Source organism: Zalophus californianus, chromosome 4, assembly GCF_009762305.2.
Source record: "Zalophus californianus isolate mZalCal1 chromosome 4, mZalCal1.pri.v2, whole genome shotgun sequence".
Lineage (NCBI taxonomy): Eukaryota > Metazoa > Chordata > Mammalia > Carnivora > Otariidae > Zalophus > Zalophus californianus.
This window is the reverse complement of record NC_045598.1, coordinates 49,462,388-49,534,476: the sequence shown is the minus strand read 5'-3', so window position 1 is coordinate 49,534,476 and position 72,089 is coordinate 49,462,388. Positions and strand designations below refer to the sequence as shown.

General features: G+C 39.5%; 1 long non-coding RNA gene across 1 annotated transcript; it reads right to left on the bottom strand.

Moving 5' to 3' along the window:
* Positions 1–39,027: 39,027 nt before the first annotated feature.
* Positions 39,028–59,407, bottom strand: LOC113936140. The gene is made up of 3 exons (XR_003524212.1): positions 59,334–59,407; positions 57,657–57,851; positions 39,028–39,151 (listed from the first exon to the last, which is right to left on the bottom strand). It is a non-coding gene; the product is annotated as an uncharacterized LOC113936140 (long non-coding RNA).
* Between the last annotated feature and the right edge of the window lie 12,682 nt (positions 59,408–72,089).

The window sequence follows — 72,089 nt, the reverse complement described above, 5'->3', positions numbered from 1 at the left end:
GGGAGAGGGAGAAGCAGGGCCCCGCAGAACAGGGAGCCCGATGTGGGGCTCGATCCCAGGACCCTGGGATCATGACCTGAGCCGAAGGCAGAACGCTTAACGAACTGAGCCACCCAGGTGCCCCAATAGTCAACCATTTCTACAGGGGATCATGAACTGCCCCTCATGAGAAGCAGAAATAGGATTTCCATATGCACTTTGGGCACTTTTCCTTCCTCTTCTCTCCTAATGGTTTGGTGTAGGCTCTTTCCTTACTCTCCTGCCTTTCCATATCCCATCACAGAAACTGTATTTATAGTTGAGAACTTCTTTCATTTGTCTGTCCTCCCTCCCTCTTTTCCTCCCTTCCTCTTGTCCTTCCTTCCAACATTTATTGAGCTCCTCTTATATTCCAAACACTGCTAGTTACTTAGGAGTTTCAATTATAATCAAGACAGGAACCTGCTTTTATAGCACTTGTCCTCAGGACAGGTAAGCAAGCCATCCGAATCCAGTGTGATAGCCACAATGATGGGAACCTACAGGGTGCTCAGGGAGGACAGGAAAAGGGCACCAAACTTATTATAGGGCTGGTGATAAGGGTGTGTTGGTTGCATTTCCTGTAAGAAGTGACAGTGACGTTTGGCTTAAAGAATGAAAAAGTATGGCAGACAAAGGTAGATGTTGAAAAGGAGGGCGGTAGCTGGAGTTTTGTACTGCAAAAGAGGCCTGAGGGAGAGCCTGGTAAACCGAAAATAGCCTAGTGTGCCTGGAGAGTCTCACGTTACCTGATCTTCACATTCTCTCTGTAGATGGATCTATAGCTCACCATCTGTTTTTATATGGCCCACAAGCTAAGAAAAATTCTTACTTTTTAAATGTTTGGAAAAAAAATTAAAATAAGAATAATATAGTGTAACATATAAAGATGATAGAAATTGAAATTTCAGTGTCCATAATAAAGTTTTATTGGACATAGGCATGCTTATTTGGTTGCATGTTGCTCATGGCTGCTTTCACACTATAGTTGTGGAGTAGAGTAGTTATGATGTAGACCATATGGCCCCCAAAACCTAAGATATTTACTATCTGGCCCTTACAGAAAAAGGTTTGCTGACTCCTGACCTAGTGGCTGGGGTTAGGGCTTGCAGTCCAGTGGGCTTGGATTCAGACCCTGCGTCTTCAACTTCTAGTGATGTGACCTTTAGCAAATTTCTTAAACTGTCTATATGCCAGTTTGCTCACTTGAAAACTGATAATAATAATACTTCACAAAATCCTTCACAAAAGTTGAAGGACATATTGTGTAAAATTCCTGAGAATAGGAAATGATCAAAAAATAATTGTTTATAAAAATAGTTAATGACAATTTCAACCACTTTTAAGATATTAATAACATTTGTGATAAGATAAATACGATAACATTGTAAACTGCCATATTCAGTGCCAGAATGATTGCTCTGGGAGTTATCAGTTAAAAAAATATTTTCTGTTACTAGATAAATGGGAAAAGAGAAAGTCCTATTTGTGAGTGAGAAGAGAAAGCTGTGAGTTGCCAGAACTCCTCAAATAATTATAGCTAAAATTGATGAGAGACTGCGATGACGTGTGGTTAAGTACTTTACATGCATTGTCTCATCTGGTCATCATTTCAGACATATGAGGTAGCAACTCTTGTCACTCAGTTTTGCAGAAGTTTTGAGAAGACTAAGGCTTAGGCAATTAAGTTAATCCAAATCACACAGCCTGTAGGAGGTAGTCATGACTTGAACCTGAAGTGGTCTGATGCCCAAGTTTCTGTCTAAACCACTGTGCTTTTGGACAAATCTTCTGATGAGAACCAGCAACCTACATTTCAGGCCCCAGAGCTGTGCCTGTGGCTGGCACGTTGGAGCATCACTCTGGGCTGAGCTCCGCAGACGTGCCAATTACTGTGGCTACTGCCTAGGGTCCATTCTAAGGGTTAATTTCTCAGACTTCCCATGAGAACTACAACCAAAATTACTCATTGAGGATTGTCCTATTAGGAGTGATCCTGCATATAATCTGGTACTTGGGTATGGGGATATGGGTATGGCTGCACTTGGCGTAGACAAATGAGAGTGAGTTTGGCTGTGTGATGGGGATAAAATGTTATTATTAACAAAGCAAATCTATTTGGTCTTCAAGTATTATTTATTGACATGGGAATATGCTTACAAACTCTTCTACCAAAAACCAAACCCATACTATGGTCTCAGTTTGGTAATAATGTGTATATACATACATACATATATATGTGTGTGTGTGTGTGTGTATTTTCAAAAAGATAGGGAAAGAATATGCCAGGATAATTAGTAGTTTCTCCCTGTGGGTCAAGGGATTAATGGTGAATATAATTATTATTATTATTATTATTATTTATCTATACTTTCCTTTTCTGGAATTCTAAAACAATCTCTGTGTAATTGTGCATCAATAAGAAAATATATATTATAAATTATGTGGAACTATTTACCAAAAAACTTAAAAATCTTTAAATTCTTTAATGCCATAATTTTACTTTGGTACACTACCACAAACATGGATTGACGGTTATATATACAAGTATATGTTCATTTTAGCATTATTTGAAATAGTGAAAAAATTTTATTTATTGTATTTATTATATATTTTATTTATTTTTTATTATGTTATGTTAATCACCATACATTACAGCATTAGTTTTTGGTGCAGTGTTCCATGATTCATTGTTTGCGTATAATACCCAGTGCTCCATTCAGTACGTGCCCTCCTTAATACCCATCACCAGGTCAACCCATCCCCCCCACCCCCCTCCCCTCTAGAACCCTCAGTTTGTTTTTCAGAGTCCATCGTCTCTCATGGTTCGTCTCCCCCTCCTATTTCCCCCCCTTCATCTTTCCCTTCCAGCTATCTTCTTCTTCTTCTTCTTCTTTTTTTGAACATATAATGTATTATTTGTTTCAGAGGTACAGATCTGTGATTCAACAGTCTTACACAATTCACATCGCTCACCATAGCACATACCCTCCCCAATGTCTATCACCCAGCCACCTCATACCTCCCCTGCCCACACTCCAGCAACGCTCAGTTTGTTTCCTGAGATTAAGAATTCCTCATATCAGTGAGGGCGCCTGGGTGGCTCAGTTGTTAAGCGTCTGCCTTCAGCTCAGGTCATGATCCCAGGGTCTTGGGATCGAGTCCCACATCGGGCTCCCTGCTCCATGGGAAGCCTGCTTCTCCGTCTCCCACTCCCCCTGCTTCTGTTCCCTCTCTGGCTGTGTCTCCCTCTGTCAAATAAATATATAAAATCTTAAAAAAAAAGATTTCCTCATATCAGTGAGGTCATATGATACATGTCTTTCTCTGACTGACTTATTTCGCTCAGTATTTACCCTCCAGTTCCATCCATGTCGTTGCCAATGGCAAGATCTCATTCCTTTTGATGGCTGCATAATATTCCATTGTGTATATATACCACTTCTTCTTTATCCATTCATCTGTCGATGGACATCTTGGCTCTTTCCACAGTTTGGCTATTGTGGACATTGCTGCTATAAACATTGGGGTGCACGTACCCCTTCGGGTCCCTATATTTGTATCTTTGTGATAAATACCCAGTAGTGCAATTGCTGGATCGAATGGTAGCTCTAATTTCAACTGTTTGAGGAACCTCCATACTGTTTTCCAGAGTGGTTGCACCAGCTTGCATTCCCACCAACAGTTAGGAGGGTTCCCCTTTCTCCACATCCCCACCAACATCTGTCGTTTCCTGACTTGTTCATTTTAGCCATTCTGACTGGTGTGAGGTGTTATCTCATTGAGGTTTTGATTTGGATTTCCCTGATGCCGAGTGATGTTGAACACTTTTTCATGTGTCTGTTGGCCATTTGGATGTCTTCTTTGGAAAAATGTCTGTTCATGTCTTCTGCCCAGTTCTTGATTGGATCATTTGTTCTTTGGGTGTTGAGTTTAAGAAGTTCTTTATAGATTTTGGATACTAGCCCTTTATCTGATATGTCATTTGCAAATATCTTCTCCCATTCTGTCGGTTGTCTTTTGGTTTTGTTGACTGTTTCTTTTGCTATGCAAAAGCTTTTTATCTTGATGAAGTCCCAATAGTTCATTTTTGCCCTTGCTTCCCTTGCCTTTGGTGATGTTTCTAGGAAGAAGTTGCTGCGGCTGAGGTCGAAGAGGTTGCTGCCTGTGTTCTCCTTTAGGATTTTGATGGACTCCTGTCTCACATTTAGGTCTTTCAACCATTTGGAGTCTATTTTTGTGTGTGGTGTAAGGAAATGGTCCAGTTTCATTCTTCTTCATGTGGCTGTCCAATTTTCCCAACGCCATTGTTTGAAGAGACTGTCTTTTTTCCATTGGACATTCTTTCCTGCTTTGTCAAAGATTAGTTGATCTTAGAGTTGAGGGTCCATTTCTGGGCTCTCTATTCTGTTCCATTGATCTATGTGTCTGTTTTTTGTGCCAGTAGCATACTGTCTTGATGATGACAGCTTTGTAATAGAGCTGGAAGTCCGGAATTGTGATGCCGCCAGCTTTGCTTTTCTTTTTCAATATTCCTCTGGCTATTCGGGGTCTCTTCTGGTTCCATACAAATTTTAGGATTATTTGTTCCATTTCTTTGAAAAAAGTGGATGGTATTTTGATAGGGATTGCACTGAATGTGTAGATTGCTCTAGGTAGCACTGACATCTTCACAATGTTTGTTCTTCCAGTCCATGAGCATGGAACGTTTTTCCATTTCTTTGTGTCTTCCTCAATTTCTCTTGTGAGTATTTTATAGTTTTCTGAGTACAGATCCTTTGCCTCTTTGGTTAAATTTATTCCTAGGTATCTTATGGTTTTGGGTGCAATTGTAAATGGGATCGACTCCTTAATTTCTCTTTCTTCTGTCTTGTTGTTGGTATATAGGAATGCCCCTGATTTCTGTGCCTTGATTTTATATCCTGCCACTTTACTGAATTCCTGTATGAGTTCTAGCAGTTTTGGGGTGGAGTCTTTTGGGTTTTCCACAGAAAGTATCATATCATCTGCAAAGAGTGAGTGTTTGACTTCTTCTTTGCCGATTTGGATGCCTTAGATTTCTTTTTGTTGTCTGATGGCTGTGGCTAGGACTTCTAATACTATGTTGAATAGCAGTGATGATAGTGGACATCCCTGCCGTGTTCCTGACCTTAGGGGGAAAACTCCCAGTTTTTCCCCATTGAGAATGATATTCGCTGTGGGTTTTTCATAGATGGTTTTTATGATATTGAGGTATGTACCCTCTATCCCTATACTCTGAAGAGTTTTGATCAAGAAAGGCTGCTGTACTTTATCAAATGCTTTTTCTGCATCTATTGAGAGGATTGTATGGTTCTTGTTCTTTTTTTTAATTAATGTTTTGTATCACATTGATTGATTTGAGGATGTTGAACCAACCTGGCAGCCCAGGGATAAATCCCACTTGGTCGTGGTGAATAATCCTTTTAATGTACTGTTGGATCCTATTGGCTAGTATTTTGGTGAGAATTTTGCATCCATGTTCATCAAGGATATTGGTCTGTAATTTTCCTTTTTGATGGGGTCTTTGGTTTGGGGATCAGGGTAATGGTGGCCTCATAAAACGAATTTGGAAGATTCCTTTCCAATTCTATTTTTTGGAACAGTTTCAGGAGAATAGGTATTAATTCTTCTTGAAATGTTTGGTAGAATTCCCCTGGGAGGCCATCTGGCCCTGGGCTTTTGTTTGTTGGGAGATTTTTTGATGAATGCTTCAATTTCCTTAGTGGTTATAGGTCTGTTCAGGTTTTCTATTTCTTCCTGGTTCAGTTTTGGTAGTTGACATATCTCTAGGAATGCATCCATTTCTTCCAGATTATCTAATTTGCTGGCCTATAGTTGCTTATAATATGTTCTTATAATTGTTTGTATTTCTTTCGTGTTGGTTGTGATCTTTCCTCTTTCATTCATGATTTTGTTGATTTGGGTCCTTTCTCTTTTCTTTTTGATAAGTCTGGCCAGGGGTTTATCAATCTTGTTAATTCTTTCAAAGAACCAGCTCCTAGTTTCATTGATCTGTTCTACTGTTCTTTTGGTTTCTATTTCAGTGATTTCTGCTCTGATCTTTATTATTTCTCTTCTCCTGCTGGGTTTAGGCTTTCTTTGCTCTTCTTTCTCCAGCTCCTTTAGGTGTAGGGTTAGGTTGTGTATTTGAGGCCTGTCTTGTTTCTTGAGAAAGGCTTGTATTGTTATATACTTTCCTCTTAGGACTGCCTTTGCTGCATCCCAAAAATTTTGAACAGTTGTGTTTTCATTTTCAATTGTTTCCATGGCTTTTTAAAATTCTTCTTTAATTTCCTGGTTGACCCATTCACTTTTTAGTAGGATGATCTTTAGCCTCCATGTATTTGAGTTCTTTCTGACTTTTCTCTTGTGATTGAGTTCTAGTTTCAAAGCATTGTGGTCTGAAAATATGCAGGGAATAATCCCAATCTTTTGGTACCGCTTGAGACCTGATTTGTGACCTAGGATGTGATCTGTTCTGGAGAATGTTCCATGGGCACTAGAGAAGAATGTGTATTCTGTTGCTTTGGGATGGAATGTTCTGAATATTATCTGTGAAGTCCATTTGGTCCAGTGTGTCATTTAAAGTCTTTATTTCCTTGTTGATCTTTTGCTTAGATGATCTGTCCATTTCAGTGAGTGGGGTGTTAAAGTCCCCCACTATTATTGTATTGTTGTTGATGTGTTTCTTTGCTTTTGTTATTAATTGGCTTATATAATTGGCTGCTCCCATGTTAGGGGCATAGATATTTACAACTGTTAGATCTTCTTGTTGGATAGACACTTTAAGTAGGAAATAGTGTCCTTCCTCATCTCTTATTACAGTCTTTGGTTTAAAATCTAATTTGTCTGATATAAGGATTGCCACCCCAGCTTTCTTTTGGTGTCCATTAGCATGGTAAATGGTTTTCCACCCTCTCACTTTCAACTTGGAGGTGTCTTTGGGTCTAAAATGAGTCTCTTGCAGACAGCATATCGATGGGTCTTGTCTTTTTATCTGATCTGATACCCTGTGTCTTTGATTGGGGCATTTAGCCCATTTACATTCGGGGTAACTATTGAAAGATATGAATTTAGTGCCATTGTATTGCCTGTAAGGTGACTGTGACTGTATATTGTCTGTGTTCCTTTTTGGTCTACATTACTTTTAGGCTCTCTCTTCGCTTAGAGGACCCCTTTCAATATTTCTTGTAGGGCTGGTTTCGTGTTTTCAGATTCCTTTAGTTTTTGTTTGTCCTGGAAGATTTTTATCTCTCCTTCTATTTTCAATGACAGCCTAGCTGGATATGGTATTCGTGGCTACATATTTTTCTTGTTTAGTGCTCTGAATATATCATGCCAGTCCTTTCTGGCCTGCCAGGTCTCTGTGGATAGGTCTGTTGAGAGTCTGTTTCTACCATTGTAGGTTACAGATCTCTTCTCCTGAGCTGCTTTCAGGATTTTCTCTTTGTCTCTGAGACTCATAAGTTTTACTATTAGATGTTGGGGTTTTGACCTATTTTTATTGATTTTGAGGGGAGGTTCTCTGTGCCTCCTGGATTTTGATGCCCCTTTCCTACCCCAAATTAGGAAAGTTCTCTGCTATAAATTGCTCCAATATGCCTTCTGCCCCCCTCTCTCTTTCTTCTTTTTCTGGGATCCCAATTATTCTAATGTTGTTTTGTCTTATGGTATCACTTTTCTCTCGAATTCTGCCCTCATGATCCAGTAGTTGTTTATCTCTCTTTTTCTCAGCTTCTTTACTTTCCATCATTTGGTCTTCTATATCACTAATTCTCTCTTGTGCCTCATTTATCCTAGCAGTTAGACTCTCCATTTTTTATTGCACCTCATTAATAGCCTTTTTGATTTTGACTTGGTTAGATTTTAGTTCTTTTATTTCTGCAGAAAGAGTTTCTCTAATATCTTCTATGCTTTTTTCAAGTTCAGCTAGTATCTTTAAAATTGTCATTCTGAACTCTAATTCTGACATCTTACTAATGTCCGTATTGATTAGGTCCCTGGCAGTGGGTACTGCCTCTTGTTATTTTTTTTGAGGTGATTTTTTCTGTCTTGTCATTTTGTCCAGAGGAGAATAGATGAATGAGAGAACAAAATGCTAACAGGGTAACAATGACCCAGAAAAATATACACTAAACAAATCAGAAGAGACCTGAAACCAGGGGGAAAAAAAGGGAAAGAAAGAAAAAAGAAAAAAAAGAAAAAGAAAAAGATAAAGATAAAAACAAACAAACAAACATCAGAATATGATCAAATATGATCAGGGTGGTGCATAGATCAGTACCACACACTAGATTTTGGGCATATTTTGGTCTTTAGATGAAAGCGCCTCCCAGAATTTTAAAGAAAGAAAAACTTATATATGTACAAAAATAAGGGCAAATACCATGAAGGGATGGAATATGACTGTAAAGATGAAAATTATAAAAGATTTTATGAAAGGAATTGATAAGATAAGAAGTTGGTTGAAAACAGATAAAGAGGATTAAAAAAAAAAGGGAGAGAATGTGATCAGGCAGGAGACTAGAACAAAGCCATACACTAGAGATTTAGGGTATATTTTGGTCTGTTAGAAGATACTGTATCCCAAAATTTTAAAGAGATAACAACTTATATATATATATATATATATATATATACACACATATATATATATATATACATATATACACCAAAAATAAGGTTAATTACTATGAAGGGATAGAATATGACTCTAAAAATGAAAAAGAAAAAAAGATTTTTTAAAAAAGGGATTGATAAGATGTTGGTTGAAAAAGGGAAAAAGAAAAATTCAAAAAAGAAAAGAAGAAGCAAAAGAAAGTTAATAAAAAAATTAACTTTGAAAGACTAAAGCATCATGGGAAAAAAGCCATGATTCTATGTGCTGTATTCCCCTAGCGCTAGAGTTCTGCCATTCTCATTGATCGGTAAACTTGGTCTTGGCTGGCTGTTCTTACTGATCTTCTGGGGGAGGGGCCTGTTGCCATGGTTCCCAAATGTCTTTGCCGGGGGCAGAAATGCCCCACTTTTGCCGGTCCGGGCTAAGTAATCTGCTCGGGTTTTTTCTCGGGAGTTTTGTTCCCTGCAAGCTTTCTGTACAGCTTTGGAGGACGAGAGCAAAAATGGCGGCTTCCCAATCTCCACCCGGAGGAACCGAGAACTCAGGGCCCACTCCTCAGTGCGCCCCCGGAGAAAAGCAGTCAATCACTCCCGTCTCCCCAGTCTCGGGCCACACTCCGTGCTCACCTGGCCTGTGACCGAGGGTTTCTATCTCTGGCACCCGACCCCGTGTGGAGTCTCCAAACCCAGCAGATCCCTGTGGTGCACTCCCGCGCCGCTCCTCCCGGGGGAGGAAGGGGAATCTCCCCGGATCTGCCACTTGTTGGGTCCCTGCTGGAAGAGCAGTGGCCCGACTGGGCCGTGAATCACGGTTTATGGCAACCCCGATCTGAGAGCCCACTCCTCCACTCTGTCTCTGCAGCTGGCTTCCCTGCTCTGATACCTGGGAGCTCTGCTGCACTCAGGCACCCCTGGTCTTTCTGTGACCCCGAGGGTCCTGAGTCTCCAGTGTCCAGTGAGTGTTACACCCCCCCACTTAGCAACCGGAGCGAAGTCCCTCAGCAGAGCCGACTTCTAAAAGTTCCGATTTTGTGCTCCGCAGCTCTATCACTTGCCAGGAGTGGCTGATGGAGGCCTCCTCCCCTGCCGTCTATCTTTTGATTATCACCTCGGATTCACTTCTCTGCCGTCCTACCTTCCAGAATGTGGTCGCTTTTCCGTTTAGAGAGTTGCTGCTATTCTTTTCTTTGATCTCCTGTTGAGTTCGTAGGTTTTCAGAATGGTTTGATCCCTATCCAGCTGAATTCCTGGGACCAGAGGAAATTTAGGTCTCCTACTCCTCTGCCATCTTGCCTCCGGGCATGGAAATTGTGAAAAAAATTTTAAAAATGTTCTGCATGGCACAACTACTTCGAGGCATATTATGTAGCCATGAAATAAAAAGTTTATAAATGGAAATATTTATTATATTATGTTGTAAATAAAGTGGTGTACAAAACTGATCAGACAATATGAGCACAGTTCAGTCAAAGCTCAATGATCTCTACATTAAAAGACAGAAAGAGAATACATCTAAGTGGTAACGGTTGTGTATATAATTAGTGGGATTATAAATTTTTCTCCTTTTCCTGTTTCTCTGCAATTTCAAAATCTCCTTTAATAAATGGATATTATTTTTATAATGAAAACAAATCGGCATTAAAAAAGTTTTGAGATTGGATATCTGTTGACTGGTGCTTAGTCTTAAAAATGTCCCCCTCCCTCTGTGGCCCACTACTTGACCCTTTATCTCTGGGTATTTTACAGGTCAGTCTCAAGAGGCTTAATGAGAAATCAAAGAATATCAAGTTGGGAACAAGGAGATGGGGATTCTAGCCAGGGCCATGACGCTAACTCACTGCATACTCTGGGGTGAGTCCCTTTTCCTTTCGGGGTTGCAGGCTCTTCCTCTATAAAATGAGGAGAGCTTAGATTACATCAGGGATTCCTAAGGAATTGGGCTGAGAGGGAGTGAGAGGTATCAGTGACAGTGTGTGCTGTCTGAAATCTGGATCCCTCCCTCTAACCCAATCAATACAAGTCGTTCTACTTTTATAGTTTCCTTATTGAATTTACTGGAAAAGTTTAAATGAAGACTGATTCCAATGTTAATTGAAGTTTCTAAACCATTGTACTGGATAATCTAGATTGTTGATATCTAGATTATTGACTGCTTACAGAGCGTAGCTGCTGTTCATGTCTCTCTTTTAATTTTAAATTTTTTTATTGTGGTAAAAAACATATAACATGAAATCTATAGTATCAACAGTTTTTTTAAGTTTACAGTATAGTATTGTGAACTATATGCACATTGTTTTACAGCAGATCTCTAGAACTTTTTCATCTTGCATAACTGAAACTCTGTACTCATTAAATAACAACTTCCCATTTCCCCCTTCCCACAGCCCCTGGCAACCACCAGTCTCCTTTATGCTTCTAAGAGTTTGACTACTTTTGATATTTCACATAAGTGGGATCATGCAGTTCTGTGACTGGTTTAGCGTAATGTCCCGAAGTTTCATCCATGCTGTAGCAAATGAAAAGATTTCTTTCTTTTTAAGGGTTGAATAATATTTCATTTTATGTATATATTTTCTGTATTCTTTCATCTGTCGATGGGCATTGAGGTTGTTTATACCTCTTGGCTACTATGAATATTGCTACCATGAATATGGGAGTGCAAATATCTCTTCAAGATCCTGATTTCAATTCTTTTGGATAAATATTGAAGAAGTAAGATTGCTGGATCATATGGTAATCCTATTTTTAATTTTGTGGGGGTAACTCCATTCTGTTTTCTATAGCAACTGTGTCACGTTACATTCCTACCAACAGGGCACTTTCTCATGTTTACTTAATTTCCTTTTGAGGTTGTTTGTTGTTAGTACATAAACACACAGCTGATTTTTGTATGTTGATTTTGTATCCTGCAACTTTGCTGAATTTATTACTTTAACAGTTGTGTGCGTGTGTGTGTGTGTGTGTGTGTGTGTGTGTGATCTTTAGAGTTTTCTACATATAAGATTATGTCATCTGCAAACTGAGACAATTTTACTTCTTCCTTCCTAATTGGGATGTCTTTTATTTCTTTTTCTTGTCTAATTGCTCTGGCTACGATTTCTAGTACTATGTCAAATAGAAGTGGTGAGATTGGGTATTCTTGTCTTGTTCCTGACCTTAGATTAAAAGTTTTTTGTTTTTCACTGTTGAGTTTTTCACTATAGGCTTTTTATATGGCCTTTATTATGTTGAGGTAATTTATTTCTGTTTTTAGTTTGTTGGATGTTTTTATTATGAAAGAATGTTGAAGTTTGTCAAATGCTTTTTCTTCACCTATTGAGATGGCCATGTGATTTTTATTCTCATTATATTAATGTGTCATATCATATTGGTTGATTTTTGTATGTTAAATCATTCTTGTTTGCCAGGGATAAATTCCATTTGGTCGTGGAGCATTATTCTTTTAATATACTGTTGAATTTTATTTGCTAGTATTTTATAGAGGATTTTTGCATCTATATTCAACAGGGATATTGGCCTATAGTTTTCTTTTCTTGTAATGTCTGTTGGTCTTCACTATCAACATAATGTTGGCCACATAAAATCAGTTTAGGAGTATAAACTCTTCTTCAGTTTTTTGGAAGAGTTTGAGGAGAGCTGGTGCTAATTCTTCCTTGAATGTTCTCTGTGGTCCCCAGGTATCCAAGGCATTCAAGTTCCATAAGCTCTCTAAATCAGGCAAAACAGAAACTAATCCTTCCAACAGCCCCCTGAAAAACTGGAACGTTGGAGGTACATTTCACTCTTTTCTTTCCCACTCAAGGAAGCTGCTGCAAGATTGCCTACTTCTGATCATGGTGAACTGTGTTTGTTTCTTTCTGTTGTATTATAAGTTCCATGGAGTTCCATAAACTGCTGAGTTCTCTTTTGTTCTCTGTGGCCCTCAGGCATCCAAGGTATGCTGGTTCTCCATCAGCATTCCACATCAGGTGAGACAGAAACCAGTCCCTCAGGCAGCCTTGTGAAAAGCTGATACATTGGACATACATTCCACTCTTATTTTTCCTTTCTAAAGGAGAAGCCGTGAGTTGGACTTTTCATCTTAACTGCAAACTGTGCTGGCCTGAGGAGGGGCAGATGTGGTTGCAATGAAATGGCTTTATATACGCACTTCAATATAACTATTCTTGGCTTTGAGATAGCCTGGGGGTATTGTGACTTCCTAACTGATTTCTGAAGCTGTCATAAAGGCTTTTTGGATCATATATATTATTGTTAAGTCAAGAAATGAAGTCTGGGGCTTTCTATTCTGCCATCTTGCTGATGTTGCTTTCTCATATGAGAAGTGAAAGCTTGCTCATGCTACACTCATATGTGCAAAGACACACACCTCCCACCCCATGATCCTCCTACCTCTGGCCCCCTTCTCATTTCTACAATCCTTCCACCAAAGTACCCTTTACCCCAATATTGCCTAGCCAGTCACCTCTGATGGTTCATGAATAGATTTTAGTGCTACCTGTAGACCCAAGTCATAGAGACCCCCTCTTTGAGCTTTGCTTTGGAGGGTTGTGCATATCACAAACACAAAGACAGATTTATTCTAGAACACATGGGCACCTCTGTAGCTCAGGATCTGTTGTTGAGGGCTGACACCCACAACTTTTAATTCTATATATCTGCTCTCATAACTAATACTTTTCAGACCTCAAAGAAAAACTCCTTTACATCTCTTGCTGTATGTCCTCTTTAAAGACTTGTGGTTTGTGCCATGGCAGTATCTCAGATAATCTCCACTTCAGAATGTGGGGAATATTTATTTTTCCCCAGTTTTATTGAGATATAATTGACATATAACATTGTTAAGTTTAAGGTGTGTAACATAATGATTTGATATATTGTATATATTGGGAAAAGATTACTACAATAAGTTCAGTTAACATCCATCACCTCACACAGTAATAAAGCTTTTTTTTCTTTGTGGTAAGAACTTTTAAGATCTATTGTCTTAATTGCACCAAAACCCATAAGATTTCTAGGAAGAAACATAACCAAAGAGGTAAAGGATCTGTACTCAGAAAAATATAGAACACTCATGATAGTAACTGAGGAAGACACAAAGAAGTGGAAAAACATTCCATGGACTGGAAGAACAAGTATTGTGAAAATGTCTATGCTACCTACAGCAATGTATATATTCAATGCAATCCCTATCAAATACCATCAACTTGTTTCACAGAGCTGGAACAAAAAATCCTAAAATTTGTATGGAACCACAAAAGATCTTGATTAGCCAAAGGAATGTTGATAAAGAATACCAAAGCTGGTGGCATCACAATTCTGGATGTCAAATTATTTTACAAAAGTGTAATCATCAAGACAGTATGATGCTGGCACAAAAACAGACACATAGATCAATGGAACAGAAGAGAGAACCCAGAAATGGACCCTCAATCCTATGGTCAACTAATCTTTGACAAAGCAGGAAAGAATATCCAATAGAAAAAAGACAGTCTCTTCAACAAATGGTGTTGGGACAACACATGCAGAAGAATGGAACTGGACCATTTTCTTATACCATACACAAAATGGACACAAAATGGTTGAAAGACCTAAATGTGAGATAGGAATCCATCAAAATCCTAGAGGAGAACACAGGCAGCAACCTCTGTGACCTCAGCCACAGCAACTTCTTGCTAGACACATCTCCAAAAGCAAGGGAAACAAAGGCAAAAATTAACTATTGGGACTTTATCAAGATAAAAAGCTTTTGCACATCAAAGGGAACAGTTGACAGAACCAAAAGACAACTGACAGAATGGGAGAAGATATTTGCAAATGTCTTAACAGATAAAGGGCTAGTATCCAAAATCTAAAAAGAACTTATTAAACTCAACACCCAAAGAACAAATAATCCAATCAAGAACTGGGCAGAAGACATGAACAGACATTTCTGCAAAGAAAACATCCAAATGGCCAACAGACACATGAAAAAATGCTCAACATCACTTGGCATCAGGGAAATCCAAATCAAAACCTCAATGAGATACCACCTCACTCCAGTCCGAATAGCTAAAATGACAAGTCAGGAAGTGACAAATGTTGGGGAGGATGGTGCAGCCACTCTGGAAAACAGTATGGAGGTTCCCCAAAAAAGTTGAAAATAGAGCTACCCTATGACCCAGCAATTGCACTAGTAGGTATCTACCCCAAAGATACAAATGTAGTGATCTGAAGGGGCATTTGCACACAGCAGTGTCCACAATAGCCAAACTATGGAAGGAGCCCAGATGTGCATCGACAGATGAATGGATAAAAAAGATGTGGTGTATATATATATGCAATGGAATACTACTCAGCCATCAGAAAAAAAGAAATCTTGCCATTTGCTGTGATGTGGATGGAACTAGAGGGTATTATGTGAAGCAAAATAAGTCCGTCAGAGAAAGACAATTATCATATGATCTCACTCATGTGGAATTTAAGAAACAAAATAGAGGAACATAGGGGAAGGGAGGGAAAATTAAAGCAAGATGAAATCAGAGAGTGAGACAAATGATAAAAGACTCTTAATCATAGGAAACAAACTCAGGGTTGCTGGAGGGGAGAGGGGTGAGGGGATGGGATAACTGGATGATGGACATTGAGGAGAGCATGCGATATAATGAGCACTGGGTATTATATGAGACTGATGAATCACTGAACTCTACCTCTGAAACTAATAATACATTAGATGTTAATTAATTGAATTTAAATTAAAAAAATTAAAAAATTTAAAAAAGATCTATTGTCTTACCAACTTTCAAATATACAATACAGCATTGTTAACTATAGTCATCATGCTGTACATTATATTCCTAGAACTTATTCATATTATAACTGGATATTTGTACCTTTTGACCATATTCACCAATTTCTCCTACCACCATCACTTGCAATGGGAAATCACCAATTTGCTTTCTGTTTCTATGAGGTTTTTTTGTTTGTTTTTAGATTCCACATCTAAGTGGGATCATATAGCGCTTGTCTTTCTCTGTCTGACTTATTTCATTTAGCATAGTGCCCTCAATGTCCATCCATATTGTTACAAATGTCAGGATTTCCTTCTTTTTTATGGCTCAATAGTATTCCGCTGTGTCTGTCTATCTATCTATCTATCTATCTATCTATCTATCTATCTATCATCTATCTATCATCTATCTTACATCTTCTTTATCCATTCATCCCTTGATAGATACTTCCATGTCTTGGCTATTGTAAATAATGCTCCAATGGACATGGGGTTCAGATACCTCTTTGGGATAGTGATTTTGTTTTCTTTAGATATATAACCAAAAGTGAATTTGATGGATCATATGGTAGTTCTATTTTAATTTTTTTTGAGGAATTTTCATACTGTTTTCTGTAGTGGCTGTACCAATATATACTCCCACCAACAGTGCACAAGGGTTCCCTTTTCTCCACATTCTCACCAGCACTTGTTATCTCCTGTCTTTTGACAGTAGCCATCCTAACAGGTGTGAGGTGATATCTCATTGTGGTTTTGATTTGCATTTCCCTAATAATTAGTAATGATGAGTGCCTGTTTATGTACGTTTTTCCATTTGAATGTCTTCTTTAGAAAATTGTCTATTCAGATCGTCTGCCCATTTTTAATTGGATTATTTAGGTGGTTGAGCATGTGTGGTTTGAAAATGTTTTCTCCCATTTTGTAGATTGTTTTTTCATTTTGTTGATCATTTCTTTTGTTGTGTAGATGATGTCTGTGTGGAATATTTGAGTTACTTGTGACAGACGAAGAACACTTTATAATAGTTAAAATTCATATTACTTTTATAACTGTATATCGATAGGTCTAGAAGTAATATGAGATGTGACATTCATTCTTTACCTTACTATATAGGTTTAGATGTTGTTTTAAAAATGGTAAAAAAGAAATAGATAAAGGGGCTTAAGAGGTAGAAACTTCAAGTTGTAAAATAAATAAGTCACAGAGATGAAAAGTACAACATAGATAATATAGTCAATAAAATTGTAATAATGTATGGTGACAGATGGTGACTACATTTATCATGATGAACAGTGAGTAATGTATAGAATTGTCAAGTCACTATGTTGTACACCTGAAGCGACTATAACATTGTGTGTCAATTCACAGATGGATGGCAGGGAGGGGAATGGGCTGAAGTTTCTGTTATCTTCATGTTGCAGAGTGTTTATCTTCAGTTACATGAAGATCTTTTTGTCCCCTCATGACTGTTGCCTTTGATTGGTCAAGCAACTGCAGAATGACTAATCATGCAAGCCCATTTACAGGTTCATCACTGTTTAAAACACTGGGTTTGAGGTGTACCTTGGTGGCTGTATCCATTGAGCATCTCTTTTTTTTTTTTTAAAGATTTTATTTATTTATTTGAGAGAGAGAGAGACACAGCAAGAGAGGGAACACAAGCAGGGGGAGTGGAAGAGGGAGAAGCAGACCTCCTGCCGAGCAGGGAGCCCAATGCGGGGCTCCATCCCAGGACCCTGAGATCATGACCTGAGCCGAAGGTGGATGCTTAACGACTGAGCCACCCAGGCGCCCCGAGCATCTAACTCTTGATCTCAACTCAGGTCTTGATCATAGGGTCATGAATTCAAGTCCCAAGCTGGGCTCCACACTGGGTGTAGAGCCTATTAAAAAAAAAAAATACTGGGTTTGAGAAAATTTGATTTGTATCTATACCAATTCACGTTTTTAAAATTAATTTCAACACTATCTGTCAATGAAAGAGAGCTCTCAGAATCTTTAACTATGATTTTAACTGTTGCACAGTTTTTTCCCAACTAACATTTTTATTCATGGAGGTAGAAGCATTTTCTTGTTTTAAAATTTTATTTAAATTCAATTAATTAACATATAGGGTATTATTAGTTTTAGAGGTAGAGTTTAATGATTCATCAGTTACATATAACATGTTGTACATTTTAAACAGTTTTAAAAGTAGTATAATTTTTTATCACTTGTGAAAGATAAAAATCTCTTTTTTGTAGTAATTATTAAGTGTTTGAAGAGATTATTGATTTAAGAACCTTGAACAAAGACTGCATGTAGGTTTATCAAACATAAAAAAATCTGATAATGAAGATTTAGTTATAAATGCAAACTCCAGTCTTGCATTATAATTCGTGAAAATAATTTTGAAAGTTTTCTATAAATCCTAAATTTATAATCATTTATAATATTTTCAAATTTTTATATCATAACTATGTAATAATGAAAAGATTTTTTTTTAAACCAATGCCATACTTCCATATACCAAGCCCCTAAATCTCTAATATATTCCAGCGTGCTTTTTAAATAGCCAATTTCTAGGTGTGCCATAACATAAAAAAAGTTGGAATCCATATTTTATCTGATAAACAACCTTGGCTGTACTTTGAGGTCATCAGATGAACTTTATAAAGTACTCAACCAGTACTCAGTCCAACCATGAAGTTCTGATTAAATTGGTCTGGTGTGGGGTGGGAGTTAGAAACTCAGTGTTCTATTTGTTCTGGGAGTAAATCTGAATGTTAGAGTGGCCAGCAGAACTCAGAAAATTCAGATGCTTGAGCTTCACTTCAGACCATTGAGTCAGAATATCTGGACCATGAGATCAGTACACCATATTTTTTCAAATGTTTGAGGTGGTATTTTGCCCTCTCCTTGCATCTGACAACAAGCCTCATTGCTCAGCCTTCCAGTGGAAGACTGTAAAGTGAAGAATTGAATGACATTGGTTTGAGGCTTATAAAATATTGTCTGTATTACATCTGATGACTTGGGACTTGAGTTGCAAAACATGTAATGGCAATGAAAGCCCTCTCTTAAATGATGCCAGTTGTATAATACTGGTGGTCTAAAGAGTGCTTTTCAATCCCGGCGGTATGTTAGAAGCACCTAGAAAGCTTAAAAAAGGAAAAAAAAAAAAAAAGAATAAAACAAGCATGACTGGGTCTTACCCCAGACCAAATTAAGTCAGAATCTCCAGGGGTTGCGCCCCTATTCTGCCTTTTTTTCCCCTTAAGCTTCTCAGATTATTTTAATGAAAAGCTAAAATAGAGAATAATTGGCTTAAAGGAAAAGTGCAAGGTTTGTTTTCCAATTACTTTCCTACTTCTGTTTCTTGAGTCACACTGGTCTACTTAGTGTCCAGTGTCCGTACCAATTCCTAAGTCTATGGTTCTCATTAACTGCACGATTAGCCATTCTGTCTTCTTTCATAAACCCTCTCAATTTTTCTCACCCAGCAAATGATTTACTTTGCCTGCAGAGCCTCCCTTTATTGCCCCAACTTCCAGTGACTGCTTCTTCTGTAATTTCCTCTAGTTTTAACACTACACCTATCAGTGACAGCCGGGATAATGCTGTACCAATCTTGTGTCCCAGCACAAGCAGTGTCTGTTCATAGCAATATTTTAGGAAACACTCTTGCTGACTGTGCTTCCCTTAGAGAAGGCGGAAGATTCCACTTTGTGGAGGCAGTGAAGAGCTGAAGGAACGCAAACTCTTCATCTCTATTTTCTTTCTTTCCATTCGAGGCATCTTTTAGAGTGAAGGTGTGAGTCCAGTCCACTGGAGAAAAATCCTATATTGGCACCCTTACTCCACCCTTATTCCACTTCCATGCCATGGTGAGAAGATGTTAGATCAGGTGCTGTGTTTGTTATAATGACAAACAGCTTAAGCCAGATATCACTGCCCTGGTGAGGCTTGGAATAGACCATAGCTTGGAAATATACCTCTTGATCTTAGATTTTCTTTGGTATCTTCTAAACATATCTTGATGTTCTCTTACTTGGAATAGGAATCTTAACTTTATCCCAAGTTCATGTGAACCATTTTGATCTCCATCCATCACTTCTTCATAACTCATCTGTTGAGTACCTTGTGTGCCAAGCCCTGCATCAGGCTCTGTGAAACCTCTGTAGGGCCAACTAGTTAAGTACCTACAACTTTCAGAGCTGGGGTTTAAAGAGTAACAGAACAGCAATTCCTTACAAAGTTCCCCCCCTCATTCTATTTAATTAATTAATTAATTAATTTATATCTATTTATTTATTTGATAGAGTGCAAAAGCAGGGGGAGTGGTAGGCAGAGGGAGATGGAGAAGCAGGTTCCCCGTAGAGCAGGGGGAGCCCAATGTGGGACTTGATCCCAGGACCCTGGGATCATGACCTGAGCCAAAGGCAACCCTTAATCGGCAGAGCCACCCAGGCTCCCCACTCATTCTATTTTAAATTCATTTTAATTTATTAGTGAACCGCTGTAGCTAAATAATGCAGGCTGAGCCCATTTAGAAAAATGAAACTTTTACCTGAAATAAAAGATGTAATCTTTGCAAATATTTACGAATGAAAGGGAAATAGATCCATATGCATGCAAACACAGAACTATAAATATAAAGCACATGAATATATGATATGTGTTGCTAATGCATATGCAGACCCTTGTAACATGTCCATTTCAACACTAAATATTTAAATTCTCCTTAAAGATGCCAACAAGTTGCCAATTCATGATAATTTCATTCCACTCCAAAACCTTACAACGGTTCCAAGTATAACTGGTTCATAATTTCCAGTGCTGATATTGAAGCCCCAAGTTAGGAATTGGGTGATCACTGTGTAATTACATGGTTTTGGTATCTATACACACTGATAGTGGCTGAAAAGACATCTTGGTTCATTTTGCACATTTATAAATTATTAACCTGTTCTGCTGGAGTTTTTGAATTTGCATTCATATATTCAAGTAATATGTCATTTTATGAGCATTTGCCCATGGCTGAAAAATAATAGTATAATGAAAACAAAACCAAGTCATTGGTCTTTGCTTTACAATGTTTCTGAGATGTGAATCTCATTTTAGAATTGTCATTTCTAATCTCTAGGTCTTTTGGTGAACTAACCAATTCATTTGAATTTTGGAAGTTGAGCCTGTTTTTTGTTTTTTTCTTAAGATTCTGGGACTGTGACTTAGTCACTACATGTATAATTCCAAGAAAACTTTAAAAGGAATTTACACAGAGCTCTACTAGAAAAATAAGCAAATTACAGCCAGTTTTGATGCTATCATTGGCTTTTATAAAGGATATCAGTAGTTTGGCTTGCTCATTACCCTTTCTACCTTTGAGGAACTATTCTTCTTCCATGTTGTATTATTCTGGTGGAAATACCAACAAGGTGCTCTGCCACCCCCAGCCAGAAGATAAAGCAGCTCCCACTAATCCAATCCCAATGTTACACCTGGGAGTTTGAATACCGAGTGGGATTGTGGGGGGATGAAAACTAGGGCTGAAGCATTGTGCAGAGACCACCCTAATGCTTACATTCCCCAAAAGACTGTGATTACTGATGTTTCCAAAGCTTTTTTTTTTAATGTTTTCCTTAGACTGGATGACTTTTCATATCCTTTCAATACATTCCTTTTTTCCAGGGAGTGAAGTCTTATGTTACACTGAGTTTGTCTATAATATTTGTAATCAGAGAACCCTAAAAGAACTTGGAATTTCTGAGATAATCATAGATTCATGGAGATTTTATATCTAGAATACATCCAAGAGATCATTCAATCCAAACATCTCATTTTACAGATAAAGAAATAGAAGCCCAGAAAAGATAGCTGACTTATCCACGGTCACATGGATATTTGGTGGCAGAGCAGGAAATAGAATTAAATTTGTTCAGTTGTATCAGTGTACATTGTTGGAGTTAGATCCATAGATTTTAAAGATACAAGAAAAAGGAGAGCCTGAGCCCACTTATCCAATTTAGACACTGTACCATCACTGTCTTATAGGTGAGCTGAGACTCTGAACATCCGTGACTTGCCTGGTTTTGTAGGTATCAAATGCCCCTTTAAAATCCATGCCCATTCAGATTTTCCTTTGGGGAACTATGTCTCCCAAAATCTCAGTCCCTGTGGTTCCAGTAGGACTGATCCTACTTCTAGGAATAGATAATATGAACCAGGTCTGGCTAATCAAAACACTTCCTTTCTCTGGCCACAGTTATTGGTGATCATATTACTGAAGCTATATATGACATGGAAGTCAGGGGGGATGACCCCTGAGGCTTTCGCTACAACTAAGAGAAAGGGGAGTTCTCCTCTCAATGGTCTATAAATTAGCGTCCGAACAAGAAACGACAGATTGTAAATTAGATGATTCAAGGAAGGTCTGTTTACAAAGGGACTTTTAACAAGAGAACTACAAGAGATACTGTAGTATCCTGAGGCTATTCAAGGTGGACGAGCTGTCTCCCTTCGGCAAAGGGATGATGGGAAGAGTAGTTACTAAGTAATCAGACAGGAACTGTCCTGTAGAATAGATCACTTTGGTCAAGGGATATAGGCAATCCAACCTGAACTTTTAGGAAGGGAGCCCGCTGAATGAATATGTTGCCCTCATTCTCTTTCCTCTCTCCTCCCGCCGTGGTTTACTGTTGGTCAAATCTAGCCAACACATAGGAATCTTTTGATGTCATCGATACAAGACAGCCTTCCAAGGCACGGAGCAGGGTGGATAAGGGTGGAGGATAGATATAAAGAGGCAAATTAGAAAATATCCAGTGTAACTAGAGAAACTAAGCTGAGAAGATGAATTTTTTCTTTTCTTTCTTTCTTTTTTTTGAGGAATCTTCTCAGGTCCCCCCCACCAGGTTTTTTGAGGTATAATAGACAAATTAAGTTGTAAGATATTTAAAATATACAATGTAATGATTTGATATACATATACAATATGAAGGGATTACCCCCCCTCCACTGAGTTAATTAACACATCCGTCCCTTTACATATTCATCCTTCCCCCCCCCCCCTTTGGTGAGAACATTTAAGTACTACTCTCTCAGCAAATTTCAATTACGTTATTATGTAATACAGTGTTATCAGCTATAATCATCATGTTTTACATTAGATCCTCAGACCTTATTTTATAAGTGGAAGTTTGCACCCTCTTACCAAACTCTCCCTATTTCCCCCACCCTGATCAGCCCCTGGTAATCATTTTTCCACTCTTTGATTCTAAGAATTTGACTTTTATTTTTTTAAAAAAAAATTCAACACGTAAGCAATACTATACAGTATTTGTCTTTCTCTGTTGGGCGTATTTCATTATCATAGTGTTCTCTACATTTATCTATGTTGTCACAAATGACAGGATTTCCTTCTTTTTTAAGGTTGGATAATATTCCTCTCTCTCTGTGTGTGTGTGTGTGTGTGTGTGTGTGTGTGTGTGTGTGTGTGTGTTTGAAAATAGACTCTCTGCCTTGATGTAGGAATTTCCAAGAGCTTTAGCCATTTTATTTTTTCCAACTGCATAGTCCCTTCCCCCTTTTTGATAATCCATACATCAATTTAGTGTAGCTGTAGCTCACGTTTCCCAACCCCGGGAGCAATTGTAGAGAACTGTAAGGCTTGAAAGAGCCTCAGAGAGCATCTAGAATAATCCTTGGATTTTATAGATAAGGAAACTGCAGACCAGAGTGACACAGTAACTCCATAAAATAGGTATCATCATTTCATTTTACACATGAGGAAAGACGGAATCATAAAAGTCAAACAAATTTCCCTAAACCACACAGCCAGTTGGTGGTAGGGCCGGGCTGAAACCTGTATGTGTCTGGTTCAAGTGGTCTTTTAACTAAACGATGTTAGTTGAACCCCTGGGATGCCATTTCAACTCCTGACATGCAAGAGTTGTGTTTTGTTCAGTGCAAAGGATCAGTCCCTGACCCCTGAAGTTTGGGGTGGCAAGGGTAAAGATGAGCAGTTCAGAAGTGTTTACTTTCCTCCTGTTAGAGCCCTTCTTCTTAGCAACTTCTGAACAGTCAACCATATAATGGCTGGCATGAATTCCATCTTGGTCACTGGATTATTGTCACCTATTGTCCTACTGTTCTAGCTGTCCTTTGATTATGTTTGGTGGTATCCTTACTCCTTCATAAGTTTTTGTGCCTATATTATATTGTTTATTTTAAGTCTCTCTGAGGCCACCTTGATTCTAGTTTGGCAATTCCCTCAGAAAACTTTTCTGGAATTCGAAAATTCCAGTTTGAAATTACTATGCCTTTTGTGAACATAGCACATCTCATCTTTTATTGTGATGATTCAATTAGTTCCCTGTCTATAGACTATGACTGCCTTTATGGCAGGGTTTCTGTTTTCCATCTTTGCTTCCCCGGGATTAAGACAACACCTGCCCCCAAATGTGTGTTTATAAATATTTATCAATGTGAATAGACATAAAGGACACACTCAGTTGGAGTCAATCTGCTACATAGAATAAAGATAGTAGTAGAGTACTCACTCTCAGGGCTCGTACGCTGGTAGAACCTCCTCATACTACAGATGAAGGAACTGAGACTACAGCTGAAATGAACTACTCAAAGTCACAGAGCAGAAGTCAGAACAGAATTTAGGTTGGATCCTTCCTTGTCTTGTAGGACCTTTCTACAGCAACTGTGGTTTTCAAACACCTTTTTAGCTATGTCTTTGTTGAAATAAAATGGGATTCAGCCTGCTACATCAGATTGTTAGAAGTAGAACTGCTCTGATTGGGAGGAGGGATCAGGGGGCAGATAGAAGCCTTGGTGCTGTGCCTGCAGCTCCGACCCACCCCATCCTCTACCTCTAGTCCTTGGAAGGGTTCCATGGAGTTTGAGAAACACTGTGCTACACTCTGCCCCCTTGCTTTTTGATTTAGTGCTATAAATAGCTAAACAAATTCACAAGGGAACAAAACAAAACCACGCATACATCTACTACCCACGGCTCCTCTTCTAAACAGGATGTTTTGCCCACTTGGTAACCCCAGTGGGGATCAGAAGAACAAGTGTCATTTTCAGCCCAGCAGTACAAAATACCCATTCTTGCACTTGGAGCCAAGGCAGTGCAGCTGGGCGGGGCTCCGATGGCACATCTGCAGGGCTGTCTCTCACAGGAAGTAGTGTAGCTCTTCTGAGATAAGTTTCATTGGGGAACAAAGAGGGATTTTGTTCACTGGCTCAAGAAGGATGCATTGAACCTGGACTCAGCGTTCATGTAGTTGGAAACAGGGCAAAAATGACCCAATGTGCTCATTTTTTCTCCTTCCCAAGTCAGGCAGAGTGGCAAACCCCTCTTGTCTTCCAAAGAGACTTACAGGTCACTGTCTCTCCTTTTCTTTACCAATCATTTCCACTAACCCACCACACTCCCTGAAATCAAGCTTGAACGTTTTATACTTGTGTGTATTTCACCCATTTCCCCCCACCCCTTTTGGGAATCTGGGCAGCTGAGCATGTTGACAGTAAGATGCTACAAAGGGTGGAAGCTGTTGTTAAGAGGTTTTGAACTTAATAGTTCCAGCAAAGTATCGCAGAGTCACAGTGTTAGAGCTTTTTCATTTTTGGAGAAACATGCTTCTGAATGAAAAGGGACAGGCTTGGGTTTGAACTCTAGTTTCCATCAACTAGAACTTGAGCAGTTTTCTGACTTGTCTGTGCCTGACCTTTCTCATTTGCAAAATTGGAATAATGATAAACCTGCTCCCATTTCAAAGATGAAAAACTGAATCCCAGAAGGGTGGTATATTCTGTGGAACATCCAGCAGTAGGTTAGTGCCAAAGGTACATGGGCAAGTCTCGTGATGTGCACTCAGAAGCTGGCCTGCTGGTGTGGCAAACATCTGACTCTCAGCTTTGTGTCTCCATCCTAGCTTCAGGGGCAGAGAGCTGACCACATCTGACTTTGCAGAAGTTCTACATTTCCTGTGAGATAATGAGGTGTGGTATGGAGGCAGGCAGGATTTATATGGCAGTTAAATGTAGTTTGGTATCAAAAATATGATTGCATTATTCACTGTGGCATAGCAAAGATCACCTCTGCCCCCTTGCTTCTGGCTGGATCAGCAGATAGACACCACGATTAAGGGAACACTGTCAAATATTTCTTTGTAGTTTAATTTCCCTCTTACTCCCCACTGCCTGAAATGCCCTTGCCTTTGGGAAAAGTGGCAGAATAAAATGGCCTTTCTTTTTCTTTATGTCAGTTTGTCCTTCCTGCTCTTAGGGAATGGTGTAGGGATATCGATTGGCTCCCGTGGTGGAATGTCATCCTTGGCACGTTGCATGTGGGAGGAGGATGGCTAAGTAGGACTGAGAATCTCCATCCAAAGCAAACTAAGGGCCTTTTGGCAGCTGGGAAAGTCCTGAGACGGGGATACCACTGCCTCCTGAAGCAGCCCATTTCATTTCTGAAATGCTGTCATTGTTGGAAGCAAACACTTTCTAACAATCAGAGGAGTTCGGTGATGGGTTGGGTCAAATGTGGACCATGAGCTGTTAGTCCCAGGAAGTGGTTAAACATCAACTGAATGTTACCTTTTCAGGGAAGCTATCAAAGGGATTCCTGCTTGGAGCTTAGGCAGTCCCGGGTTTAAATATTAATTATGCCACTTTATTCTCTAAATTCTGAATCTCAGTTTTCTCACACATAAAATGGGGCTAATAATGCTTACCCACTGTGTTGTTCTGGGGATAAATTGTGATGAGCTATATAAAATGCCTAGCATCTGATAGGTCATCAGTCAACGTAGTTTTCTACTTGCTTACTTCCTCAGAGGCATAGGTATTGGATCTTTGGAAGAGTAAACATCTTTACCAATGGAAAGAATTTGTAATGGAAGATTTCAGGCACTGTGGGAAATGGGTGGGGATATCATTTTGGGAATGGTAATATGAGTGCATTTGTGTGAGGTCAAGTTTCTATATTAGAGAATAATTCATCTCAATATTCTAGGTCAATGTGGGGTCATGTGAAACTCAGTAGAGCATCAGTGGTCCAGAGAGTCAGAGTCTCTGTTGAGGGATTAGGGTATTTACATTAGCAGTGACACCATGGACATGGATTAGATTGGATTGGAGGGAAGATGTGAAGTGGTGAGAGGCAAGGGTCCAGGATTTTGTGAACTTAGTAAAGTCCTCTCCTTTTGAGAGAGAACATCAATCTTTGGTATTCTTGCATTATTACACTCTTTATATTGACCTGTATCTTCCCTACTAATCGTGAACTCCACGACGGTGGGAAGAGTGGCCTATTTATCTTTTACTTCTAGCCTTTATCACAGTGCTTGATCCATAGGCACTTGATAAATTGTTGTTCAACTGCTCTGCAGGTTTAGAAAATGAGTTGGAGTGTTGAACTCTTTGCATCCTACATCTGCCACTTACTATGAAACTGTGAATAGGTTAGTCACTTAACCTCTTCATGCCATAGTTTCCTCATCTATAAGCTGGGGATAATAATAGTAGCTATAGTGTTTGAGGACACAAGGTGATAAAATAATAAGTGCAAAACATCTAAAAAATAACCTGGAAAATAATGAGAGCTTAATAAGGTTAGTGATAATGTTGCTGTAATGATACGACTCCAGAGGGCAGAACTGGGACCAGAGGTTAGCAGCAAAATGAGGTGTATTTTAGCACAAGAGAAGAAGTAATTTTCTAATGAAGGAGGGGGGTATCTGAAGGCTGAATAGGCTGCCTTAAAAAGTTGTGAGTTATAGTAATCAGAACATCATGGTAGTGGCATAAGGATAATCACATATAGAATAGAATAAAATAGAATAGAACAGAACAGAACAGAATAGAATGCAGGGGAGTCTAGATATAAACCCATATACATATGGTCAATTGATTTTTGACAAGGGTGCCTGACCATTTAATGGGGAAAGGATAGTTTCTTCAAGAAATGGTGCAAACAACTGTATACCTATATACAAAAGAATGAAGTTGGACCCTTATCTTACGTCACATGCAAAATCAACTCAAAATGGCTCAAAGACCTAAATATAAGAGTTAAAACTATAAAACAATGAAAAGGAAACATCTGGCTAATCTTCATGACTTTGGTTTGGCAATAGTTTCTTAGACATGACTCCACAATTATAAGCAACATAAGAAAAAAAATAAAGAAATTGGACTTCATCAAAAACAAAAACTTTATTTCATCAAAGGATACTGTCCAAAGAGTGAAAAGACAGCATGAGAAAAAATATTGGCAAATCATACACCTGATAAGTGTCTAGTATCCATAATATGTATAGAATTCTTACAACTCAACAACAAAATGACAAACAGTTCAGTTAAAAAGTGAATGGAAGACTCAAATAGACATTTATCCAGGAAGATATACAAATGGTCACAATAAGCACATGGAAAGATACTCAATGTCATTAGTTATTAGAGAAATGTAATCAAAAGCATAATGAGTTACCACTTCGTACCCATTAGGATGGCTCTAATTAAACAACAGAAAGTAGCAGGTGTTGACAAAGATGTGGAGAAGTTGGAACCTTCATATATTGCTGGTGGGAATGTAAAATGGAGCATCTACTATGGAAAAGAAGTTTGATGGCTCCTTAATAAGGTAAATAGAATTACCATATGAACCAGCAATTCCACTCCTCTATGTATATCTTAGATAATTGAAAATAGGTGTTCGAAAAATGTCTGTAAGACTATTCACAGTACCACTATTCACAATAGGCCCAAAATAGAAATAACACAAATGGCCATCAACTGACAGATAAATAAGATGTGGGAAAATCTGTATTTTGGAATACCGTTCAGCTATAAAAAGGAATGAAGTACTGATATATGCTAGTACATGGATGAACCCTGAAAACATACTGAGTAAAAGAAGCCAGACAGAAAGACCCCTTATTGTATGATTCCATTTATATGAGTTGTCCAGACAGGCAGATCATAAAGACAGAAAGTTGATTAATGGCTGTGGGGAAGGGGAATGGGGAGTGACTGTTTATTGGATATGGGGATTCCTTGTGGGGAGATAAAAATTTTTGGCAAGTAGATTGTTGTAATGGTTGTACAACCTTGTGAATGTGCTAAATGTCATGGAACTGTATGTTTAAAAATGGTTAAGATGGTAAATTTTATGTTACGTGTATTTTACTACAGTAAAAAAAAAAAAAAGGAAGTGGTGAGATTCCTTTTGTAGCAGATAGTCAAAGAGAGACTGAAAAGCTGGTCACTGGGGATGATGTCTGGGGAACTCCACAGGGTGATGAAAGCTGGACAAGATGACCGCGAAGAAGTCAGTGACCTGTGAATGGTCCTTGACAAGAGCGGTCTTTGTTGGGAAGCCAGGGTGCCACATCCAGGCTCTGTGACCCTGGGCGCTACTTACCCCTTTCTGAGTCTCGTGTGTAATGTGAGGACAATAATTACAGGGTTGCTGGAAGGATATACGGTGAATGCACAATACCTGACGCATGTTAAGTGCTCTGTAAAGGCCAGTCCCTTTTCCGGTTTTGGGATTCTATAATTCCTTAAAGGAAACTCCTAATAATCAAAAATATATTTTCAAGATAATCAAGAAGTGTTTGGGCAGCTGTGGAAGACCCACAGAAATCAGGAAAATGTGAAGGCAAATCCCTCCTTTCCCATCTCCTCCCTGAGAAAACCACTGCCACCAGACCCATTTCCCAGGCCTTGAAGGGTTTTGTTTCTTATCTCTGTCTTTGCTCTGTTTTCTTCAACACCCATCTCTGAACAGGAAGGAAAACTGGACCAAGCCCCTGTCAAGCCCGTGAGAACACCTTCTTAGTTCTTTCCTAATTGGTTTCTGGAAAATGTTTCCATGTCCAGCTTGCTTTGTGGGTCCCAGCCCTCCCAGTGTTTTGGCTTCATAGTTTCTGCAATACTTCACTTTGTTAGGATTCTGACTGTAAATGGTCAGTCACCTTCACTTTCTGTTAAGCAATTACATCCGCAAGGATTTCCAAGGCTGAGGCCAGCATTCCACAGGCCTGTGGCATTTTCAGAGATGACACTCATGGATTTGCCAGAAGGCTACAATGGAAATTAAAACACAGGCATTCCCTGATCTCTGAATATCTAATTTACAAAGGTCAAAACTCCATGGGAGCTTGGCCCATGCCAGGCAGGGAGCTGGGGCAGATTCCCCTTCCTGTGGGTCCTGGAGAGGGAGGAGTTTTAACTCACCATCTTGCCTCCTTACTATGGATGTAGTAGCTGGGGGATCAGGGAAGGGGATTGGGATGTGGGGGAAGAGGTGTGTTCTTGAGAACTCTACATCTTCACAGATGGTGTGTCATGGTCATATATTCCAGAGTCTGGAATCAAGGAATCAGAACTGGATTAGAAATCTGGCTCTACTTCAGTTTCTTTATCTATTAAATGGAATGTAAATATATTTATCTTGAGGGGTCATAGCAAAGATTAAATAAGATAAAATATGTAGCACAGTGCCAATAATAGCTGACATTTATTGAGCACTTACTACATGCCTAGAACTGTTCTATGTGTTTTGAAGTAATAACTTATTTAATCACAGCAACACTAAGAATACAGGCATACCTTGGAGATATTGTGGGTTCAGTTCCAGGCCACCACAATAAAGTGAATACACCAATAAAGCAAGCCAAATGAATTTTTTTGTTTCCCAGTTTATATGAAACTTATGGTTACACTATAGTGTAGTCTAATAAGTGTGCAATAGCATTATGTCTGAAAAAAGTACATACTGTAATTCAAAAATATTGCTAAAAAATCCTAACCACTATCTGAGCTTTCAGCGAGTCACTGATCACAGATCACCATAACACATATAATTATAATGAAAAAAATTTGAAATATTGAGGGAATTACTGAAATGTGACACAGAGACACAAAGTGAGCAAATACTGTTGGAGAAGTGGCACCAAAGACTTGCTTGATACAGGGTGGCCACAGAACCTTCAATTCATTAAAAAAAAAAATGCATTATCTATGAAGCATAATGGAGTGAAGCACAACAAAGTGGGATATCCCTGTACTGTTTGAATTCCCATTGTATATATGTGGAAACTGAGGCACAGAATAAAGGAAGTACTTCATCCAAGGTTCAGATCTAGTCAGTGTTTGGAGTCAAACCTAGGTAATCTGATCCTAGTACCTATGCTGTTAAATATTAAGCTATATTGTCTTTTCAGATCCTATTTTCTTCATACAGAGGCTGAATTCCTGCTATTATGTGGCTTTCAAAATAGTTATTCCCAGGAGACAGGGAGATGAACCGTGTTTCTGAGATTCCTAGGATCCTGCCTTAGTGCTTAAAGCACTGCTGTACATCACCAACATGGCTTGATGTGGTTTTTGAGGGTCCTACTGGGAATCCAATTTTTGTTCACAATATTGTTGCCGTGGAAAAATGCATTCAATATTCTAGAGGATAGATTTACACGAGGATGTTTTTCACTAATACTTACAGTAGTGGAAGAGTTGTAGTAATTTTCCTCACTCTTAAAGAAAACCAATGTGCTTAACATCTCTTTTTGTATTCTTAAAATGTTTAGCATGAGATGGAGAGGGGAATTGGAAAATTGGTTGGGTTTTCTTTTTTGAAAGCAGAAAACAATGTAATTAGTGGGAAATTTACCCATAATCTTGATCTTCAAAATCTTCCGCCCTTTCATTCCATTAAGATTGCCTTTTTTTTTAAAGGAAGGAAAAAAAAATGCATAAATAGCTAGGCTACTAAATTCTCTTTAATGACTGAAACTAATAAGAAATGGCTCTGGTATTTCATCCAGCCTCTTAAATAATGGCTCTGTTGTTTTGATCTCAGAAGTGTAAGGGAAGCTTTAATTTCAGAGATGGGCGCCCCTGTCTCAAGCACCTGAGAGACTGCATTATATATTTGAAAACCATTTTACAATGTCCCTTCCCAGAGTGTGAGGCCATTGATGCTTTGATGTGGTTAAGTAATTTCGTACAATCAGGTAATAGATTAAATTAGATTTCAGCTTCCTTGACATTTCTGAAGAATGCACATGAAATGAGTGCATCCCTAATCTTGCAGCATTTCCCATTTTTCTGCTTTTATTTTTCCACAGCAAAATGCTGGTAGAGCAAGCAGCAAAGAGTCCCTCCCTTTAATTCTGAGTAGAAGAGAAAGAGAAATTGCTGAATTTTGTTCTGATGTATCCATGCCTGAGTGGAAGAAGAAATGATGGGGGAAGACAGAGGGAGACATTTTTTTCTAAAACATAGAGGAAGAAGCTGTTGTATTTATTTTTTTAAATTTTTTAAATTTTATTTTATTATGTTATGATATGAGGAATTCTTAATCTCAGGAAGCTTCTTTTTCATAAACTATGGGGTATATATTAGTGGTGGGGGGAAGAAGAAATATTTTGCAAGAGATTTATAAATAGGTAGATCTGAGTTTTAATCTTGATTCTATAATTTCTTTGTTTTGTTACTTAATCTTCCTGAGCATGTTCTCTAATCTGTAACAGCGGAATCACAATATTAAAGCTGAACCCTTAGTGTGGGATTAAATGAGATGTTGCAGATAAAAAGTCAGTCAGAATACCTGGCAGAGTCAATGCTCAACAAATGATTGTTCCTCTCCTCTGATTCCAAGTTAGTTAACAAATATGTATTGAGTTTTTATTTTGAAACATATACTGTATTGGGTCACTGCATTGAATAAAACATATACTATCCACTTGACATCTCTCGTGGGAGAATTTAACATCATTCAAACTTCGAAAGTTCCAAAATGAACTCATTATCTTCTCTTCTGCCAGCATCCCCGAGCTCAGCACAGGGCACCCTCTTCACCTGGCTGTCCACAAAAAGAAAACTAGGAATCACTCATTCAGTGATTGAGTGAATCTCAATCAGCCTCTCCTTCAGTCCTGACAACTAATTCATCACCAAGTCCTGTCAGTTTTTTTCTAAAATATTTTCAGATCCTTTAATTTCAGAAAAACATCTCCAATGTCAGTCTTGTTAGGCATGCCCAAACAATCTTTCCCTTCCTCCCGAATCAGATGAACACTCCTGTCATCTTTTCCCTGCATTCCCCATGGAACTTCTCCACCTTGTCTTTATGGAGAGTGCTTTTATAAATGCAAGTCTTATCATGTTACTTCCCTGATCAAACACCTTTAGTGATTTCCTCTTGCTTTTATGAAAAAAGACAAAATCTGTTTTGTTTATCACCTAAGCATGAATGCATTGCACATAGTCCTTTTAAAAAAATTGTAAATTTAAATTTAATTAATTAACATATAGTGTATTATTAGTTGCAGAGGTAGAGTTTAGTGATTCATCAGCTGCATGTAACACCCAGTGCTCATTACTTCAAGTGCCCTCCTTTATGCCCATCACTCAGTTACCCCATCTCCCCACCGACCTCCCCTCCAGCAACTCAGTTTGTTTCCTAGAGTTGAGTTTCTTATGCTTTGTCTCCCTCTCTGATTTTGTCTGATTTTATTCTTAACTCAATAAACATTTTTGAATATGTGACTTTTTTAACATTATGGTCTGGTTGCTCTGCGTAGGATGAAGTGGAGAAAATAAGAGAGCAATGGTTAGACTATATTAATGACTAAGAACATTAAGGCATGAAGAGTTGAAGATATTCCAGGAAGGGGGAACATCGTGGGCAAAGGATGGAGTATAGGTAACAGAGATAAGCAAAATGGAAAAAGAAATTTGAAGAAATAGTGAAGGACTCTGAAAATTGTACTGCGGCTGATATATAAATAGCTTTTTGAGCATCTTTAGAGTGATGACTATCAATGTCTTAGTTGCATACCACTTAAACAAATATTTCAACTTTTGTTTTAAAGATTTTATTTATTTATTTGAGAAAGAGAGAATGAGAGATAGAGAGCACGAGAGGGAAGAGGGTCAGAGGGAGAAGCAGACTCCCTGCTGAGCAGGGAGCCCGATGTGGGACTCGATCCCAGGACTCCAGGATCATGACCTGAGCCGAAAGCAGTCGCTTAACCAACTGAGCCACCCAGGCGCCCCAAATATTTCAACTTTTTGACGGTCCAAGATTTGAATGCTAAGAAACAATCTGAGAGGAATGTACAAAAATAAATTATTTAACTTCTAGTGAGAAATATGAACTTGTATGCATGCTATAAAATTATAGCGCAACGTCCAATGACCTCAAGATAACTCAATAATTAAATTACATTAAGCTTTGTTAGTTGTTTTCTATTTGTATAGGGGAATGAGAAATGCATTGGTTTAATATCATATCTATTATATCAGGCATATAGTAAATGTTTAATAATTATTTATGATTATTTATCTTAGGGATTCCTAAAAATTTCTAATAAAAAATCTTAAGTCAAACAAATGACCGGTCAGTGTCAGGACCCTTTGGCAATATAACTTAATGTAGATGGAAATCATTAAGGATAAGTAAAGATTCATAGGAAACCATGAAACATATACTATAAAGGCCAACAGTCTAAGTAAAATCAGCCTGTCCTTGGAAATGGAGAACCCAGTGGATTGACCAGGAGTGTGTTAGAGAGACAGAAATTTCACAGGTTTGGTGACTGTTAAATTGATTTCCCCTTCTATTTCTCCTGGCATTCCTGCAAAACAGAGTTGAAGTCATTATTTTGGGATTCTTATTCAACACAAATAAGGACATTCCTGAATAATTTAATATACAAATGTAGAAAGATATATTTGAGTGTTTTCAACAATGGGAATTTAAGGATATAATCTAGGATGTGCAGTGATGATGAGTTTCAATGTATTTTTCAAATATACTGCTGGTTATCTTACAGTGGAAACATTTATGATCTATGCATTTTATTGGAATGCCATTAAATTTTCTAAATGCCTCTCTCTTAGCCTGAGGGACTAGAGTTGGCCTGGTTGGTAGGCCTACTGCTATTGAAGGAACTTTCTCAGTCAAAGCTGAAAATCTTGGCAGCTGAGCACATGTAGGGTAGATTTGAACAGGTAGTGGGTGTAATAAGTAAAAGAAGTCCCTGTGTACTTGGAAACTGGAATATGATTCCAAGATTGGGAGAACTGTAGAGACCAAGGAAGACCAGAAGTTTGAGAACATGTAAGGGATTATTACTGATATTTTTGTGGAGGAGACATTAGAGTCTTTGTTGGCCTTCATGGATCTATTTCAGCTTGGTACCTGGGAAGGTAGGCTACATTGAATGGTCTAAGCATGAAATGGACACAATAGCCATTATTCTTATTTAAAGATTGTCCATTCTACTCTTCTTTACCACTGCTAAAAACTAAATTGCAATCTGTAAGCCGCATTGTGCCTCTTTCTTTTCATTTTTTCCTTCATGATAAAATTAACATATTTGCATTTAAAAACTTTGCTATCACCTATGCATTGTGTTTATTTAAAAACAAACAAATAAACAAAAAATAAGGATTAGCCTCAAATCCCAACTGGCTGTGGAAAGCAAAGTTATGAACGCTTGTGAATAATGCCTTATGCATGAAAGCCTCTAATTGGGATATTAGATAGCAAAATCCTTCTACTCTTGTAAGAAAATAAGTCCAGGGTGGGATGGTTTTGAATGATTTAATGCAAATTAGCTACTGAAATCAGAGTGGGTGGTACCACAATCTGGCAGCATAGGTAGAACAATAGTTCCCAAACCTGGTTAAGCATTAGAATCACCAGTGAACTTATTAAAATGAAGATGTCAGACCCAATTAACTGAATTAGTGTCCCTTGGAGTGAGTGACTCCTAAATTTGTAGTTTTAATTTTATTCGTATATTTTCTTTTATTTTTTTTTTATTTTTTAAGTAGTCTCCATGCTGGGCATGAGCTCAATGTGGGTCTTGAACTCAATGACTCCAAGATCAAGACCTGAATTGAGATCAAGAGTTAGATGCACAACTGACTGAGCCACCCAGGTGCCCCTAAATTTTCTTCATACTTTAATTTGAAGCACAGAAAAGTTTAGGAACTATTGGGATAGTGCACCGGAATGATTTCTCTCTATCAGAGTTTAGCCAAGTGTGGCCCATGGCCCAGTTGCCACTGAGTCTTGGAATGGTAGGGTGAGAGTAAAAGTCAGGAAAGAATACACATTAAAATTTAGATTCCTGGGATTCACTCAAATTTGCTGAATCTTCATTTCTAATGAATGCCTCAGGTGATTTTTTTTCATTATAACTTATTATTTTTAGAGCAGTTTTAGGTTTACAGCAAAATTGAGATGAAGGTGAGAGATTTCCCATATACCTCCTCCCCACATACATGTACAGCTTCTCCCATTATCAACATCCCCCACCAGAGTGGTACATTTATTACAATGAATGAATCTATATTGATACATCATTATCACCCAAACTTCATAATTAACCTTAGAGTTCACTCTTGTTGTTGTACATTCTGAGGGTTTGGACAAATATATAATGACATGTATCCACTATTAGGGTATCATCCAGAGTATTTTCACTGCCCTAAAAGTCCTCTCTGCTACACCTTTTCATCCCTCCCCACTCTTCCAACCCCTGGTAATCACTCATCTTTTTATTTTCTCCATTGTTTCGTTTTTTCTAGAATGTTATATAGTTGGAATCATACAGTATGTGGTCTTTTCAGATTGGCATGTTTCACGTAGTGACATACAATTAAGTTTCTGCTATATCTTTTCATAGCTTGATAGTTCATTTCTTTTTTGAACTGAATAATATTCCATTAGTCTGGGTGTGCCACAATTGATTTTTTCTTTCACCTAATGAAGGTCATCTTGCCTGATCCAAGTTTTGAAAATTATGAATAAAGCTGTTCAGGTTTTTGTGTGGATATAAGTTTCAACTCTTTTGAATAAATACCAAAGAACATGATTGCTATATTTATGGTAAGAGTATATTTAGTTTTGTAAGAAACCTCCAAACTATCTTCCAAAGTGGCTATATCATTTTGCATTTTCACCAGCAATAAATGAGTGTTCCTATTGCTCTACATCCTCCTCAGCATTTGTTGTTGTCAGTATTCTGGATTTTGGCTATTCTAATAGGTGTGTAGTGATACATTTTGTTGCTTTAATTTGCATTTTTTTGATGAAATATGATGTGGAACATCTTTTCATATGCTTAATTTGCCATCTGTGTATCTTCTTTGGTGAGGTGTCTGTTGAGGTCTTTGATCCATTTTTTAATTAGGTTGTTTGTTTTGTTATTGTTGAGTTTTAAGAGTTCTTTCTATATCTTGGATCAGTCCTTTATCAGATATGTTTTTTGTGAGTATTTTTCCCAGTTTGTGACTTGTCTTTTTCTCTTGATCAAATGATTCTTACTCCAAAATAGTTTGAGAATTGCTATTGTATATTCCCCTATGAATGGACCATAAATGGAAGAGATTCACATTATTTGAATTGGCCCTAACAATCAATGTAGTGGGAAATGTTTGAAACAAATGGGGAAGGAAACTAGTTATACTGGGAACCTACTGAATCCAAGGCAAGATACTTGGCAATTTATCAATATAATCTGATTTTTTCCCTTGATAAATATGTTATTAAACAGGTATTAGGATACTTAATTAAAGAGGGGGCCTTATTTTTTTAAATTTTTTATTGTTATGTTAATCACCATACATTACATCATTAGTTTTTGATGTAGTGTTCCATGATTCATTGTTTGTGCATAACACCCAGTGCTCCATGCAGAACGTGCCCTCTTTAATCCCCATCACCAGGCTAACCCATCCCCCCAGCCCCCACCCCTCTAGAACCCTCAGTTTGTTTTTCAGAGTCCATCGTCTCTCATGGTTCATCTCCCCCTCCAATTTCCCCCTCTTCATTCTTCCCCTCCGGCTATCTTCTTCTTTTTTTTTTCCTAAACATATATCGCATTATTTGTTTCAGAGGTACAGATCTGTGATTCAACAGTCTTACACAATTCACAGCGCTCACCATAGCACATACCCTCCCCAGTGTCTATCACCCAGCCAACCCACCCCTCCCACCCCGCCAGTTTGTTTCTTGAGATTAAGAATTCCTCATATCAGTGAGGTCATATGATACATGTCTTTCTCTGACTGACTTATTTCGCTCAGCATAACACCCTCCAGTTCTATCTACGTCGTTGCAAATGGCAAGATCTCATTCCTTTTGATGGCTGCATAATATTCCATTATATATATATATATATATCATGTCTTCTTTATCCATTCATCTGTCGATGGACATCTTGGCTCTTTCCACAGTTTGGCTATTGTGGACATTGTTGCTATAAACATCAGGGTGCACATACCCCTTCAGATCCCTACATTTGTATCTTTGGGGTAAATAAAAGAGGACCTTATTTGAAGTTCCAGAGTCAAAAGAAGTAGGAACAAGATAGAAATTTGGGTCTAATCAACATTTAAGCCTTATGCTTGACTATATCTTCACCAAATTGCCAATAAATCTATACTGAGTTATGTGTAAGTCAGGAGAACTAAACTTTAATTCCCACTCTGATAGTATCTGTCTCTGTGGTGTCAGCTTTGTTTCTGGTCCTGTTTACTCACTCTTTATAGCTTAAGTGTCATGTAAAGATATGGCTCTATTTTCTATAATGGTGTTCCTTCTTGAATATCTAGTAGTAGACACCAGACCACAGAAAGAATGTCCATGGGAACTAAGCCTGACATCTGAGGGTCACATATTCTCTTGTCTTCTAAGTAACTGTCTGAAGTCAATATTGAAATGTTTTTAAAAAAGAATTCTTAAGAAAGAATTCTATTATTTTTCATATGTATGGGCAGCCTGAGACAAAAATTCAGTGTGTTAAAGATGTATTGGCATTGGGGCGCCTGGGTGGCTCAGTCGTTAAGCGTCTGCCTTCGGCTCAGGTCATGATCCCGGGGTCCTGGGATCGAGCCCCGCATTGGGCTCCCTGCTCGGCAGGAAGCCTGCTTCTCCCTCTCCCGCTCCTCCTGCTTGTGTTCCCTCTCTCACTGTCTCTCTCTCTGTCAAATAAATAAATAAAATCTTTTTTTAAAAAAAAGATGTATTGGCATTATTTATTTACTTATATAATTTAGAATGCTCCCAGTCACCTGCCCTCAAATTAAGGCCATATATATTAACACCAACAGAATCTCAAGAGACTTATTCAGCAAAACTAGAAGAACAAAAAATGGTCTCACATTTGCTATGGCTATTTGCCTTCTACGTTCCCGGATAAATGATGTCTAACCTCTGGGACCCTCTGAGTACCAGTAAAGGTTAAGGGCCTTTTTTTTTTCTAGATGTCTCTTCTATTTATAATGCAGGCTGCCTCATTCTGGAACTAAATCCTGTGGGAAACATTAGCAGTGGCATCCAGGCAGCCGGAAGATTTCTGGTGGCTCTTTAAGTCACCCATACCTGTGCCCACACTATCCTCACAGGCCAGTGGGTGAGCTATGACATGGGAATGCATGCTTGCACGTCCTTCTATGTGACTAGACTTTTCTAAATGATTTCCTCTGGCCCCGACTCATGTTGCATCAGAATGAGTTCTGTGGCCCCTCTAGACTTAGCATTCAGAGCCCAGGTTTTCTCCAGGTCCTTGGCTTGACTTACGTGTTCATCTCCTTCTATCCAGTGGACTTAGCAGTGACTCCATAGGATGCTGTCCATGGCCAGCATTCAGCACTCAGCAGTTAGGTGGTGACTGGTGTTGTTAGTCCACAGCTCTTTCACCACTGCAGGATAAGATGAACAAGGGTTTTAATGAAGATTAGAGTGACCACACACTGGTTTGCCAGTAAACATCCTTGTTTACTTCCTTATCCCAGTATAATTATTAATAATTTTCTCTTTCTCTTACAAAATGGCCCAGGTTTGAATGATTCAATTATATTGTCACTGCATGTATAATGTTCTCTATCCCATGGAAATGGTTCTATAGTGTCACACCCAAAAGACACAGAATTACACACCAAATAAAAGCTGCCTTTGATGAATTTTCATGTATTGTGGAGCTTTTCAAAACAGAACTGCTCCTAGTACAGTCACTGGTGCACCATAGGCATAAATAAATGGAAGTTTCATGTTATCAATTCTGGTCATTTGTCACATTATCTGGGTTAGTGTGGATATTAAATGCACAGAGAATCAGCCCAGCAAAGCATTTGCACTCCTCACAGGACATGTCAACCTTTATGTTAAAGGGGATCTCAGGACATACTTTCCATTTTGAATCGAAATTCTAAACTTCTCTGACCAGCTCATCCTTTCCATTTTCTATTGCCTGATTGCCTTACTTACCAGTTCTGCAACTCATTTTTGGATAAAGAGAAGTGTTAAAATGATAGAAGATACTGTTGCAGAAAAGAAAGAACTGAGGGGTCTGGATGTAATTAAGTGTTTGTAGCTGAAACAATCCAAGGTAAAGGAGGAAAGATAAGCACATAAGAAACAAGGTCTACAGGGGTTTTACAAGTGACCATGATTTTATTCAAAAACAAGGGGGATTCGGGATCAGAGGATGGGAAAGATTGGGGTGGGAAGCTCTAAAAGTCCTTTTTAATTATTATTTGTTTTACCATATCTGGCCACAGTGAAGACCTCTGTGTTTCAGATGATGTAGGAAAAGTGCTCTCCCCTTCTGGGCCCAAAGAAAGCATCTACTCTCTGAGGCAGCCAGATTCCAGGTCTTGGAATGAATGGGAAGCCTTGGAGCAATCACATGTCCTCTGCTAGGAATGCATTCCTGGGGATTTGTGGTCTCCCCATCTGGGCTGCAGGTGATGGAGTGGCATTAAATCAGGGAGGGGGAAAAGGCTCACGAGGGGATCTGAGACCCTGGGCTGCACAGGAGCTTTAGCTGGATTAACACGAAGGCTGCAGTCATGGCCAGGCAGATGGATTTTCAGCTCCCAAAAGCAGCACAATTGGGTATGATGCTGGGGGCATGTGAAAGGGGGTTAAATTATCATAGAGGAGCACCTGAGTTTGGGAGCGAAGAACACAAAACTTAATCAGCAAAGGTCAGAGGAGGCAACTACATAGATAAGAGCAAGGATGAAGGACAAGGAGTTGATAAAAAATAAAGGAACCTCTTTTGGCATGAAACTACCTGCTAAGTACCTGAGGAAAGATCCAAGTCTGTAACCCTTTAAATACATGAAACAACTTGTAAATGAAGGCCCAGGTTTCTAAATAGAAGTACTTGTTCTATGTCTTGACTCAAGAGTGGTTGATGGAGAGAAGGCTGTACTTAAAAAGACTGGGTTCCTCCTACACTGTTGGTGGGAATGCAAGCTGGTGCAACCCCTCTGGAAAACAGTATGGAGGTTCCTCAAAAAGTTGAAAATAGAGCTACCATATGATCCAGCAATTGCACTACTAGGTATTTACCTCAAAGATACAAATGTAGGGATCCAAAGGGGTACATGCACCCCAATGTTTATAGCAGCAATATCCACAATAGCCAAACTGTGGAAAGAGCCAAGATGTCCATCGACAGATGAATGGATAAAGAAGTGGTATACACACACACACACACACACACACACACACACACACACACACACAATGGAATATTATGCAGCCATCAAAAGGAATGAGATCTTGCCATTTGCAACGACGTGGATGGAACTGGAGGGTGTTATGCTGAGTGAAATAAGTCAATCAGAGAAAGACATGTATCATATGACCTCACTGATATGAGGAATTCTTAATCTCAAGAAACAAACTGAGGGTTGCTGGAGTGGGGGTGGGGTGGGAGGGATGGGGTGGCTGGGTGATAGACATTGGGGAGGGTATGTGCTATGGTGAGCGCTGTGAATTGTGCAAGACTGTTGAATCACAGATCTGTACCTCTGAAACAAATAATGCAATATATGTTAAGAAAAAAAAAGAAGATAGCAGAAGGGGAAGAATGAAGGGGGGTAAATCGGAAGGTGAGACAAACCATGAGAGATGATGGACTCTGAAAAACAAACTGAGGGTTCTAGAGGGGAGGGGGGTGAAATGGGTTAGCCTGGTGATGGGTATTAAAGAGGGCACGTTCTGCGTGGAGCACTGGGTGTTATGCACAAACAATGAATCATGGAACACTACATCAAAAACTAATGATGTAATGTATGGTGATTAACGTAACAATAAAAATTTAAAGAAAAAAAAAGACTGGGTTCATGTCCTGGGTCTACTCTTAAACTTCTCATATGTGGTGGGCATGTTCCATTTTGCCTCCATTTCTTCACTTAAAAAAACTGGACTCAGTATCTGTGCTAATATGGTAGCTACATACGATGACTTAAATTTAAACTAATTAAACAAAAAAAATTAGTTCTTCAGTTACACTATTCACATTTCAAGTATTCAACAGCTACCTATGGTGAGTAGCTACCATTTTGGACGGGGCAGATATGAAATATTTTCATCACTGCAGAAAGTTTTTCTGAAAAATGTTATCAAAATGATCCCTGAGGCACCTTCTAGCCTGGATTTTCTCTGAGTCAGTTTGGAAGCTCTAAATAAAGTCATTGTGTGTTAGGAATGACACTAGATGCCATTTCTGCCCATCCCAGGATTCTCTGTGAACAATCTCTGCAATGAAGCTCCCTCAGGGCTGGTGGAGACTTTCTCAGCATTGAACCACAGTCTGAGGCTCTTTCTACCCAGTCCTTTGTCTACCCCTCTCCTTCCACAGGTATCAGATCTGTATAGTTTGCCTACTGCTTCTCCTTCTCCCTTTATCTTTTGCAGGCATTGTCCTCAATAAACTACTTGCACTTCTTTTTCTTTTTTACTGTTTTATTTTTGTTCTTTGAGTTTTTATTTAAATTTCAGTTAGTTAACATTCAGCGTAACATTAGTTTCAGGTGTAGAATTTAGTGATTCAATACTTACATACAGCACCTGGTGCTCATCACAACAAGTGCTCTCCTTAATACCCATTACCTATTTAACCCATCCTTCAGCCCCCTCCCCTCTGGTAACCATCAGTTTGTTCTCTATAGTTAAGAGTCTGTTTCTTGGTTTTCCTCTCTTTTTATCCCCTCCCATGTTCATTTGTTTTGTTTTTTAAATTCCACATATGAGTGAAATCATATGGCATTTGTCTTTCTCTGATTGACTTTTTTCGCTTAGCATAATACTCTCTAGCTCCATTCATATCATTGCAAATGGCAAGATTTCATTCTTTTTTATGGTTGAGTAATAGTCCATCATATATATATACCACCTTTATCCATTCATCACCTGATGGACATTTGGGCTCTCTCCATAATTTAGTTGTTGTTGATAATGCTGCTATAAGCATTGGGGTGCATGTATCCCTTCAAATCAGTTTTTGTATCTTTTGGGTAAATACCTAGTAGTGCAATTGCTGGATCATAGAGTGGTTTTATTTTTAACTTTTTGAGGAAACTTTATACTGTTTTCCAGAGTGGCTGCATCAGTTTGTATTCTCACCAACAGTGTAAGAGGGCTCCCCTTTCTTCATCACCTACACCTGTTGTTTCTTGAAATCACTTGCATTTCTAATCCCATCTTAGCATCTGTATTTTGGAGGACCAGAACTGACCTATGATGGAAGGTTCTTCGTGATAGACAATTAAGATCACCAAAGGATATGAGTGTAAGTCCTGGTCTGAGCAGGCAGCCAGGCCTGATTTATCTTAGAGTCCTTCCTAGCTTTCTTCTCAGCCATAAGCTTCCTAGAGACATCCCATAAAAGATTTCTTGCCCTGCAAATTTCTAGTCTCTGCCTTTTGGGTTCTCTAACTGTGTCCTGCCTATTCTGTTTGAACAGACTCTATAGTTCAGAGCTTGTATAGGTCAAATCTCTGACCACTGTCTTTAGCTTGATATGTTGGACCATACTTTTATTTAAGTTCCACTCTTGCTCAGGATAGAGATCTTGATTCTCCTTTCCTCTGTACTCTATGGCCTTGGCCACATAACTTATCCCCAGCCTTGGATTTTTGAATTCCAGCCTAGGGAAATCAGTAGGCATCTTCTTGCCTGAAAGGTAAGGTGGATAAGACAGAAAATGAAATGATGCAAGAAAGTGAGATATTCTAACAGGTAGAAGTCAGATGTGCCATGCCTGGGAGTCCAGTGGAGTTGCAGGAGGGTATCCAGAAAGGTACAGGACAGTCAATAGGATTCCTTGACAGTCTTTTGGTCTTTGGAGTAGAAACTTGGAAAATAGGAAAGGCTCCTAAAAGGGCAATGGTAGAATATATTATATCATTCATTTATTTTTTTTTCCTTTTAATCTTCAACAAGTATTTGTGCTATGCCAGGTCCTGAGCTAGCTGAGAGTGAAAATCTGAATTATCAGAGTCCCCACCCCTGAGTGTTCATGGTCTAGACTATAAACATGAAATAGGGAATCAGGAACTCTATCTGAGGCATATAACCGGCCGTGGAACTGGAAGAAAACATCCTAGTCAAACTATGGGCAAGAGGGTATTGAAGCATCCTTGGAGGTGGCTCTGGGGCTACTCAAACTCTGTACCTCAGATAGCCCTTGGGTTTGGACTCAAGCAGCTCATGCTGGGAGGAGAAAAGAATAGTAGAGGGTAGGATCCAGGAAGAATCCAACACTTGCCTCCCTAGATTGAGACTTTGTAGATTTCAGGCTTCTATGTCCTCTGAGTAACATGCAAACCATTGGACAACTCACAGAAGTGCTCATTATTATAATTCTGATTATAATTCATCATTCCATGACAGCTCGTGTTTGTAGATGTCTTCTGTTTGATGTATTTGTCAATTGAAATATACAGATTCATCCAGACAAATCACTTGCCCTATAGGTAGGTGTAAAAGGATATAGATATGGCTGCATATAATGGAGACCCAAGATAATAGAGGCATATGTGAGACAGACACATTTAATTCTGTCATATAAATGTGCTGTTCCTAGGGTGGCTCCGCTTTATGAATTTATGAAGGAAGGGCACAGGCCTCTTCTTTCTGGTTGCTGCGACATTCTTAGATGATGCTGTCAAACACATGGTCCAAGATTGCTTACTACCATGCTGGGATTCCATCCAGAAGGAAGAGGGGTGGGGAAAGGGGTGAATGTGCCTTTTCTTTAAAGGCAGAGCTGGACATTACACTTACACTCATATCCCACTGGCTAAAATTTACTCCCAGGCTCCCTAGAAGAGGCCACGTGCCAAGGCAAGAACGATGGATACTACGCTATAATTTCCATCAATGCAAATGTACAGAGTATGGACCAATTCTAGTATTGCCCAGGTGGGGTTTCTAAGCCTTCTTTTCGCCATGACCATCCCTCAGAATTACCTCTATTAATACTTTTTTTCACTGTGGGTTCTAACCCAGTGTATATTTGTATCTGGGAGCTTCTTGCCAAGCAAAAACTGTTCATATATATTATGTGCCAAGCCTGGCACAAAGTAGATGCTCAAAACACTGGATGTCTGGCTCAGTAAATGCTCAGTAAATGAATGGATGAAATCTTTTAGAAATGAAATGTTACTAAATTTCTGCATGAAAAGAGACATTCAACGATAGGCATTTTTTTTTTCCTCCCACAAGGACAGGCCAGGCTTGTACATTTTTTGTTTTCTGTTTTCTAGTTTGCAATTTTTTGAGATTAATTAAAAAAATCTATTCACATCAGGCACGATTTACTGAAGAAATGACTAAACAGGTGTAGAAGTTACAGATTTAGCATTCGCAGATACAAAAGTCACTGTGAATTTCAGTCCCTGGCCTCTCCAAGCCAGTAGCTCTCTCCACTCCTCTGTGGATAAGAACTGGACAACCTTTGCTGGCTTGGTTATACCAAGTGGAAGTAACATCCTTTCCCACCCCCTGCCACATCAAAGGGGCCCTGGGAGCAGGAAGGAGTGTTATTGTGGCTTTTCACTTCAGGAAGCAAGCATAATGATGCTATTCATTGCATTAACTACAAAAATCTATCATTAAGTCTTTGAATGTCTTATAATCATGGGGAAGGGAACTAATACTTTGGAGCTTCAAATATGCCAGGCGCTTAGTGACCTCCTTCTCTTTTAATCTTCTCAATATTTTATGAGAAAGGTAATTTGAATCCCCATTTTACAGATGGGAATCATCTCAGAGAGATAATGTGCCCAATGTGGTGCCAGGGTTGAAACTAGGATCTGTCCGTCGGAAAGCCTCCGCTCTTCCTATGATGCCAAATGGCTGTCCATTATGTTCATAGACTACTTTGTAATGCATAAAGCACCTTAATAACACCAACTTTCTTCACCTTGACAATTACCTGTGAGGTGTGGGAAGCAGTGGTTTTTGGTCCCCATTTGGTCCTCATTGGTCCCCCATGGTTTTTGGTCCCTATTTTGCTGATGAAGAAGAGAGGTTCACAGATTAGATGGCTTGCCACATGTCACATTGCTATTAAATGACAGCCAGAGCTAGGTCGTCGAGTCTAAGGCTCTTTTGCCCTGCCCACACTCACCCTGTGCAAAAGTTGTGTAGTTGGCAGGAGAACAGAAAAGGAGTTGATTTCGTAAAGATATCAAACACTCTCATGATGGAGTTGTGAAAATTAATGAAGGGAAGCTGCACTAGGGTGGAGTTGGGAGGTTTGGCAGGGGGAGTTCTCGGTCCTACCACTTATAGGCAATTGCAGACACATGGGAAGAGAGGAACTTTGCGTGTGGACACTACTTTACTACCCCAGCAGGAGGAAGAAAGGCTTTCCTCATAGTCTGGGAACAGCCCAACTGTGGAGAGACAGTCACAACTCAGCCAATGAAAAATTTAATCCAATGGACTTTTTGTTTATAACAGCCCCTCCCAACTTCCTGCTTTCTTCCATAAGAGAGAATTCCTCTTTGGTGTTGGCAGACTTGCCTATGGTTTGGCCATATCTTGCCTCTCTTGAATTGCAATTCACTGTTATTCCCAAATAAGCCCATCTTTTGCTGGTAAAATAACTGGCAGTTTTATTTTTAAGGTTAACACAGTCTGGGAGAGGTAAGCGACTTGTCTTGATTTTCCCAAGGGACTTTCTTGGTTTAAGTACAGAAAGTCCTATATCTTGGGAATACCTTTGGCCTTGGGCAGTCTGGGACTGTTGGTTCCCTGACCAGGTAGGTTTTCTTGAATTTCATAGAAATCAATAATTTTCTATGACAATGTCATGCAAGAAAACAGCATCATGATAATGGTAGATATGTGAATAAAAATACAATCATCATTGGCTCAAAATTATTAAAAAAGTTAGTTCTAGTGGGGAATTCCAGCATCTTGGCGTTCAAGATGCTGCATATGTGTATTTAGTTAGCAGTGGTTCTCAAAGTTTATGATCCACAGAATTACATAGGGAGCTTGTTAAAACACCGATTACCCCAGCCCCAGCGATTCTGATTCAGTAAGTGTGGGCTGGTGCCCTGAACTTGTACCTCTAACGGGATCCCAGGTGATGTTGATGCAGCCAGTTCATGGAACACACCTTGAGCATCACTTGGTGAGTTCAATGCTCCCTAAAGTAAGGGTGTAACCCATTGGGGTGCAGAAAAAAAATTGAACATTTATGTATATGTTTATGAAATTAAAAAATTGTGATTTTCAGATAGTAGATAAAATAAGGTATTATTAGTACAGTTAGTAAAAGTAAATAATCTATATGTAAATAAAGATGCATAATTAGGGGTGACAGTCAAGAAGATCTTGATAGAATCAACCAATTGGTTTTTCTCTAGTAAAGGAGGGTGCACCTCCTACATCAGAGTCCCCTCTATGCACCTGAACCTGCATTCTGGGAGGAGGTGGGAACTGCATTTTCAAGAGGCTACTCAGATGATTCTTGCACATTTACCATTAGAAGCCCTGACCTAAATTCTGGGGCTCATTCTCTGAGCCCATGGTTCTCAAGGTGTGGTTCTGAAGCATTAGCATCTTCTGGAAACTTGTTAGGAGTGCAAATTACTGGGCCCCACCCCAAACATACTGAATTGAATACTCTGGGGGGTCCAGCCAGCAATTTGTGGTTGAACAAGCCCTCTAGGAGATTCTGATGCCTGACAAAGCTTAAGAACCCTGCTCTCCACAGGAGACCTTTAAGAAGATAGAGCTCGTGACTTAGTAATGGGTTTCTCTCAGAGTCCCACCATTTCTGACTTTTTAAGCTGCAGACAAATCTCTCTAGAAGCCTGAGTTCCCTGAGAAAATGAATTCCTATTTAGTTTCTTCTCTCGTGGAATCAGGGATAAACAAACTAGGTCATAGCCTAAGCTTTACTGAATGTCAATTTTTTGATCTGTAAAATGGACAAATTTTTGATCTGTAATGATGTATTGAATGTAGAGAGCCAATGGGATGACAGGTGAAAAAGGGGTTTTGCTGATTGTAAAGAACTATGATAACAGTATTTAATTTTAAATTTTGAGCTCTGTTTGAATTTGTTTCACAGGGTTTGTTCATTCCTATCGTCTTGTTCATATCTAATCCATTCGCACTTGCATTTTCTTCTAGGCAACCCACCTGCTGCTGTTTATAGAGTGCCTGCTGTATGCCAGGCACTTTGTTCCTGCTTTACATACTTTATTTCTAATCCTTTTAGGCCAAAGAGTTATTCTCATTTTACAGATAAGGAAACTGAGATCCAAAGAGTTTACATAATTTTCCTAACAAGTAGCAGAGCTTGGTTTTAACTCAAAGCTGTCTGATTACAAAATCCACACCTTTTTTAAAAATTAATTTATTTATTAATTTTTTTAAATTTACATTCAATTAGCCAAAATATAGTTTATTTATTTTTTAATTTTTAATTTTTAAAATTTTTATTTATTTTATTAACATATAATGTATTATTTATTTCAAGGGTATAGGTCTGTGATTCATCAGTCTTACACAATTCACCGTGCTCACCATAGCACATACCCTTCCCAATGTCCATCACCCACACTTCTTGAATCCCAGCACATTAAATCCTCATTCTGGTTTTGTCATTAGAATTGACCTTTGTTTGTTCCTTTTGGGTCCCAACCTCCCATAAGGTAACTTATCTCCCCTGGCTCCAAGCCCTGGTTTAGACACCACTGCAAGGGGCTAGCGATATCCCCCTGGAGTCAGCTGATGCCAGAGGCACACAAGAGTCTGTAAATATCACCGCTTCACCCAAAAGCAGTTGCATTTCTGGTTCTGCCTCAAACATCTGAAAAGTCTGACTTTTAAAGACTATGGCTTTCTATTTTCAACACACACACTTATGCAGGTTGCCTTAGGAGCCTGTCCTGTCTGCTCTCTTAGTATCTCAGGCTTACTTGTCTTCATTCCTTAAAGTGGTGAATTGTGTGCTATAGGTGCCAGTGTATTATTCACCCAACAGCCACTCTCCTTCTTGTTGCAATACTTTGATTTGCTCAGCTGCCTACTTTTCCACGTGAGTCAGGAGAAGCAGCCCATCCACCGCTCCTTATTCTAGGAGTAGGTCGTGATTGTCTATTCATGGCAGCTTGATTCCTCTTTTCAGTCATTGGTTTAGGGATGGGCATATTACACAGTAATGGCCAATGGCTGAGAGAAGTCTCCTAAGAGCTCTTGGAAAAGGTTCTTTACTGACAAGGAGATATATAATAAGCCATGCCCCTGCTTCCTCTGCTGCATGATGTTGCTCTGCATGTGGGTTCTTAAAACTATGGCAGCCATGTTGTATCTAGAAAAACAGTTAGAATGTGGCAATGCCAACCTGCTAGGAATGGAAAGGAGCTGAGTTTTTACAACAGCATTGAGACAGTGTATAAAACATTCTTAAAGGAATTCTCCTGTCTGTTTGGGCTGTTATAACAAAATGCCATGGACTGGGCAAGCTTGTAAAAACAGAAATTTATTGCTCACAGTTCTGGAGACTAAGAAGTCCAAGCATGGTTCTGTTTGGTGAGGGCTTCTTTCCTGGTTCATAGTCAGTGCCTTCTTGCTCTGTCCTCACAAGGTGGGAGGAGCTCTGTTCTTTCTGGAGCTTCTTTTATAAGGCACTAACCCCATTCATGAGTGCTCCACCTTCATGACTTAAGCGATTTCCAACAGCCCCCCTTCCCAATACCATCACCAATGGGGGTTAGGATTTCAACATATGAATTTGGGGGGGACACAAACATTCAGAACATAGCACCTACCTTGAGCTTCTTATTGTGTGGGATAACAAAACCTCCATAGATGTAACTTCATGTTTTAAATTGGGGTTTATATGTCCATTATTTGTAGCTGACAGCACTATAACTGACACTATAACTGACCTTGAAACTATTTGCTTCTGTCTCTACACTGGAAGGTGGAGATTTTATTTTTCCTGTTTAAAGTTATATCCTTAGCATCTAGCCTATAACTGACACAGAGCAGGTGCTCATCAAACGCTTATTGGCTGAATGAATAAGAGCTTTGTCAGGGAAACTCACTGAGAGTAGAAATGCAATATTCTTGCCTAGGAGGCAGCTTGAAATCAAAACTTGAGGTGACACTGTGTATGGACCAGGAAAAATTTTTGCTGGATAATACCCATTCAGAGTTAGATAGAATCCTTGAATATCAGAGAAAGCGGTGTTGGACACAGCTCCTCCACACTTTTTTTTTTAAAGATGAAGAAAAGAAGCCCAAAAAAGGCAAGCAACTTATCCATGGCACCTGTTATGGACCAAATGTTTGTGTTCCCCCAAAATTCAGAAGTTGAGCTCCAGTCCCCAATGTGACTATATTTGGAGATAGGGTAAGGTTAAATGAGGTCATAAGGGGGTGGACAGTCCAGTAGGATCAGTGTCAAGAAGATAATTCAGAGACAACCCGAACCCCTACCCCCAGTGTGAAGACACAGTGGGAAAATGGCTGTCTAGAAGCCAGAAAAAGAGCCTTCACTAAAAATCTAATTGGCCAGCCTGTGATTTTGGACTTCCCAGTCTCCAGATCTGTACAAATTAATTCCTGTTGTTGAAGTCAGCCAGTCTGTGGTTATTTTGTTATAGTAGCACATGTATATTTCTTGGCTCTGTTCCTTTATGCCAACCAGACGCTTACTTGCTCTACTACTCGCTATATGACTGGGGAACCTAACACCTACTCTCTGAGCCTCTTTCTAGTATAGTAGCAAAGGAGTAATGATTCCTGTTTGCTTACTTCCTAGGTTCATGGTAAAGATAGATGCTATAATAGAACTGGACAACTTTTGCAAATCGTACAATTCAAAGCAAATTTATTTTGCTCTTATACTAGATATCAAATATAGGTATATGGAGATGAAGTGACAGGAAGAGTTATAACTAGGGTGCTAACAGGCCTTGGTGGTGGGTTCATAGGGAACACATACACAAAAGGGTTCAAATAGAAAAGGAGGGGAATGAAAAGATATTAGAATGCAAAATTGCTAGTTTTCAAGAACTGGTTTGTGCCAGGCACTGTATAGACACATGTATCCGTTATTTTGTACGGTCATCACATTAACCCTTAAAAGGTGGTTTGGTTTTTACCAGTGAAGAAACTGAGGCTGTGAGAATTTCACTGGGTTGTTGGGGTGGCTGAGCAAAATTTGTATCTAAATCAGCTGGCTCAGCATCCACACTCTCTGCTGCACCATGGGCCACTCCAGAAACTTGAAGGTATCTGTCTGGATGACCCACTTTGAGATCCTTCTGCCTCTAGCATGCCAATACTCCCATTTTCCCATAGGTCCTGCCCTGACTGAGTAGTGGAACTATGTCAGTAAGGTGGCTTTGATAGTGAAGTTTCAGAGGTCATCGTGCAGATGATCATGGTAATCAGCCACAGAAACCTCCTCCTGCTCCATCAACTTAGTCCACAAAAGACAGGAAATAACATGGACAATTCTTCATTTTTATTTTGTATATAGGCCATGCAATTTGTCTTTGCTTCAGTTGTGTTTGATCTACAAATCTGAGCTCTGGGATGAGGGCAACAAGAACTGGTAATGTGTGTGACTCCCAGTCAGGCCTGGGTTCAAAGCCCAGTTACACCACTGCTTACCGGTTGGCCTTGTACAAGTTTCTTCTAGGTCTCAGTTTATTTACCTGTGACATGGGGATAACACCTTGTAGGATTATTATATATGGTGATGTTGAATGTAGTTTTTCTATGCAGTAGATCCTCAAAATATGGTATCCATTCCTTAAATTCATTTATAGAAGAGAAAAATTAACTTTTCTTTCTCCCTATTAGTATTCCAGATCCTTCAAGTCCAGTTACTATCTTTTTTTCTTTCTCTATACCTTTCTTGTTTGTTCTCAAATTAGCCTTTGTTTCCTACAATTATATTTCTGATAGGTCCTACTCTATATTTTTTCTGGTTTGCCCTCCCAGCTCTGTTTATCTGTCCAAATGGATTCTTTTGTTCTCTGCCTCTCTTCTTCTCTCTTCCTTTCCCCTTCCTTTGGTCCACTTTGCATACCAGACTTGCTATATGTAGTAATATAGAAGGGCTGTGTTTGCCCTGAGTTTGTTTCCAGCTCCATTTAGTATCTGTCTTGCTCCAGGAATTTTTGAGGCCAAAACATTTGGCTGTGGAAGTGACTCCCTATGGCATCCATTGAGGTGCATCTGGATTCTGCAGCCAGCAGCCTTTGAAGCCCTATAGTGCATCTGGTAGAAAATGTTTTTGGCCAACAAGGAGCTCAATTATCTATGCGCTTTCCCCCCAATCTCTCTTTCAATCTGTTAAAAACATCCAGATTTCTTGGGTTCCATTTAGAATGGAAAACTATAACCACTTGGGAACTCTGATAGTAAAAACCTTTGCTGGCTCCCCATTGCCTATGGAATGAATGCTAAAGCACTCTGCAGGCAATCAAGGCCCTCAGAGTCCAGCCTCACATATAGCCTTTAATCAGGGGTTCCTAATCTGGGGTTGGGAATCCCTTGAAGTTCCAAGCAGAATTGTTTGTATGTAGTTTTTTCCCCCGCTTCTGGGTAGAAAGTTCAAAGCTTTCGTCAGTTTCTCACAGAGTTCCCAAAATCAAAATGATTAAGTACCCACCAATCCATGAGGCTTGCCCTTCAATCAAGTAACTGGCACATCAAACTATCATTTTCGTAGCCCTAGTTCTAACCTTCTTGCCCTTCTGTGCCCCTACCTACTGCCTTCCTAGCCCACATCTTACATCTTCTCTCACTTTCCTGCTTACTGGCTTCTCTCCCCTGGTTTCTCTTTGTAGCATCGTCCTGATCTTCAGAGCGGACCATTGGTTTTATTTTCCTGATGATGACTTGGTTTGTCTTTTGTGATCATTTTTCTAATAATGTCTTAGTTTGGCTTCCTCTCAGAAGCAGACCCTGACTAAGTCAGATGTAAATGGTATACATTAATAGGATCCTAGGAAACCTCAGTGAAAAAGTAAGACAGGGTAGAGAAAGAAGCTGGTAGAGAACTATTATCAAAGAAGTTAAAAACATGGGCAGCTGGAGCCTAATTCTGCAGGGCAACACATGTTTCAGGGTTTTCCTACCTAAGTTAAGTGAAGAGAGGCGTTTAATTAATTAATCCTTGCTTGGGGAAGGAGGAGAGCAGACATTAATTCTCTAGCACTCTGGTCTGCCCTCATAGGTGGCAGCAGTGGAACTTGGGCTGGCTTGTACAGAAATGGTACATGAAGGGATACAGATGGGGCCCCAACAGTGTCTGCTACATGACCTCAGTTCTACTTAATTTACCTGCTTCTTCTGACTACCTAGGCTTTTTGTAGCTCAGTCTAGCCCAGTCTTTGGGCCACCTGTCCTTACAGGAGGCATTTCTTTTGTGTTTGCTACATCAGACCTCTGGAATTCCCAGGTGTAAACACTGTTGTCTTGCTTCTGTCTGATTTTCATTTTGTTCCTTTTGCCTATGATGTCCCTGTCTTGTGCTGAAGACTTAATCATAATTCAAAGCTAAGATAAAATGTTCTCATTTTTACAGGTCCACCTAAATTAGAATCAAACACCCCCTTTCACTTGGTCCCTTAATATTTCATGTTTGCTTCTATGCCATTGGCAGAACATTATGGATGGATGTACTGTTTCCTTTCCTAAGAAGCAGAGATGGAGGTCAGGTATTGGTTTATTAATCTTTACATCTTGGACATGAATCAAATACTTAGCACTCAGTAGGTATTTGAAAAAGATTTGCTGAGATGAAGTTCACAGTATCTAAGAATACAGTTCTTGACTATATCATGCCACTGCACATGGACTATTTTTTTGGTTTCTAAAATCTAACTCTATAGGTGGTTTATTTGAGGGATAGTCTTTTTTTCTTGCATCAGTTTATTGTGATATCCTCATCTCAGTTGCCTTTCTGGAAATCAGTGCTTTAATATTGCCCTAAAATTATCCTATAGGGGGTTAAGCATCTGTCTTAGGCTCAGGTCATGATCCAGGGGGACTGGGATTGAGCCCCACATCAGGCTCCTTGCTCAGTGGGGAGCCTGCTTCTCCCTCTCCCTCAGCCCCTCCACCCTGCCCGACTCATGCTTTCTCTCTTTACTCTCTATCTCAAATAAATAAAATCTTAAAACAATTATCTTATAGAGAAGGATATTAATTAACACAACAAATATTTACTGAGCATTAATTATATTTTAAGTACTGGAAATGCTCACCTAGATATACTTTCAAGGAACTCTCAGTCTTGCTTCACCACTTACTTCCTGGTCATGTGCACTTGGGCAAGGAAATTAGTCATCAGCTGCCTCAGTTTTCTCTGAGAGGATTAGATTCATTATCTTTAGAAGAGCCTACTTCTAATTCTGTGATGCTCAGAGACATTTTGGTTGCTAATGATAGAGATAATTTTTTTGACCCTTTCAGATCCTGCTGCTTCTCCTGTATCAACACTAAATTAGGACTAGTATAGTTGGAACCACAATGTCTAGCCTGTATTTACAAACTTGGAGCAATGCTTATCTGTTCTGTATGCATGCAGAACTCCTCTCTATGACTGGATTGTGAAGTCATTGCAAAAGTGTCCAAGTCTCCCTGCCCCAGAACATGTGTGTGGGATTGGGTTATTATAAAAATAATGATAGGCTAGTGAAGATTTTTTGGGTAGTTTCAGGCCCATCTCGATAATTACCCCGCCTCCAAGGATCAGTTCAGATGTATCCTTCAGGAAACCTTTGAGTGTTCAGCTTGGGTTAGATGCCCATGCAGTGGTCCTCTAGCATCTGGTGCTTATCATATAAATATTATTGGCTGTGTTTCCACCTAATGGACTGTCAGCTTATAGAGGTCAGGGGGTGTACTTTGTTTGGCTCCTTCTTGAATGGAGTGTCTGATATAAAGTAGGTCTCAATCACTATTTGTAGATGGAATAGAACTCACATATACATATTTTTTTTATTTTGGAAGGAGAATCCTTGGTAATTCCAGAAGTGGGTGATTTTCCCAGCAGGCTTTTCTCCAAATCCTCTTTTTTCCCTCATATATTCAGTCTTTCATTACCTTCCCTGCATGATTTATAGAATAGGTTACATACAACTCTAATGAAGCCAAAATTTTTTCACAGTACTTCTGGGGCTTGCTGTACTTACTTAACTTCTGGAGATAATTGTTCATTCAGGCTCTTACTTCACCTTTTCATTCCTTTGTTCAGAAAAGGTGGTGCTTTATGCTTTCTGGAGGGTGAGAGAGGCTTCAAGTTATTTAAGTTAGTCAACATAAAAATTTGGTGACTATAGTGGGCAGGAATATGCCATGTCCATTTTCTGGAAAGTGTTAGTAACTGTAGAAAACCACTGGGTAGGTTTTAAACTCCTTTAAAATTTTTTTTAACTTAAATTCAATTAGCCAACACATAGTACATCGTTAGTTTTTGATGTAATGTTCAACGATTCATCAGTAGCGTATAACATGATGTGTCTGATCATTTTTATGGCCTTTTTTTCCAGATATTTCCTTTGATTTTAATATACTTTCCATGGATTTTTCCTGCCCCCAAACATTTTAGTGCTGTATTATCAGAATGTAGCTTCAGGAGTTCAAGGGTATATCCAGGCCCTGCCTGTACCAAAGGATGAGATTGATAGGGGTCCTTTCCACAGGGAGGCAAAAAGGCCTAGGGCGGAGAAGCAGGGATCAGTTATCCAGAACAACCAAAAGCAAGGTATCCAAGGTTGGGGGTGGGGCGGGGGAGGCAGAGCAATCTGTGTCCAGAGAAGCCTGGCTTCTATGTTATAAAAACACTGTAAGTGGAATTGGGAGGGGAGACAGGATGTAAACATAAAAAGGTAGGCCACTGACTAGAACACTCTAGATCAGAAGAGTGTGAGATGTGAGCTACAGAAAATAGAAAATGGTTAAGGAACGCAGTTGTCAGTAGAGGAAGCCTCATGTATGATGTAGGGACAGGTGTAGCACCTTAAAGAGATTTCAGTTGTCTGGACAGAAGATACAGAAAAAAGGTCCCTGTTAATAGGGTTTTGCCTTCAGCTATAACACTTTCCAGTCCCTGGAAACTTCTGAAGTAGAATTGTACTATCTGTGGAGAGAGTAAACATCTTAGGCAGTCATGCCTTTTATGATTTTCCTCCTGCATCTATTTCCCATTCATTTGGATTTTACTTAAAAAAAAAAAAAAAAGTCATTCCACAGACCTACCATGCCTGTACTTCTGCTGTATGGTATGTGAACTTGTGTGGTAGCTATGAAAAGTCAAAATATAAAACAGGTGTCCAAGCACTGGAAACAAGAGAGAGCAAGACCAAATTGATTCCAGTACCATGCAAGAGACATCCCCTATCTCAATTCAAACCTAAATGCTGCCTCTGCAGCCACCATCCCTCTTGTTGTGGCTTCGACTTTCCCATGCATATGCCATATATTATAGAGTTGCAGCTCCAACAGGAAAGGAATGGTTTCCATGCAGTTCAGCTCACAGCCCCCCTTTTTCCTCTTACACTAATGCTGACATATCCACCTGAAGAATAAGTACACTCTCTCAACCAAGATAGACCACAATGCCATATTACTTTTTAAGATTTAAATTCCTTACTCACAAAATGGTTGCCAAAATGCAAGCAACCCTTACACTCATTCACGACAACCTTGGTGGACTATACACTGAAATTAACTCCAATTAACTATTTAATTAGAGGTACAAATTGAAGTCTAATTACTGAAAACCATGGACTGAAACCGAAGACCCTCAATTCAATGAGTATCTCTTGGTTTTATAATGGAATTGAAAGAGATGGAAAATTCATGTCTGTCTGCAGGAAGCTTAGTGTCTAAAGTGATTCAATCCACAGCTTCTGAAATTGACAGTGTTTGGTTCCATGAGGACAAGAGATATGGTTTAGGCATTGTTCCTGGTCTTAAGAAGCTCACGGTCTAGAGAGAGAGAGATTCCAGGGTACCATCTGTTGATACAATATGATTAATTCTATCCCTTTTGGAGGTACAAATTAAACATTTCCAAATCTCAATCCCATTGACTTCAATGAGGACTTTCTTCTCAACTAAAAACAACTAAAAATACAGGCTTGCCCCCACAACCCTGCCAGTAGTGCCTAAAAGGGCATAAAACTGTCTTTGGTTTGGAGTTCAGGATCACTACTGTGATTGAGTCAAGGATTCTAAGGAACCTGAAACAAATTCAAGAGGTCAGTCCTGATAATTGTTGCCCTGCAGAGAAAAAATAAGAAATTTTGAGCTGTGGCCTGCATGGTCCTGTTCTCCTGCTGTAGTTGTTCTCATAGGGTGTTGCCACTCAAAACAATTGATGAATAGCCGGACCATTTCAGTAAGTGCTGCAGCATCCCAGGCATAGTCACAGAGAGCAACTGTACCTGTTTGTTGGGAGGTCAGCACACAAGTGCAAGGAACAACTAAAAATACAGGCTTGCCCACACGCCCCTGCCAGTAGTGGCTAAAAGGGCATAAAACTGTCTTTGGTTTGGAGTTCAGACATGAGAAGGTGGTGGGTTTCATGTGTTTTCCAAATTAATGTTTGAGATTCTCAATTTGATAGGAATGTTGGGATGGAATTGCTGGGAGTTTTATTTTATTGTATTTATTTTATTTTACAAAACTAGAAACAACCAGAGAAGGTGCAGAACTGAGGGAGGCAGTCATTAGTTCAGCTCTGGTCATGTAGATTCTGGGGCCCCTGTGAAACATCGGAGAGCAAATTTCAAGTAGGCATCTGGATATAAACGGCTGGAGCTACAAAGGTGGCCAGGCCAGAGATATAAATTTGTGTATAGTCATATTATTATTATTAATCCTACCTTGTAAATGAGGTTAAAAACTTACCAGAGTCTTGTCTCTATCTTATATGGTCCTCTGTGCCTAGAGTCGAGTCTTGTTCAAAGGAGATGCTCAGTAAATATTTTCATATAGCCTCAAAATTCCCTCGATAGACATCTCAAATCCACTTAAAATCTGCTGGCGACTCTTGTCATTTGGAAGAGTGTGCTTTGAAACTGTGAGCTCTCTGATGACTGCACTCTGGGAGACAACAGGCAAGGAAACGTGCGGTGAGACTGCTAATTGCATTTACTGGACCACACGCCTCCCCTGGCTCTCGGAGGAATACATGTTTCCAAGAAATATGGGGTTTGTCTGAGGTCCAAGGGCACTTAGACAATGGAGAAAACAAGTCCCTTAGGTTGTGGTTAATGTCTCTGCCTGTCTCAAGACCTGACTCCCTGATGCCTTATTTATGTCCGAACAACAAGGACTTCAGGATATTTGTGTCTAGATTTTGTGTGTATAAATATAAGGCTCTTTTCTCAGTTTGGGTGAATAACATCCTGTCCAGGGTTTTCAGTGCTCTTCATGTGAATTGCATATGGGGTTCTAGATTTGGAGACTGAAGTCTGGGCTCTGTATGTTAATTCTGACCCCTAGAAGCATATGACCTTGGGCAAGTAATTCTAATTGTCTAAGTTCTGTTTTCTTTACTCATAACAGGGGATTAACATTACATGCCTCCTGGGGTGCTTGCAAGGGTTCAGTGAAATTGCCAGTGTGAAATTATGTACCACATGTTCATTAAAAAATACCTGGGTGGGTGTTAGCAATGCATATTCCTCCAAGTCTTTTGGGGGCTTAAGACTTCTTGAGCATCTTCAGTTGGAGAGACCCTCTCATCCCATACTTCACCCCTTCTGTGGATAAATAGAGCTACTCTGCTTCAGAAAGCCTCCCTGAGATAATATTTTAAACCACTGTAATAGATGCAAATTGCTTTGTCTCTCTAGAATAGCCCCTTCTCTTGGGGTAAATTTCTCTTGCTCTAATGATGTGTTCTGGCGGAGGCTGCTTATCATACTTAGATCCTGCCCTTGGTGAGAGAAATTGGCTCCTGAATTAGGCCATTCCTAGGCCTCCAGTCCTTGAACCATAATTATTAACCTGGGAATGTGCACAGTGTCCAACTGGGCCAATATCTTTCTCTTGAAGTTTAAGCAAAAACTCACCCTAGAAGGGACAAATTTTCTTTCTTGTTAATATAGGAAGAGAAGTAGAGGCAACAAGTGGAGAGAGAGTTCTGATAACAAAATCAGTTCCTGGACCATTGTCCATGAAGCCAACTTCAGCCCCTGCTCTTTCCAGATGCATGAGCCAATAGATTCTCCTTTTTGCTTACACTAATTTGGTTGGAGTTTTGCAGTTGTAGCCATCATAATTGTTCCAGTTATTTATTATTTGCATGACAGACTACCTCCAAATTTAGTGATATAAAGGAAACACCACAGATTGCGTCCTGGATTCTGTGGGTCAGGAATTCAGACAAGGTACCAGGGGAACGGTGCGTCTCTGCTCCATAATGTCTGAAGCCTCAGCTGGTAAGCCTTGACTAGATGGGGTGACTCAAGTAGCTCAAAAGCTGGGACTACCAATGGGACTGAAGGCCCTACCGCTAGAATGGCTCCTTCACACATATCACTGGCACCCGGGCGAGGATGACCTCAAGGCTGGGCTCACCTGAAACTGTCACTTGGAGCAGCAGTGTGTGGCCTCTTCAGGTAGCTGAGTCTCCTCACAGCATGGTGGCTGGGTTTTAAGAGTGTCTCAAGGAGAAGCATTGGGAGAGCAAGTGTTCAAACACAATGGGAGAAGCCGCATGACCATTTATGATCTAGACTCTGAGGTCACATAGTATCATTTCTGACATACTCTTTTGGTAGAAGCAATCAGGGAAAGGGGACATGGACCCAACTACTTGACAGAAGGAATCTCAAAGAATCTAAGGCCATTTAAAAAATACAAACAAGCATAACGATCTTAATAAACCTGTCTTCCCTTTTTTGTATGTAGCCCCATCGTTCTAGCCCCTCATCTCTGTCAGCCCTTACACTGATGTTTTCAAAGCTTACCTCCTCCAGGAAGCTCTCCTTGACCTTCCTTATTTTACTCAGAACTGCCTTTTAATTCTTTGGTAAAAGGCAAAACATTTATTTGAACTAAAGAAAGACCAGAGTATCCTTATTAATCATTGTCTCCTTGATGGTCATTTCTAGTATATTCTTAGGTACATCTATGCATCACAGAGCCATAGATGTTGAAAGCTGAAACGGATGTGAGAAATAATCTAGTTGACACTTTTACTTATGCATATTAAGTTCAAAAGACCTTTATTTAAGAATTTTTTTAAAGATTTTATTTATTTACTTGTCAGGGAGAGGGAGAGAGCACAAGCAGGGGGAGGGGCAGGCAGAGGGAGAAGCAGGCTTCTCACTGAGCAAGGAGCCCAATGCAGGACTCTATCCCAGGACCTGGGAACATGACCTGAGCTGAAGGCAGACGCTTAACCGCCTGAGCCATCCAGGCGTCCCCAAAGGACCTTTATTAAATTCAACTCTATGCCAGCTATTGTGCTTGGTACAGAAGATAAGAAGTTGAACTAAGTGCACAGAATATCCATATAAGAAGTTTATAATCCAGGGAGGCATTTCCTAAAGCATCTTCTAAAAAGTTAGTTTCCACTGAATGTTAGCATTTTATGAAGAATAAAAGTTATGTTAAATATTTGAGAAACACAGGGTCTAACAAAACTAAACATGCTCTTCATGATAAGATATTTTTTAAGGCCTCTAATGTGCATCTGTTAGCATTGAACAAATGTTTGTCAAATGAAGATTATTGGATGAAAGTGCATCGTACATCTCCAAGGTAGGGGTGAAGTTCTCTGATCTCATAGCCCCTTTCCTTGAAACTTACACGCAAACTCTTTTACTGTGGAAAATATTTTGGGATTGGCAACAGGAAGAGAAATGAAACAATTCCTTTTCCATTCCTCTCTTAGTCTTTCAAGTTGGCTTTGTGTAAGGCCTGGGCTTCTGCCTCAGTGTCCCTGTGTGCATTCCTAATGTCCTGATGAAATGTAGACACATTCCCCACAGTCTGCTGGTTGGGAAACTCCAACAATCTAGCCTCCCTCTTGCTAGGACTCCCCTCTGGGAGTTGTGTCTAGTGCCAGACACCTGATGGGCAGACATTCTGCTTTGAATGAACTGATGTTCCAAACCACGATGCCAGTATTCACTATATTTTGGGAATTCCCCCATCCATTAGATTGGACTTAAAATGCTGCCTGACAGAAACGTGCCTGAATAAGCTGGCCTCTTCTTGGCAAGTGATAATAAGACTAGTTACTATTTACGAAGGATTCACCTTAGACCAGGTCTGGGTTAAAGTATTCTCAATCCTATTATTGGGTTGAACCATACCATATTACCATTTTTGTAGGTCAAACAAGTCAAATATTGGCAATCATGTGGTTGTACCTAATATCACTTAATCTTTACAATATTTCTATGAGTTAAGCCTAAGCTGGTCTAGGACAAGGCACATGGACATTATAGCAGCTGAATAATTTGTGCTCTTTCAAATTGACCATCTTTAAATTTCTAGCACTTTTAGAGAGGCTGAGGGTAGTGTGGGAGAAGTGGATAAAGGGGGTTCCTGTTGGCTAGCCAGCCATTCTTCTATTTTACAGAAGAATTACACTGTGGCCCAAGATTTCATAAAGTACTCTGCCAAACGAAGTCCTACTGTTAATCAGATAAACCTGTACTTAGAAGGTGGTTTAGCAACTGTTTATTTATACTTCATATTGCTCTCCCTTCCCCAGCAATTGATTAAAATATTCCTCCTAGCTACATATTCTATTCATTGTGGAAGAAGTTCTGGAAAATACTTTTCTCCTCCTTCATTTCATTTTTAGTAATGTTTTGATGCATTACATGTACCCGCTTGGAAGCCTTGATAGATTTCATCTGGCTCTGGTTATCTTCTCTCCACTTTTCAGATGAGGAACTCAAAGCTCAGATAAGTTAAACGTGTTAAAGATCACACTGCCAGTATGTGCTAGAGCTGGGATTTGAACTCAGATCTGGATGAGATCTCCACATCCAGTCTTAACCACTTCAGAGTCCAGCTTTTGTTGCCCTCAGGCATAGTTTCCCTAGTTAAGTTAGCTAAAAACATAGTGCTTAAGAGTGTGGCCAGCCTGGGGTTGAATACTGCTTTGCCACTTACTAGTTGCACATGTAGGGTAAATTACTTAACCTCTCTGTTTCAATTTCCTCATCTGTAAAATGGAGATAAAAATGCATCCTTAAAGATGTTGTGAAGATTCAGTGACTTAAAAATAGTAGCTATTGCTATCATTTATTATACCCTATCCCCAAATTTCTATCTTCCTTGCTTTTCCATTGGCCTGTGTTGCTGAAGACCCAGTATGTCTTGGGCTAGAGTTTACTTAATCTGGAGCCAGCCTATTTAAAAGCCCACAGAATCTGCATCCTCCTCTCCCTGTTCACTTGGAACTGTTGCCGAGAAATTCTAAATGACCAACATTAGGGGATTAAATGGTACAAATTTAATAGTCACCAATAATCCCCTAGTGTTAGATATTAGATTGTGCCAAACTTTTGCAATTATTAACACAAAGAGCAGGGACAATTAAAGGAAAATGAAATAGAAGATTTAGAAGGTCAAGAGACTGATTATATAAACAATGGCCAGACCGTATATGACAATAGAACTCTGACCTACGACCTCTGCAACAAGCAACCTGGGAAGGTAAACTACACCTCTGCAGCAATCTTCCCAGGATTTGGTCAGTGATTGCCAACTGTCCTATTCTGTGCCCTTACTTCCAACTCAGAACTAAGCAGAGAAAGCCAAATATGCTCCCCAAACTGATCACATAAGGTGCCTTACTCCAGCTTCCTCATGCCAACAACCTCCAATTAAAGCATACTTGAAGCCTTCCCATTTTTCCTTCTGAAAGGTTTTCTCACTACTCTGCCTGCCTTTGAATCTCTACTAAATGTGAGTAACAGCAACTAACTCCTTGCTGTAGCAAGCTCTGAATAAACGGCCTCTGCTTGTTCTCATTTTGGTGGTCTTTGTTTATTTCCAGTTTTTCTGGAGGTTCCACTGAGATATGGTCTTCACTGCCCATCACATGGACACCAGCCTTCAAGCAGGGTGCAGCACCCACAGAGGCCCCTTGTGCCTTGCTGTTCACAGCTTGGAGACTCAGTGCTTATGTGGTAAGTGAACACCGGGTCTGAACTCCATACTCTTGCATTGAGGTTCTTGGCTATCTATTCTCAGTTTTGTAAGTGGGTTTTTTTATTAGCTCTCATTTGTTCAGTATCCTTGGTAGATTCAGGCCATTTCTTTTTATCCCTTTACTCTGTTTTGTGCTTTCACATAGGACTTGTAGGCCTGTTGTTTGCGCCACCCCATAGACTGGTGAGTTTGAGGTTATCACCCAACCGGCATCCATACAAACTTTGCTATGGGTCACCAATGGGTAAAGTTCTTCTTCCATCTAAATATTTTGTCCTAAGAGCTTAGCTTTGATCCAGAGAGACTGTTTTCTCTTTCTCTGCCTTCTGGGGTGTGCTGTCTGTATTTGGAGGCTACCAACTGTCAGATTGGGGCCCTGAGACACAAAGTGCACAAGCATCAATTTCAACTGACTGTTGCCAGTTCTCATGGGGTTGTTTAAGTATAAATCCTTTCCAAGTCTTGGGAAAAACTCAGGCTTATATGTACTCTGATTAGAATCCTATTTTTTTTTCAATTATCTCTCTACATGACATAACTTCACCAATGATGATTTAGGCTTTCAGTGACCACTCTGGGGAATGTTTGAATTTGAACAAAATTATTCATTTGAGAGATGCTTTGGAAGATAAAAGGAATTAATATTTCTCAAATATTTTTTTGTTTGATTGGTACACAAACAAAATTCTGATTAAAAGAATTGTTTTATTAAAGGATGTTTTGGCCAAAGCTAATGAGTCATTTGACAAACTTAAGTAACCGTGTACTATACTTGTTTTCTCTAGTAAATAATTTCTTTCCTTTTCCTCTAGTTGCCTTCCTACATCCAGTTCTCCTTCTCTCTATCCTTCAGACCTGTCTGGTTCTGTACCTATGTTGACTCTTCTTAGCTCTACTCCTTGACAAGATGCCCTACCTTTTCCCAGAGACCCTGTTGAAGACCTCAAAATGTCAGTTGTCTCTAAACATCCATCTTGCTTATGAACCAGATATGTTGGCTACAGTAGAATTGAAACCACGAACCCGAGCTGAATTAAGAGCTACAAGGATTTCGGGGCACCTGGGTGGCTCAGTTGTTAAGCGTCTGTCTTCAGCTCAGGTCATGATCCCAGAGTCCTGGGATTGAGCCCCGCATCGGGCTCCCTGCTCCGTGGGAAGCCTGCTTCTCCCTCTCGCAATCCCCCTGCTTGTGTTCCCTCTCTCTCTGTGTCTCTCTCTCTGTCAAATAAATAAATAAAAAACCTTAAAAAAAAAGAGCTATAAGGATTTCCCTAAACCCAGACATAACCAGCAGCTGCTCTTAGAAGAATTTAGAATTATTTTGAGTGCATAGAGCCCCAGGTTGCCTGACTTCTATCTTTTATGATTGGTTGGAACCTTAAATGGTAGATCCTGGATGGCAAAAAGAATTGAACTGACCCAGAGAGGGACATATAGGATCTATCTTTCCACAGTAAGCCTGACAGTCAAAGAAAGCCCCGAAAAGTAGGGTAAAGTCTCCTGAAAGTTGTTTCTTAAACATTTCCATTAAAATTAATTGGATCATAATCTGATCACTCAAATAGAGAAAAGAGGAAATATATATATTTATGTATGTGTATATATATTTTTGTTTTGTTTTATTTATTTTAGAAAAGAGGAAATTATAGATTTTTTAAAAATCTTTTTATTGTTATGTTAATCACCATACATTAAATCATTAGTTTTTGATGTAGTGTTCCATGATTCATTGTTTGTGCATAACACCCAGTACTCCACGCAGAATGTGCCCTCTTTAATACCCATCACCAGGCTAACCCATCGCCCCACCCCCTCCCCTCTAGAACCCTCAGTTTGTTTTTCAGAGTCCATTGTCTCTTATGGTTCGTCTCCCCCTCTGACTTACTCCCCTTCATTCTTCCCCTCCTGCTATTTTCTTCTTCTTTTTATTTTTTCTTAACATATGTTGTATTATTTGTTTCAGAAGTATAGATCTGTGATTCAACAGTCTTGCACAATTCACAGCACTCACCATAGCACACACCCTCCCCAATGTCTATCACCCAGCCCCCCCATCCCTCCCACCCGCACCATTCCAGCAACACTCAGTTTGTTTCCTGAGATTAAGAATTCCTCATATCAGTGAGGTCATATGATACATGTCTTTCTCTGATTGACTTATTTCACTCAGCATAACACCCTCCAGTTCCATCCACGTCGTTGCAAATGGCAAGATCTCCTTCCTTTTGATGGCTGCATAATATTCCATTGTGTATATATACCACTTCTTCTTTATCCATTCCTCTGTTGATGGACATCTTGGCTCTTTCCACAGTTTGGCTATTGTGGACATTGCTGCTATAAACATCGGGGTGCACGTACCCCTTCAGATCCCTACATTTGTATCTTTGGCATAAATACCCAGTAGTGCAATTGCTGGATCGTAGGGTAGTCTATTTTCAACTGTTTGAGGAACCTCCATACTGTTTTCCAGAGTGGTTGCACCAGCTTGCATTCCCACCAACAGTGTAGGAGGGTTCCCCTTTCTGCACATCCCCACCAACATCTGTCGTTTCCTGACTTGTTAATTCTAGCCATTCTGACTGGTGTGAGGTGGTATCTCATGGAGGTTTTGATTTGGATTTCCCTGATGCCAAGCGATGTTGAGCACTTTTTCATGTGTCTGTTGGCCATTTGGATGTCTTCTTTGGAAAAATGTCTGTTCATGTCTTCTGCCCATTTCTTGATTGGATTATTTGTTCTTTGGGTGTTGAGTTTGATAAGTTCTTTATAGATTTTGGATACTAGCCCTTTATCTGATATGTTATTTACAAATATTTTTTCCCATTCTGTCAGTTGTCTTTTGGTTTGGTGGACTGTTTCTTTTGCTGTGCAAAAGCTTTTTATCTTGATGAAATCCCAATGTTCGTTTTTGCCCTGGCTTCCCTTGCCTTTGGCGATGTTTCTAGGAAGAAGTTGCTGCGGCTGAGGTCGAAGAGGTTGCTGCCTGTGTTCTCCTTTAGGATTTTGATGGACTCCTGTCTCACGTTTAGGTCTTTCAACCATTTGGAGTCTATTTTTGTGTGTGGTGTAAGGAAATGGTCCAGTTTCATTCTTCTGCATGTGGCTGTCCAATTTTCCCAACACCATTTGTTGAAGAGACTGTCTTTTTTCCATTGGACATTCTTTCCTGCCTTGTCAAAGATGAGTTGACCATAGAGTTGAGGGTCCATTTCTGGGCTCTCTATTCTGTTCCATTGATCGATGTGTCTGTTTTTGTGCCAGTACCATACTGTCTTGATGATGACAGCTGTGTAATAGAGCTGGAAGTCCGGAATTATGATGCCGCCAGCTTTGCTTTTCTTTTTCAATATTCCTCTGGCTATTCCAGGTCTCTTCTGGTTCCATACAAATTTTAGGATTATTTGTTCCATGTCTTTGATAAAAGTGGATGGTATTTTGATGGGGATTGCACTGAATGTGTAAATTGCTCTAGGTAGCATGGACATCTTCACAATGTTTTTTCTTCCAGTCCATGAGCATGGAACGTTTTTCCATTTCTTTGTGTCTTCTTCAATTTCTTTCATGAGTATTTTATACTTTTCTGAGTACAGATCCTTTGCCTCTTTGGTTAAATTTATTCCTAGGTATCTTATGGTGTTGGGTGCAATTGTAAATGGGATTGACTCCTTGATTTGTCTCTCTTTGTCTTGTTGTCAGTGTATAGGAATGCCACTGATTTCTGCACATTGATTTTATATCCTGCTACTTTACTGAATTCCTGTATGAGTTCTAGCAGTTTTGGGGTGGAGTCTTTTGGGTTTTCCACATACAGTATCATATCATCTGCAAAGAGTGAGAGTTTGACTTCCTCCTTGCCGATTTGGATGCCTTTGATTTCTTTTTGTTGCCTGATTGCTGTGGCTAGGACTTCTAATACTATGCTGAATAGCAGTGGTGATAGTGGACATCCCTGCCACGTTCCTGACATTAAGGGTAAAGCTCTCAGCTTTTCCCCATTGAGAATGCTATTCGCTGTAGGTTTTTCATAGATGGCTTTTATGATATTGAGGTATGTACCCTCTATGCCTATACTCTGAAGAGTTTTGATCAAGAAAGGATGCTGTACTTTGTCAAATGCTTTTTCTGCAACTATTGAGAGGATCATATGATTCCTGTTCTTTCTTTTGTTAATGTATTGTATCACGTTGATTGATTTGCGGATGTTGAACCAGCCTTGCAGCCCAGGGATAAATCCCACTTGGTCATGGTGAATAAGCCTTTTAATGTACTGTTGGATCCTATTGGCTAGTATTTTGGTGAGAATTTTTGCATCCATGTTCATCAAGGATATTGGACTGTAGTTCTCCTTTTTGATGGGGTCTTTGTCTGGTTTGGGGATCAAGGTAATGGTGGCCGCATAAAATGAGTTTGGAAGGTTTCCTTCCATTTCTATTTTTTGGAACAGTTTCAGGAGAATAGGTATTACTTCTTCTTTAAATGTCTGATAGAATTGCCCTGGGAAGCTGTCTGGTCCTGGGCTTTTGTTTCTTGGGAGATTTTTGATGACTGCTTCAATTTCCTTAGTGGTTATAGGTCTGTTCAGGTTTTCTATTTCTTCCTGGTTCAATTGTGGTAGTTGATACATCTCTAGGAATGCACCCATTTCTTCCAGGTTATCTAATTTGTTGGCATAGAGTTGCTCCTAATGTGTTCTTATAATTGTTTGTATTTCTTTGGTGTTGGTTGTGATCTCTCCTCTTTCATTCATGATTTTGTTGATTTGGGTCCTTTCTCTTTTCTTTTGATAAGTCTGGCCAGGGGTTTATCAATCTTGTTAATTCTCTCAAAGAACCAACCCCTAGTTTCGTTGATCTGTTCTACTGTTCTTTTGGTTTCTAGTTCATTGATTTCTGCTCTGATCTTTATGATTTCTCTTCTCCTGCTGGGTTTAGGCTTTATTTGCTCTTCTTTCTCCAGCTTCTTTAGGTGTAGGGTTAGGTTGTGTATTTGAGGCCTTTCTTGTTTCTTGAGAAAGGCTTGTATTGCTATATACTTTCCTCTCAGGACTGCCTTTGGTGTAACCCAAAGATTTTGAACAGTTGTGTTTTCATTTTCATTGGTTTCCATGAATTTTTTTAATTCTTCTTTAATTTCCTGGTTGACCCATTCATTCTTTAGTAGGATGCTCTTTAGGCTCCATGTATTTCAGTTCTTTCCGACTTTCCTCTTGTGATTGAGTTCAAGTTTCAAAGCATTGTGGTCTGAAAATATGCAGGGAATAATCCCAATCTTTTGGTACCGCTTGAGACCTGATTTGTGACCTAGGATGTGATCTATTCTGGAGAATGTTCCATGGACACTAGAGAAGAATGTGTATTCTGATGCTTTGGGATGGAATGTTCTGAATATGTCTGTGAAGTCCATTTGGTCCAGTGTGTCATTTAAAGTCTTTATTTCCTTGTTGATCTTTTGCTTAGATGATCTGTCCATTTCAGTCAGGGGGGTGTTAAAGTCCCCCCCAATTGGATTGTTGTCAATGTGTTTCTTTGCTTTTGTTATTAATTGCCGTATATAATTGGCTGCTCACATGTTAGGGGCATAGATATTTACAATTGTTAGATCTTCTTGTTGGATAGACCCTTTAAGTAGGATATAGTGTCCTTCTTCATCTCTTATTACAGTCTTTGTTTTAAAACATAATTTGTTTGATATAAGGATTGCCACCCCAGCTTTCTTTTGGTGTCCATTAGCATGGTAAATGGTTTTCCACCCCCTCACTTTCAATCTGGGGGTGTCTTTGGGTCTAAAATGAGTCTCTTGCAGACAGTATATCGATGGGTCTTGTTTTTTAATCCAATGATAGCCTGTGTCTTTTGATTGGGGCATTTAGCCCATTTACATTCAGGGTAACTATTGAAAGGTATGAATTTAGTGCCATTGTATTGCCTGTAAGGAGATTGTTACTGTATATTTTCTGTGTTCCTTTCTGATCTATGCTGTTTTTAGGCTCTCTCTTTGCTTAGAGGACCTCTTTCAAGATTTCTTGGAGGGCTGGTTTCGTGTTTGCAAATTCCTTTAGTTTTTGTTTGTCCTGGAAGATTTTTATCTCTCCTTCTATTTTCAATGAGAGCCTAGCTGGATATAGTATTCTTGGCTGCATATTTTTCTCGTTTAGTTCTCTGAAGATATCATGCCAGTCCTTTCTGGCCTGCCAGGTCTCTCTGGATAGGTTTGTGGCCAATCTAATATTTCTACCATTGTAGGTTACATATCTCTTCTCCCGAGCTGCTTTCAGGATTTTCTCTTTGTCTCTGAGACTCGTAAGTTTTACTATCAGATGTCGGGGTGTTGACCTATTTTTATTGATTTTGAGAGGGGTTCTCTGTGCCTCCTGGAGTTTTATGCCTGTTTCCTTCCTCACATTAGGGAAGTTCTCTGCTATTATTTGCTCCAATATACCTTCTGACCGCTCTCTCTCTCTTCTTCTTCTGGGATCCCAATTATTCTAATGTTCTTTCGTCTTATCGTATCGCTTATGTCTCGAATTCTGACCTCATGATCCTGTAGTTGTTTCTCTCTCTTTTTCTCAGCCTCTTTATTTTCCATCATTTGGTCTTCTATATCGCTGTTTCTCTCTTCTGCCTCATTTATCCTAGCAGCTAGTGCCCCCATTTTTTATTGCACCTCATTAATAGCCTTTTTGATTTCGAATTGGTTAGATTTTAGTTCTTTTATTTCTCCAGAAAGGGTTTCTCTAATAACTTCCATGCTTTTATTAAGCCCAGCTAGTATCTTTAAAGTCATGATTCTGAACTCTAGGTCTGACATTGTACTTATGTCCATATTGAGTAGGTCCCTGGCAGACGGTACTACCTTTTGCTGAGGTGATTTTTTTCATCTTGTCATTTTGTCCAGAGGAGAATTGATGAATGAGAGAACAGAATGCTAACAGGTTAACAACATCTCCAGCAAATATACTCTATACAAATCAGAAAAGACCTGAAACCAGGGGAAAAGAAAAGGAAAGAAAGAAAAAAGAAAGAGAAAAAAAAAAACAAAAAGAAAAAGATAAAAACAAAAAGAGAACAGTACAAAAAAAAAACAGAATATGATCAAATATGATCAGGCTAGTGCATAGATCAGTGTCACACACTAGATTTTGGTTGTATTTTGGTCTGTTAGAAAAAAGTGCCTCCTAAATTTTAAAGGAAGAAAGACTTATATATGTACAAAATAAGGGTTGATACAATGAAGGGATGGAAGATGACTGTAAAGATGAAAATTATAAACGATTTTATAAAAGGAATTGACAAGATAAGAAGTTGTTTGAAAAAAGAAAATTAAAAAAAAAGAATAGAAAAAAAAGGGAGAGAATGTGATCAGGCGGGAGACTAGAACAAAGCCATACACTAGTGATTTAGGGTATATTTTGATCTGTTAGAAGAAACTGTATCTCAAAATTTTAAAGAGAGAACAACTTATATATATATATATGCCAAAAATAAGGGCAACTACTATGAAGGGATAAAATATGACTCTAAAAATGAAAAATAAAAAATGTTTTTTAAAAAAAGGGATTGATAAGATGTTGGTTGAAAAAGGGAAAAAGAGAAATTAAAAAAAAGTAAAAAAAATTAACTTTGAAAAACTAATGAATCATGGTAAAAAAGCCATGAATTCTATGTGCAGTATTCCCCTAGCGCTGGAGTTCTCCCATTCTCCTTGATCGGTAAACTTGGTCTTGGCTTGCTGGCTGTTTGTGCTGATCTTCTGGGGGAGGGGCCTGTTGCCGTGGTTCCCTAAAGCCTTTGCCGGAGGCTGAATTGCCCCGCCCTTGTGGGTCCGGGCTACGCAAGCTGCTCGCGTTTGCTCTCAGGAGCTTTTGTTCCCTGCAAGCTCTCGGTACAGCTTTGGAGGACCAGGGTGAAAATGGTGGCCTCCCAATCTCCACCCAGAGGAGCCGAGAACTCGGGTCCCCACTCCTCAGTGCACCCCCAGATAAAAGCAGTCAGTCACTCCCGTCTCCCCGGTCTCCGGCTCACCGGAGCACTCCGTGCTCACCCGGCCTGTGACCGAGTGTTTCTATCTCTGGCACCCAACCCCGTGTGGAGTCTCCAAACCCAGCAGATCCCTGCCGTGCGCTTCCATGCCGCTCCTCCTGGGGGAGGAAGGGGAGTCTCCCCAGCTCTGCCACTTGTTGGGTCCCTGCTGGAGGAGCAGTGGCCCGACTGGGCCATGGATCACAGTTTATGGCAGCCCCAAGCTGAGAGCCCGCGCCTCGGCTCCGTCTCCGCAGCCGGCTTCCCTGCTCTGATACCTGGGAGCTCTGCCGCACTCAGGCACCCCCGGTCTTTCTGTGACCCCGAGGGTCCTGAGACCACACTGTCCTGCGAGGGTTCCACCCCCTGCTTAGCCACTGGAGCAACGTCCCTCAGCGGAGCCGACTTCTAAATGTTCTGATTTTGTGCTCCGCGGCTCTATCACTTGCCAGAAGCGGCCGACGGAGGCCCCCTCCCCCGCTGTCTCTCCTCCCGAATATCACCTGGGATTCACTTCTCGGCACGTTCTACCTTCCAGTAAGTGGTCGCTTCTCTGTTCAGAGAGTTGTTGCTACTCTCTTCTTTGATCTCCTGTTGAGTTCGTAGGTGTTCAGAATGGTTTGATCCCTATTCAGCTGAATTCCTGAGACCAGACGAAATCCAGGTCTCCTACTCCTCTGCCATCTTCTATAGGAGATTTTAGAATAGACTCTGACAACATCTGTGTGTTAAAGCACCAATATAACAGCAGCCCTTTTATTGAAGACTCACTAAGGAAACAAATTAGAAGGGCAATAGCCCTTTTACTGCACAACACCTGGTAGAACATTTTGAAAGTGCTCTATTACACAGATGAAACAGGACTTCAAATAAGCATATAGTCCTGCAGAGCAATCAGCTGGGTGGCCCACTTCCTAATAGACTACCTATTGACAAGAATACCTGTAGAAATTGTGAACAGAAGGAACAATGGAAAATAGATTATCCCATCTTGGAAAAGGAAAACCAAGACAAAGAAAAGTTTCTCAATTCAGCTCAATGAGATTGCTCCAAGGAATGAAAAAGTGCCCAATATTCTTCCTAGACTAGTCTTAAACATGCAAGGTAAATTCATTATGAATAATAATGGTAAACC